The sequence below is a fragment of the Vanellus vanellus genome (genome assembly GCF_965231255.1).
Source record: "Vanellus vanellus genome assembly, chromosome: 15".
Lineage (NCBI taxonomy): Eukaryota > Metazoa > Chordata > Aves > Charadriiformes > Charadriidae > Vanellus > Vanellus vanellus.
The window spans coordinates 14,311,619-14,371,812 of record NC_138920.1 but is presented as its reverse complement, the minus strand read 5'-3'; the positions used below and the strand labels follow the sequence as shown (position 1 = coordinate 14,371,812).

The window sequence follows — 60,194 nt, the reverse complement described above, 5'->3', positions numbered from 1 at the left end:
GAAGGGGGTTCGAGAACTGTACTCCCACAGGCGACCACAGCGCGGCCGAGGGACTCGGTGTTTCTCCGTAACTCGGTGTTTCTCCGTCAACCTTCCTCCTCAGCAGACGTCCCTGTTCTGACCGCAGGCTGCACTCACCCAAATCTCGAAGAGCATCACATTTGTAAGAACACCATGAGCACTAATATCTAAAGCAGTTTAAAAATATTACAAATCTAAAAAAGAAGACCGAAAAGGTAACATGGCTCTAAAACATCACTGCATGGAATCAGCAGAAATCTACACCCTAGCGGACGCCACGGAGGTTTACATAAACAAATTTATATACAGATAAATACTTAAGAATTTCCTACAAACATCACTAACAAAATGAAACTGGCATTTAATGGGTGCAATGCCCCTTCATTCACTTCAAGTGAAGCGTACAATTCCTTGTACTACAGTGCGTTGGGGATTTGCCCATTCCCCGGGGTGGACGGGGCACCGCAGGTCCAGCACCACCTCCTTCTCCAGCAGCTCTGCGGTGGCCGGGAGGAGATGGTACCTGAGCCCTCTCTGCAGCGAGGCAGTAGCTTTCCCTGCTCACCCTTAAGCTACGAATGGCTCTCCACGCAACACGGCTCGGGAATAAAGTCAGTGGTCCTTAACGCCAGCCAGAGGAAGCTCTCCAGATCAGATTCTCCCCGATACTCCTCCTCGTCAGGAAGAGCTACAAGTGCTAAGAAAATTGGTGCCGAAGAGGTTGGATGAGCTAGACGGAGGTGGCCAAACTACTGAAACGGAGGTCTCAGGCAACTTGTAAAAAATGATATAACTTTAAAAATAAAAATAATCAAAGCTCAAGTTTTAATTCTGGCAACACACTGAACAGGGATCAACAGTGCTCAGGTTTAATTTTGGAAGGAAACATTCTGCATGTCAGCCAGGTAACAAGGTGCTGTGCCTGCAACTGCTACTGCAGCTCTGGTGGGGACACGCAGCTCCAGCTGCCCAAGCTCAGAACTGCTGAGGGATCTTCCGCACCTGATTTTTAACCATTATTTCCAATACAACTTTGCATTCACTGGGATTCAACTTGGCCATTTTGAAGTGCAACTCGTGTTAGAGCCCAGGACGCTCCTGTACCTTACCTACAAGAGCAGAAAATGGGCATTAACCTACTTATATCCCTATTACACAAGTTTTGTTTTAATGAAGCAATGTTTAAATAGCTTTCTTAGATAGTTCAAGAAGAACTACATTAATACACAATAATCTTAAATTCAGAGATTATAGAGTACCATGGGCAAACTTAAAACAGTTTCAAAACCCATGAATATTCATCTGGAGATGTGTTTTCCCATCAGTCCCTGTAACTGGGATCTCAGAGTAGTTTCCCTTGGAGCATCTGACACATCATTCTGGCATATAACAGCATACAGACTAATTTACTATTCACACGCCACCCACAGACACAGCCGAAAGGAACGCGGTCTCTCTCAAACTCATGCCTTGCTAAGCGGAGATCTAAACCAGCAAATTTATCCTGGATGTCACCTTTTCCCAAGCAGCACGGAAGACGGATAACTGTATCGCCTCTAATCCTCATGTGCTGCCCACACTTCAGTTCTGATGTCAGGAGCCTGCAGAGCGACTCCGGTGCGTTATACACCTCCCCGGAGCCACAACCTCCTGCCAGCCTTTCTACTGCAGTGGAAGTAGCCCAGAGGGGTTAAGAAATAGAGTATTATGTCAAATTAACACCGACAACCAGCCCCCAGCGTCAGGGGTCACAGCTGCTCTGCAGTGGAGCACCAACCGAAACGACTGGCTTTGTGTTACCCGTCTAGATGATCACGGGGACAGGGAGTATGACAAACCACAGCAAACGGAAACAGCCTTTTCCTCGCTCTACCGAGTCACTCCGATCAACTACACCCATTTGAAAAGCCAAAAAAACCCAAACCCTAACACTTTTGCTTTTTAACTAAGAACATAATTTGCACAGATAAGGGTAATTTTAACCAGTGAGTTTCTAGGGAACAAAGCCTGCAGATATCCAAACATATTCCAAAGTGCAATTCCATATCAAGAACAGGCTTCAGGCAAAATCTACAAGGACAGCCAATGTGACGTTATTTTTTTAAGCCTAAAAATTGCTTATGTTCCAAGGGGTCAAACAAAGACTTTAATTAAATAAGGACCTCAAGCCAAAACATACACGACTGTCCTCAAGGCCACCCAAGAGAGCTTCCCAGCCAGAAAAAGTTAAAAGCATCTTCCAATAAACCACCGAATTTCCTGTCTAGAAGGCCTATCAATGAGGAAGAAATGACTTAACAAGTGTGCTACTGAAATCTAGGCAGTTAATTAAAAGTAACATTTCTTTGGGGATTTTGGGGACCTGACGTGGTATCACAAGCATGCTTATTTGCAACAAGCTCACATGCAGGCAGCAAACGTGTGCTTGTACCAACAGCTACAGGGAAGTCTGACTTTGCAAACATCCCTCGCTTAGTATTGAGACCATGTTAACATTTTCTTCTACCCAGCACGTTTAACATGGCGTCATGTCAGATTTTATGTGCTCCATCATTCTCAGCTCATGCAAAGATAGCGTGAAAATATGTTCAGACCGATTCTCTGACAGGAGAGTCCCCTTCATTCTCTGATGGTTTTCTTACAGACCGACAGCGCTTTTCTTTGATGGTTTTCTTACGGACCGACAGTGCTTTTCCCCGTTCAAAAGTAACACCGGGATCTTGTAACAGAGCAGCACGACAGACCTTCAGAGCAAACACCGGGCGGAAGGCTGTAAATAGCCTCTCAACAGAAACAGGTGAAAAAAATGAAAAGGAGAGCTAGGGGATACAAAGGACAGTAGAGGCATTGTGATATAAAACGGTAAAGATCAAAGTTAAAGAGGCTGTAATTAACCGCTGAAAGTGCCGAGTGTAGGTTCTCTGGTAGCCATTCTAGATCCTGACTCCGTATCAGCTAAAGCAAGATTATTAACAACAAAACATACCAGCAATTCAGCAACTGCCTAAAATGCTTTTTTAAGTAACATCTCAATAAAGCACAGTTTCTAGAGCAGTATTCAAACATGATTTGGTTTCAAAATAGTACAGGAAACCTTTCAATGGTTTCCCCACAGTTGTTCTGAGGAAAAGAAAAACACTGGTGTAAACAAGTCTAAATGCAAGACAATGTGCAAATTATACAATATAAACACAAAGAAAGGTGTTTTGTTCTTAAAAATCCATTTAAGTACTCCACAAAGATGTTCATGAGAAAATTAAAGGGCTAGTGTATTATAAAAGCTTTAAAAAAAGACACATAATACCCCATTTGTCTATTAAAATCTCAAATTATTAGAACAAATTTTTAAAAACCGAATTTTTTGAAACATTTACACTGTTGCCTACTGTCCGCGTTTTACCCACTTGCTCAGTGAAAACCAATTAACCAGTTTCACTTTAAGATTCTCATGCGTTCAAAAAGCTGCACTATTTGGTCTTTAGCGTTTCAGGAAAATGACTGAACCCAAACCAAAACAGAATTGTGCTTGAAGTTAAAATCCCACCGCCACCACCAAATAAGCCCGTTCACAGTTGGTTTTGTGACAAACTACAGTTTGCGGTTACATTGTCGCTGAGGATCACCTTACACGTAAAGAGCTGTTCATCAATTTACTGTTCAAAGATTGGAAACTCTCCCTTCTTATTTTTTCAAGGTAGATTTATTTAAGCTGAAAACCAGCATTAAAGAGAATTCCAGCTCTGCAGGACTGGCATTTTTTGGTTCTTGGCTTTGTAAACTTGCTTAGCTAACAACGCAGGAATAGGAGGAGGAATAAAGGAATTGGTTTGTTGCACTCAAATGAAAATCGTGAACTTTTAAAGGTCTTCAACAGCTCAGCTGCATGGAAGAATAGTGGCTTCTGTGAAACTTTTTTCTTTTCAAATCTCATTTTTAGGCCAGTACCACTGCTTAAAATGCAGAATGTCTCCATCACACTTATATTGTGACAACTCAATACATTACACCACAGACATTTAACGTAACTCCATACATGCTATAAAAAAAAAAAAAACAAACAAAAAGAAAAAGAAAGGAAACAAATAAGACCGTAGCTAAACTGCTTTAAATACTGCATGCTACAGCACTTCACGTATCATCAAGATACGACACTGAAAGGTGACAAAAGGCTGAAGGGATTACAAAATACTTTTGGCAGGTTGGAAAGCTGCCTTCTTACTGTAACAGAATTATTCCCCCTCCCCATTCTCTACTTCTAATGTTCATGATTCTAGTGTTGAGTTGGCCATGTAATTTTTTTTTTTATCCATTCTAATTATAGTGTTTCCTTAACTTAATTAAATCCATCAGTGTGGTAGCTGGGGTGAGAGTCAGCTGTGAGCTGGGTCGTCTCTGTGGCTGATGCTGGCTGTATCACAATAGGTGCGTCTGAGGCCTCTGGAAAGCGAAGACAAAAGGCTTAGCACACCAAGGGGAAAAAAACACAGCATCGTATGTTTTGGCAAACATAAGTTACGTCTCCCTACAACACTTTGATAACACAAATTTACACTTCTCTACGAGCATGATGTTAATTTACTATTAATTTACCATTCGACCCAAGCCAACATCTAGAACACTTATTTCCTTCTTCACGTAAGAGAAGCTGATCCTCGTCCGTCATTCAGCAATGCCCATTGAAAACATGATGAGAGCATACACAAGGCTCTACAGTTTTTTAAATTACTGGTTTAATTGTACAGAAATAGCATTATATCTTCATAAACAGTATTAGATGTAGCTACTAGGGTAGTAGTCCCATTTCCTTTAAGCCTGTGATGCAGTTAAGAAAACTGCTTTGACACTCCCCATCCTTTGGGGTAAAAGAGCCCCTTTCTAGAATCACTCGTGTCCGGCTGGTACGTTACTCCAGCGACGTGGGAAGGAAGCTAAACGATGGTCACCTCCTGCTCTGAAACCAACCCCACCAAGTTCAGTGAAAACCCTCTGGGAGTTTTCGGCAGCTGTATCTCCGGTGTTAGCATTACCCATGTAACACTCATGCCACAAGTACCCCCTGAACATCACCTACAATCAGAGACCTCTGCTGATGTCTACAAAGCAAGTGCTGCTCCTTAACCTGCATAATAAGCACTCACGCAGAGACTGATGGTGATTCTTGAAATCTCACAGTGTTTTTACCTACCCCTTTCATCTGACTGCAACTGTGCCTCCAAGTCCTCTGGAGAGACGTAGTATTCCTGCTCTTCACCTTCAGGAGGTTTAGGTTTACACTTCCCACAGCAACAATTACAGCAGCAGCACAGACAGCAACAGCAATAGCAGCCTGTGATGAGCCCACAGAACACAAACAAGGCCTGCAGAGGACAGAAGACAAAGAAATATTCATAACCTGTGCCTACCACGCCACGATCACCGAGTCTGTGAGACTCAGATACGGAAACCAGAGACCAAAAACACAGCAGTGTAGAGACAGAACTTACTAGCTACAGTTTGCTACTTCATCACCAAGAAATGTTTAAAAACATGTGCAAAACTGGCTACGGCTCTCAGCATTTTACACCAAGGTGATTACCGCCACCCTGGTTTACTTGAAGAATTCCTATAATTTAGGTTTAAGCGGACTATTCTGCCACATCTGGAAGAAGATACAAGTCTAAGAAGTGCACCTGTATTAAAATCCAGAGGTAAAATAGTTTAGGACAGATTGTAGCTTGCATAAATAACCCTGGAAAAGACACTAGCTACTTGACGTACAGGTCGCAATGCACCGACAGCGGGGACTTCGACCTACCCAAGGCTGTCGGCATGGCTGCAAAGCTCACCATACTGAAGTTCGGGCTGCTGAGGTTAGATGCTACCAACATCTGAGCCAGGCAGGTGCTTATCACAGTGACAACAGGCAAAGTTAAAATTTTCATATAGGTGGCTGAGTAATTGTTTGAAAAAAATGACTTCAAAAACAGCAAAGCAGCACGGGGATATTCCTATTCTCTCGCTGCAGGGGAATCAAGAGATGGAGACCATGCTGGCCAAGGGTAGAAAAATGACCCCATGACACGAAATGCCAAGACTAGGAAGGTTTTAATCGGCCACAAAGCACTGTGAACAACATCAGGCCACTGCATAAGTAAGTTGGTGCAGTTATGATTTCACACTTCAGTTTCATAGTCACGCTGGCTTTACTTTCTGTGCAAGCAGACTGCGATCCCATGAACTCTGAAATGCAAAAGCCTGCACAATTTCAGTATGAGAAATGTGTAAGGTGAAACATATAGGGGTTTTGCACTTTTGAGTAAAAGCGGTGATTTTAAAACGTATTACTTAAAAAGATAGAAGCATATTATGCTTAAAAGTAATACGAGTCCAGTAAATATAGTAATTCCTTATTATTGGCAGAAGACTCCCAGGAGGAGTCTACACAATAATTGTTCCATCTACTGCATGCATGCAATAAGCTGCTGGAAAGGATTTGTGAGGAAACAGGAGCTCGCAGTGTAATTTTGGTATATTGGTGATCCTCTTTCTGCTGCACAAAACCACCAAGGATGGGCAAGTGAACAAATAACCTGGAGTGTCTCAAATCAGAGAACAGCTGACGAAGCGGCATTCATTCAGTAAGTTTGTAAGCATACTTCTGAAAAGGATCTCCTGTGTGAGCTCAAGCTCACAATCAAGCTCCTTTTATAAAATCATTTAGCAGATATTACTGAAGAGAATACCCCCCAAACCCTCATCACTTTTAGAAGGGTCTACGGTCTCTCAGTAATGCAAGTCTTTCTCATTAGGCCCATATCACTGAAAGAAAATAGAAAAGTACTTCTGGAGATTGCAAAACAGGAAGAGAAGGTTAAATTACCAGTTGTCAGAGATTCAGCAATTTCCAAAAGTAAAACTGAGCAACAATTATCAAACGGAGCTTTTTAAGAGTTTTAAACACTAACCCAGAACAACTTCTCTTTGCACTTTTCTTTACCTTTGCCCACCAGCTGGATAGCACGAAGTATGTGTTCACATTTTCTTCACCAAACTGTTCCGCTACATACAGACCCAGGGAACCATACTTATCATAAATGTTTCGCTTTGTGGCATCGGTCAATATTGCATGTGCATTATTGATCTCTTTAAATTTTTCTGCTGCCTCTGGATTATCAGGGTTTTTATCAGGATGATATTTCAATGCAAGTTTCCTGCAGAAAGAAAAGAGAGTTCGTTATAGGTTAAAAACGGGGATTTGGGTTCCTGTTTTTTGATATTTTTTTTTAATGCCGTAGCCTGTCACTCAAGAGAGACTTTCAAGTTCCAGCTGGTTTCCTTCATCTGTGATTCAACTTCCCTGATGACTCTTCCTTAGATGATATCAAAAGGCCACAGCACTGTCTAGCTTAGTTCACAGGACTGACTTCAGACTGCTGGATTTGGCCCTCAGAAATCCAATGGAAAAAAAGACACTGAAGAAAAGTAGTACTCTTTTTTTACCCCTCAGCTCCAGCAATTTCCACCAGGAAGTTTTTCTCTTGCTAAAGCAAAGACCAAGCTAACAGAAAAAAGACACACCACAAGTCTGAGGTATAGTACCAAAGAATGAATAAATGCAAACTGCCACAGCTGATCTGCAGTGCCTGAACACAAAAATAGAACAGACAATCACTTGTGGTTAATGCACCAATTCCTGTGCAGGAACAAAGTACTTTTCAGTTCAAGGCTTGCTAGAACAGAAAAAGCTTCAGAGTTTCGAGGTACCAGAAAAATCACAACGTACTTCCCTAACCACGCTAGATCTCTCACAACTAAATGACAGCAGCTTACAGTCCCCAGAGGTCTTTGAAGATGGCACAAAAAAATTAGATTAAGCATTGATAAATTTGCTAGTTCTGACATGGCCCAGGCTATTTATAAAAATCAGCAGAAATAACTTTGCCAAACACCTCCTTATAAACAGAAAAAATGCCATTTTGCCATGTGAGCCATTTGTGCTCCCAAGTAGAAATATGACACAGAATTGTATGCTAACAGTTCTCCTCCACCAAAAAAGGTACTTATCCTCCTACAGAAAATTGCGACAAAGTCCCATATTTGAGAAATACACCAGAAGCCTGCAGACATTTACATGACAACTTTGTAGTGAGGAAATATTTAGACAAAGAAAGATTTGTGCAAGTACACATTTGGACATGCACGCAAATATATCACAGCATTCAAAAAAATCAAATAAAAAAAAAATAAATAGCGTGTGCATTTGAAACACTCAGACTGTGAATGATGCTGTTCGGGTAAGTAACGTCCATGGCTGCCACTAATGCCATAGCCTCAGTGAGGACTGAAATAATCACAGTTTTTATAGTTAGAGGGAAGTTATATAAACTTGGAAAGGGCTTAGCTACTATCAGGCTGCAACAAATAAATATTTTTCATTTCCCATTTCCTACACGTACACAAACCCCACAGGCCAGCAAAGGGAATGGAAGCAAGAGGCGCTCAGTCCTCCTTTTCTAAGGGAGCAGCAGAGGAAAGAAGGTTAGATGAAGGGTCAGGTAAGCATGCACTGTCTAGCTTAGTTCACAGGACTGACTTCAGACTGCTGGATTTGGCCCTCAGAAATCCAATGGAAAAAAAGACACCCTAGGATCTAGTTGGGTCCTTCCTCCAAAAGAAAAATTGCTGCAGTTTTTCCCCCAAGAAGGTAAAATTATTTTCTAGTTGCTAAGGCTGGAAGATTACAGATTCAAACTTCCACTTAAAGGTTTTTGGAAGTCACAGCTAATTTTTGAGAATCTGCGGATCCAGTTTATTCATAGACATCAGTCTTAAAATGTAACTTTGGAAGGGAGAAAGTTTTGGTAAATGTTAAAGACTAAAAGAAAAGAAGTTCCAAAATGAGTATCCGCAATTGAAGATTACTACTGACCCCTAGTGTAATGCTGAATACATTGCCACCTGTCAAATAGACAAGTACAAGACTGTACCTCATGCTTATCGTAAAGAAGCAACTGCATATAAGCAGATTTGGGGGGAATGCAGGAAGGGAAGATGTTACAGGACTTGTTTGTTTTTATCTGGTCAATGTGAAGCCATTTCATGTGTCTAACTCCAAATGAAATACAGTAAAAAATCTTCTTTTAGAAATAGTAACTCCAGATACAGTAAGAAATTCTGAATGGATTTTCAGAAAAAAAGTCATTGTTGATACTCAGTTTTTATCCTTATTTGCATCTTTAATTTATACCTCACTGTGCAGAACTGGAAATGATGGACAAAAGGGCAGTACTGCCCATCTGTGGTCCCTCTAAGCCAGACACAAGGCTACGTAACACGAAGAGTTTAACTCCAATCACACCGCCTTAAAACTCTGTTCAACTTTAGATAAGGACCTTTCAGAATGAGACTGCATATTTGAGAATTTAACCTACTGGAGATAAGATGTAAAAATTTAAGAGCACACAGCTCTTGTATACAAAGCCTCGGTATGTTTTCACATCGATTTTTGCAAGAATCAAAGAATCATCCATGTTTTCACCTGGTTTTCTTACACGTTTTTCTTGGAAAAGGTTTAAATAAACCAACTGGAGCCTATACATAAATACGGCATCTACTGAACACTCAACTAAAGCTATTTGTGCTGTTGGACAACAGGCATAAAACTCGAACCTTTACCTGTATGACTTTTTGATATCATCTGAAGTGGCATTCTTGTCCAACCCCAGCACGTGGTATAATGATTCTCCAGAGGTAGAGAGCGAACGTTGCCTCTGGTCTGCCATCTTGAACTAACCTGAGGAGAGAACCAGCCCCTGCCAAAAAACAGATTAAGAAATGCTCAAACAAAGAACATAGACCTTATTAATAAAATCAGCCTTGAAAACAGAGTTTCCATGTGAAAATTCATCTTTTATAAGGTTTAAACGGGCTTTGAAAAGAAAAAGCTCTTAACATATGTGGAAGTTAAAAAGTTACAAAGCTCAATGAATTATCAGGAAACTACTATCACGTTTTCAGCACGACGCCGGGCACCCTAGAATCCCCACTGTATATACTCAATTCTTCTTTCCAAAAATCCCAAATCAACAGCTGATTTATAGCTACAGACATGTTCTACATACACATCCCTAAAGCTACTTCATCTTCTTTCTTAGTCTTAATATTGAGATAATTCATCTGTGATAATACCTATGAAAACAACTTGACAACAGACAGGTCGCTACGACATTGACGCTGCCTTTTTTGCACCACCCTTGCACAGGGATAAGTTATTTCATTTGCATTTTCAATTGCAGACATTCTACATAAAAAAAAAAAAATTCCCAAAGCTCCATGCAGCTCCCCAAACCCCATCTTCCCACCTTATCACTGACACCAGGTCGAGCAGAATTCTTTAGACAAATCCAGTTTAACTACGCCTCTGCATCCCACCATGGAAGAGGGGATGCCTGCTCACTTAGAGAGGAGATCTCCCCTCTCATAATTTAAAGTCCTGGACCAAACACTTAACACATATTCTAGCTAAAATCATGCCACTTGAACATGAACTAACCTCCTGCTCCAAATTCAAATGTGAAAGACCTCAGAGGTCTCCCCTGTGCCATGCCACGGAGAGATATGGTTATGTCCTCTAACATCCTGAGGAGATTAGCATCTGCCGTTCTTTAGCTGCAGACCCGCAGCAAGGATGAGCATCGAAGAGAAGACTATTGGCTATTTTTGGATTATGTCATTACAGTTAGCCTACACCAGATTATGTAGCCTTTGAAAAAGATATTTAAAGCACCAGACTTTTCTAATTTAACTCTTTATCTTATATAACAAAGTTAATAACTTCAGCTTTGAAAAGGCTACCTGAAAGAAATACTCTCAGGCATCTTGCAGAGCGCAGTTCTCGGTATGACCTCATAGTGTTGATACGCTTCATAAAACCCACAGTCCCGTTTGTACCCACACACAGGTATCGCACGCCTGTACAAGTGCAACTACGCGGCAAGGATGACGATAAAGACTTTCCTGTCTTTCTCGGAGCCTACCGTTAACTACTCTTCCACGTTTGGCCTCTCCAAATTTAGTTTAATGCTGGGCACTATGACCAGCTTCTCTGACGGGAATACACCGGCTAAACTAGCAAACCCCCATCTAATTTCCCTCTTTGGCAGCTCTGGTAAGTTTAATTAAAGGCTACCTAATAAGGAAGCTATAAATTATTATTATTAATAATAAAAGGTCTAAAACCTAATGCTTTGGCTAAGAATTCAAAATATGCCCCAAATCTGGAAGGTGAATGTGTGGGTAGGAAGAGAAAATCTTCCATTTTCTTCTAAAGGAAAGGAAAGGTTTGTTTTTTACTCTTCAGCTACTGAAAGGTTTCTGTGTGAGAGGAAAATTATCGAGTGCTGCGAGACACAATACAACCAACTCATTTATTTGGGCACAGTCCGATTCAGTGAAATGAAAAAAATATATTTCAGGAAAGAAATCCCACATCCAGGAATACACCAGGCACAACCCTCCGCGACGGCCTTTTCCCATCCGCAGCTCTGGGCCACCCCGGCGGCAGCCTCCCAGCCCCCTCCAGCCAAGCGGTCCCAGCGCTGAGGTCAAAGACTGATGATCCTGACGTCTATCTGGTAATCTAGCTAATCGCGCAGTCCTGCTCCGACCGCCGCCCTGGCTCCCCCGTGCAGCTTCTCCTGCTCTCCGACCACGACCACCACCGCTTCCTCGTAGCCCTCCTGGGAGAGAAACTCCCTCCCGCAGCTCTATCACACCGGTCACCCATTAGCAGCATCCAGCCAAGGGGAGCGTGTCCATCACTACTGCTCTTTGCCAGGGACCCATGGGATTAATCTGAAGTCGGGGGGGGAAAGCATCCTGGTTGAGATTGTACACGTTAATTTAGCTCTTCCAAAGGTATTGCTTCAAACTGGAGCTTCGAGGGCATTATGAACATTTGTGTTGTTTAAAGTCTGTAGCTCTATTGAAGCGTAACAAGCTTCCTTTAAAATCAATCCAACGCGCCCTTGGTGCACAGATGCTGCAGATCACAGGTATACGCTATGTTCTGCTTAACAAAATCCCCACTGTTAAATTAGGGCATATTTGTTTAATAAAAATGAATTCAATTTGATCCAGGCAATGTTTATCAGTCTGCAGGCTACCTGTCAAGGATAAAGACAGGCATAGGAATAAAATTCCACACTGCTGCAATCTTCAACTGCTTCAGTCTGAAGAGTTCAGGGTACCCACAGTTTGGTGGAATGCGGTGTCTGCATTAATTTTTCAAAACAGGTATGAAATGGAGATGTTGGCTTTGGGAGAAGAGCGGAGGACAAGGTGGTAATGGGAATTCATCTGGGAAGTTTGTTATTTAAGGGGACAGAAGAGTCTTATTACTAGGAACGCAACCTTTGGCTTTTCAAATATGAAACAGATAATAAAGGTGCAAGTTATTTAAATTCAGAGTACTTCATAAAGCAGGATATTATCTGTCCTACTGTTTTTACAAGTGGCTCTAATTCACGATACTGAAAGCTGCTCTGTATTTTTAAAGTGTTGTATTCAGCAGCCACACACCATCTGCTACGTATTCTAACCAAGCAGGATGCCCTGAAGAGGTTTCTCTCAGAAGGCTCTGAAGAAAGGTAATCCCCTGGATTAAACAGCACAGTTTTTAACCATCTGTGTACCAGAATATCCTGCGTTAGTCAGCTGTACCAGAAAACGCAACTCTTTTCAGCAGGACCAGGTAAGTATAATTGGTACCCCCTTACTGAAAAGGCTTAGAATAAACCCGATAGGTTATATGGAAGCCAGCCTTAACATTTTAAATACATCAATGGTAAATTAAAGCTAGAAATAAAATTAGTCTTTCTAAGGTTCCCAAAAGAATCCTATCAACTTTCACGAAACTGGTGATATCTCAGTTTCCGCTGACCCTTTTATAAGTTGTACGTAACTCATTAAAATAGCAAACTATTGTTACAGCAAAGAAAAATGAACAGTTCTCTGCCAGTTTAGGGAATTAAACACTCACAGAACATCCCAGTGAATGCCAGCACCAGAAAGGGTGACAGCACATCGGGTGGCCAGAAACAGGGAGGGAGGACTAAAACTTCATCTGGCCCCACCGAAAGACGCTGCAAAGAATTTCACTGGAAGGGGCAGTGAGGGGGCATCAGCTTTTCCAGGAAAAGGTGCTTAGCGGTGTGGCAGGACGGAGGGTGGAGGTTACCGACACTGCGCACGCAGGGAGCAGATGATCGTAACAACACTGAATCGCAGGAGTCGGATCCCTGCTAGAAAGAACCGCCTCGCACCAATGAAGTGATGGGGGGCAAATTCCAGGGACAGTATCGGCGCTATTGCAGGGTCGTTAGCAGCCGAAAGCAGGCTAACAGTGGCACTGTTCGTTTCACTTCAAGGCTGAAGCAGTAACTATTTATTCATTTATAAACCTGTGGAAACTGGCAAGTACCAGGTTGCCTAAAATATCACTTGTCCCATATCCAATTAATTTTGTGTATTTTTCCATGTAAGTCACAAAGGCACAGCCACTCACTTGAGCTTCCTCACTGGAGGAAAGACTGCTTTTGAAAGGACTTGTGGCAGTTCAGCTCCACTGATCAAAATCAGAAGGGGCAGAGGAAAGCAAACAATGTTAACTTTAAAAATACTACTACAGCAGGACATTGGGGTACAATCTTCACCAGAACTTTAATTTTCTTAATACCTGTCTATTCATAAGTTTAAGTTACTAAAAAAGAAAAAAACAAAATCACACCATGAACGCACGCGCCAATGCACAACCTTTAAGTACGCGCTGTTCACAACGATTTTAGTGAAGTGTCTATCTTCAATGTAGGGAATATGGCTGTCAACAGTTGTTCCAAAAAGTGAAATCCTATTCTAAGGGACAAAATTCACCACCTCCTGACACAGTAAATGGTACTTCCCCACTAGACATTGGACAATGGAAGGTCATTAACCTTAACGGATAGTCTCTATCCAAATTGCACCGGGTTTGGTTGAAACCAAAAGAACGAAACAGTTTCTGAGTCTCTCTGTACATTGCCAGTAACACAGAGAACAGAGAAATCCCCAAGAGGGGCAGGTAAGAAACAAGAGGAATGGGAAAGTCAAGCTCACAGCCGTGCTGGAAGCGCTGGTCGGGAGGAGAAGAAGAGGTCGACTGCTGCCCCAGCGCAGCCCAACACCACCAAGGCACCAACCCAGCAAGCGTCTTTAATCCAATAATAATACCTGTATACTAATACCTGTAACGTTGTCAAGCCCTCTGCAATCACAGTTTTAAAAGTGTATTAGCAGATGATTGAAGAGACTAGCTTGGAAATGATGTTTTGCCAGCTCTTACAAGAATTATGCCTAGTTGACACTTTATTATACACCTTCAGGAAGCACTAGAGTATTTTAGGAAATATTTGTATTCTGCAAATCATTTCTGATTAATATGTGGTAAAATATAATGTCAGTTAAATTTAAGATTATTAGTTTTTCAAATATTTCAAGTGCAGACTAGCTACAGATGTTAATCTTAATTAACTTAATCAACTAGTGTTTACTCGTAAAAGTCTAAATAATAAAAAAAAAACCAAACCAAAAAACACTAGTAAATATTGATTTATCACAAAAGTGAAATAGCACCACTGGTCTTCGCATCCTGTCCATCTGTCTCAGACTCATTTAGAGTCATTCTCACAATCTGCTATTTTTCTAGGGTAAAAAAAAAAAAAAAAAATCATTTTCAAAGGGGAGAGGAGAGGAACATATACAAGATTGTATTATCAAAAAAAAATATGAGGTCTTTTAAGCTTGGCTTCGTGAGGTATTAGAAATTTCTAAAAGAAACTTTGCACTTTGCTTCCTCAGCATAATTTTGCGTTTAAATGTGTGGAATTTTTTTAGCTACAAGAGATGAAAAAAACCACAGTACTTACCTGGTATCTAGCTTGAATATTCTAAGGTAAGCGGTAACAGCCTCCACACACCTCTAAAACTGAACCTCCTAAAGAAAAAAACAAAAGAAAATCAACTGTTTGCAAATTCATATGTTCAGGGCTCATTGCAAAGTTATCATCACTTTATTTTATTATAACAATCCTTCGTAATATGCTAAAGACAAGATGTAAGTGACATAAGAGAAATGTAATCTTCTATACTTGTACAGAATTTTCACTTCAAGCAGGTAAGTATTGAAGCCACCCGGTACGCGGAGGCATGCTGCAGTCTGCACACATCTCATCGTCACACACCTTCCTACAGCACCATGAGCTGGCATCAGAGAATACATTTTAAAGCCTGCATTTACGTATTTTCATTATGATTCCACTCAAACGCCACCTTGATGTGAAAGTCCAGAATAAACCAGAAGTATTTTTCCCGTCCATAATATTTTATACCACAGTAAGTCTCCGCAATGTAAATACTTATATTTGGAATTGATTCGCTGTCAATGTAAGTTACAAATATTTTAAAGTGCAGATTCAAGGGCTCTGTGCTTTTATCTGTAGCTTCAGCCTCTTTTCCCAAGCCTTTCACCATGTGAAAAACACACACTTATCTCAAATAAAGATACCAGTCGCACAGAAACTCGAATAACCATTATCTGTTTAAGACTTTGGACTTCTTCAACTTGAGCATTCGTGAAATATCTGTACTTAAAACAAGAGAAGCGTGTTTTTCAAGTCTTGGTAATCTGTAATGTTGTTAGAGAGAGACTGCTAAAGCAGCTTAGCTAACAGAGCGGACTGCCAGCTCCACAGGCGGCCAGCCCGTAGCGCCAGCCTGCCGGGGAGCCCAAACCACAGCGCCGGCACAGGCTCGGGGCAAGGCGAACCACTGCAGAGCAGGACTCTGCAATAGCCCGGAGAGGTTTAGTGGCGTTCAGATGCCTTCATGACAAATAAACGTCTTTTTTTATTTTTTAATATTTCAACAGAAAAACAGTATTGTCTGTACAGCACTTTTCTTCGCAAGTTATTAACAGCACTGCCACCAAGATGAAGGAGACGTGCAAGTGCACGGAGTAGCTGAATGCCACTATGCCGTTTCTAATGCCACTCTACCCGGCATCAAAATTGGTTCTTGCGCTTAAACAGCTCATTTCCATCAAGAAACCCACACTTTTATCCTATGCACATTCCCTCGTCCTGAAGCAGATTACCCGAAGTAGCAACAAGTCTCACTTCGGCGTACAAGGAGGAAGAGAACCTGATGTGACCCAGCAACACAACCCCCTTCTTTCAGCGGTCAAGGCTAAATTAGACAGATTGCTGCAGATCTCCGATCACACAAAGATGAGAATGAATGGACAAGAGGAGCCTAGGAAATGCTAGATGATGCTATGGAAAAATTTAGGGAAAAATCACTGCAACACATTAAAATATCTTTCCGATTAAGCAGGTACGGGATACATCTAAGTCCACGTCATTAATCACAAAGTCATTTAGGCATTAGATTACTGCACAATAAACTGCATGAGTGGGACTTCAGAGCAGCTTTCACCCACTAAGTCATCGCTTAGTCATCATCTAAAACCCTTTCAACAGATTCCAAAGAACAAGCTCTGAATGCACTGGAGAAATAAACTCCCCATTCAATTAAAAAGTACGCCTTTCACAAACTTGAAGGTTTTAGTGTGGCAAACAGAGATGTTGGGAATACACCCAGTCAGCTGTTGGCATTACTGACCAGAGAACTTGTTTTATGCAGCCTGTGAGAAGCCGCCTGATCTTAGCAACATATCCATAAATGGGTAAGAATGAACCAACCGACCAGTAAATAATCACCTTACTGTTGATGAATCTGTTTAGTTCATTTGACAGATACTGTCAAGGGCTTTTCCCGAGAGATCAAAGGCAGGGAGTGCACAAGCCACAGGCAGAATTTAAACTTTCCCACTCAGGCAGAGCGCACGCAATATTAAAGGGCAGGCTACCTCTCAGGTGGAAAACGTCCTATTTTGTGAACCTATAAAAGCTTCCAGGTTCCCTGCCCGCCACTTCCTTCATTACAAAGTAATCAACAACTGAACATTTCCAAAGCGACCTTTAGAAAGCTGCGGGCGGTCAGGGGGCCAGCACTCAGAACCATGGCCCAGGCTCTTTGGACACTGGGGACAAGACCAGACTTGCTCAGACAGACGCGTCCACCAGTTTTGCCTGTGGTCACCCCAAATCTTCTCTTTCAATCTCTAGCTAGCAGATGGACAGTAACTTTTTTTTTCCTAAATAAGCTCTGCCTTCATACCTAGATGAAGACCATCTTTACATTTACCTCTAATTCTGTGTCAGACAGCGACCTAAGCTGCAGAAATGTTGACAGTCAAACCGAAAACCAGCCACAGTATGCTCAATTTATGGATGTACCCAGCTGGAAATCCATGAATGAAACAGGAGAAGACAGCAAAGTCCAAATTTGCTTTGGCGATTTGATTATACTTGCTTGCCTTTAACAAAATGAGCTATCCCGCGAAAGTCAGCACTTGGCATATAGTGAAGTAAATGAAAATACAATGTGTGGACAGAAGCTTCAAATAGTTCAACTACAAGATTCCAGCCCAGGTCTTGTCAAAACTCCATCAGAAGAAAAGTCTTTATTTTTTATAGTACACATACACAACCCTCAGCCAGGTACAGAACTCAGAATAGATAGAAAAGTATTTTAATCTTAATATGGATGCAACCAGCAATATTTTCTTCAGTCTCTCAGCCACGCCAATACAAAGTTTCATTAACAGCAGAAAGCCTGATTTACAGCTGGAAATAACTGAACAAGACCAAAATAAATTCCAAAGGGAATTATAAAAATCAAAGTACATGCGACACCCGCGCCAACGCTTTCGCATCACCCCTTCCTCACCGCATCCTCCCGCGCGCGCTCCCTGCCAGCGCGGCGGCCATCCGCAGCTCCCCTCTCCGCGCCTTTGCTCGCTTGCTTTCTGTGGCAACCGGCAATTCTAATTTAGTGACTCAGGAATGTTTTGATCTACCCACCCAATCTCATTATTCAGCAGGCCAGATCCACTGACCCAGAGCTCTACATAATACCCTGCCTGTAATTACTCGTAAATATCTCTCCTCCTTATTACATGATATTCACAATACAAACAAAAGGAGAGAAAATGAAAGGACAGATGCCAGAAAAGAAAAGGAGGCATTTAAAATAAGATTAATGGATGTTACCCCGTTTCAAAAACCACAAAAATTTGAAGGAAAAAAAAAATGGGGAAGGGAATAAGTAACTGTTTAAGAGGCAGAGAACACACATATAAGTATGAAAATCAGAAGAAAAGATTAAAGAATGATGACGATAACAAAAGCAAGCAAAGCTACACAAATGCAAACTAAATTCAGCAATGCATTATAATTGTGGCAAGTTTTGTAAGACAAATGAAGAAATTTGCTTAAGAGGTTTGCCTGTTCTTTCAACCATTTTGCTCATACCAAAACCAGCTCTTCTAGCATCATTTGTCCTGCAACTTTGAATCCGAGTTATCAAATATTAAATTTTCCCCATATACTGTGACCACAAATAGCGCTCAGCACCTTTTCTTTCTCTAACCAAGAGATACATACTACCTTGTCCTTACAGAAATCAGACACGCTCTCATATCTATTCTTTTTGATAAAAAAATGTATCTTCTGCCTGCCCTAACCTCCTCTGACAGATGCAGGAGAACCATTTTTATTTAACGGTTCTATTAATGGAATTGTCATCATCCTGTTCCATATGTTGTTAACAAAAGGAGAAGTATCTTTGGGATACCTTGCTTCATAATCCATCTCTGTCATGTATGTGAGCTGTATCATAGTTATCAAGTATTTAAAGAATTAATGTTGCAATAAAGGCATAATAAAAATAATCAATAGACCAAATAGAAACTCCCAAGTCTTTATTTTCAGTCCTTACTTGCTCATATCACTTGCAAAACGAATGAGTATTGGAAAAATGATGTGAAAAGGCTGAAGGTAAAGCAAACTGGCTAATAAATGCACTCAGAAGAGTACTACTATTTTAACATACTCTTCATGAACATTCCTCTAGCTGTCTTGAAACACTAATTTTTTACCTATTAACTGTAGCACTAATATTTACTATTTCATTAAAGCGTCCAAGAGTGAGTGAATTGGTGGTGTTTAAATTTATATCACAGCACAAAAGCGTTTTAGCTAAATTTTGCTATTCAGTTTGCAGCCTTTCACTAAAGGTCCTGTGAGAAATCTCCTGTCCACAACAGCATTCTGTTTTAATGTAAATCCTGATGTAAAGCTAACCTAGTATCCAGGGAATTAATTTCAAATGTGTGCATCTTGCTCCCACAAAAAAGAATCTTACTCTGGCCAAATTCATTTGCCTTTGGAACAGAAGATAGGTCTCCAACAGTGAAAGACTGACACTAAAATCTTCATTAAATTCTCCTAAATCTAAGTTTAAAAAAACCCCAGACACAGAACTTTTAAATACATGAAATCTAGGACAACACAACTTCTCTGCTAAATTCAAGTCTAATTTCATGTAACATCCATCGTTGACAACTGAAGGGAGGTTACACTGAAACTTGTGACAAACTTAACTACAGTGATACAAGTGTTGTTTCTCTAATACGCTTAGCGGATTAAAATTTAGCCATTTAAGTCTGATTGACCAACCTGTTATAAAGACTTGTGACCTTGTACCCTATACAAGAGTAAGATTCAAACTTCCTAAAGAAGGTTTTCCATATTAGGGGGGGGGGGGAAATGTAAAGTATTAGTTAGATTCTCATTTTCTATCCTCTCTCCTCAACTAAAAGAATTACTCTTTAAACCCTGGGTTTTTTTAGTGGATTCCCTACTTAGGATTTCATTGCTCCTATTTAATCCTTCAGCAAAATGAAATTATTGTTTATGGCATTACAGTAGTTTATATGGCAGAGTGCAAGTGTCATAAACTGTATACGGTTATAAAAAGCCCCCTACATCTGCTTACTCAGCTATTAAAAAAATTATGAAAAAACAGTAGTTCTGCTTGCCTGCCTCGTTATTACTCTTAATTCTTTCTCTATATAATCTATGCAGCGTTTGAATCGCTGTCACTACTCACAGCATGCAAGTTCACTAGAGCAAATCAGAAAACCCACTACTGTGGGTGGAGTGATACTGATGCCACTTAGTTCTTCTAGAGAAGAAATATCTTAAACTTCTTCAAAAGCATCAGTGCAGAGGTACAGCTCCATTTGTGCTAGGTGGGTTGAATAAACTATATCAATAAAAAAAAAATCATATTGTTTATGACTATACCAACATAGTCAAAGCATTAAACCTTTAAAATATAGAAAAAGTCTTGGAACAAACAGATGGGATTTATAAAAATGGGATTTATACTATTATGTCACACCTGTAGGTAAGACAACTAAAGGCTTTTAAACAGCAATAGAAGAAAAAATGTCCATTGTCCCATGTGACAAAAGGTTCAAAAAATGGGATCAATTGTCAAAACGCGATCACCAACCTCTGGCCATCCTGCTCCAAACACTTTGCCACTTTCGGTAGGTGGGGGATGAGATTTTATCGCCTGATGCAGTAACTCTACAATAACCATACAGGAATCAAACCAACTTCAGCAACAGGTTAAGGAGACAACGCTGGCCTAAGCGGAACGTTTTTACAGCCCGGGCTGGTTTTGCCTGGTCAAAAAGGCGGCACAAAGTGAGGTTACAGAGTACATCTAAAAAAGCCATATAAGCAGCCTGAGCGGCAAAAGAAATGACACAGTGATCTTCCCAGACATGAACACATCTTTCAAATTACAAGTTGGTTGGCAAAGAGAAAGAAAAAGAGATTTATCAGAAATTAATCTGAGAGGGCAGGATAGGGGAAGATTACCCTCTGTACTCATCTGCAGGAGCAGGAGATGGAGAAAGTTCCCACCTTCTTTCACTACCAATTGTGGAGGCAGATGAAAAGGTAAATATAGGTTCCCTCCCCCCAAATTTAAATAACGTAAAAGTATGGTTTTACAAATTGCAAAATGTAGATAAAAGTTATTGCACAACTAATTTATTATTGTAATTGCTTTGTTGCCAAATAAACACTCTTGGTGGTTTCAGTCATGAACAGTTTTTGTTTATGACTTTGAAATGAATAGTTTACATTAATAAGTAAAAAAGCAAAAATTAAGAGCAGGTTGTACCAACCGCAGAAGGTAATTCACATATCTTCAACCTGATTGAAAATGATCAAATCTGGTGTTTCCCTTTGAGAAACTTTATCTCTGTTCTCAGGTTATTAATCTCTGCCATTCGCCTCTTCAATAGTTATCTCTTCCCCCACCAAGTACACAACTCTTCTTCTCAAAAAGTTGTGAATAAAAAAGCAAAACAAGCAGAACTGAATAGCAGAATTTATAAAGCCAAGTTTCCAGAAACAACCACCCACCAAACCACCTAGCTCAGGGAAAGAAAAGATAAAATGCCTTTAGATGACCCCCAGGAATCCAATGGAATTGTCTCTGTATCATCAGAGCCTTTCATTCTCTTTCACAGGGTAATTAGGTTTTAGTAACCTACAAGATTTTACTCTAAAAATTAAGCTTATTTCTTTAATAATACAGGCAGAAAACAAACTTTTTTTCCCTGATTTACTTTTATCTCATGTATCTGATCAGGTCCTCCCAGCCTAAGAAGATGTGTAAATATTCAAGCAACACTTGTATCGGCTCAGTTGTGAAGATTTTAGTTCCAAAGATTGTCTTTTGCAAAGTTTAGAAATTAAAAATATATAAAATTTCCTTCTTCTCCTAATTGCTCAGCTGTATTTCCCCAGTTTTTGTGGAAAGTGGGGAGGAGACTTCACTACTTCGTCATTTCACTTCCTCACAGAAACTGCCAGAGAGAAGAACATTTTAATTTCCTCCCGTAAAAAACGGAAAAACACGGCCTTCTAACATACGTTCAGACTTATTTATTAAACCATAACGAAACAAAGGCAAAACCAGCACAACAGATTTGTCTTCTTTTCAGATGAGATTGAATACTACCCAGAATTGTTAAAAAAAAAAAGCAAGCCCCCAAACCACACCACCGCTCATTTTCCCTTCCTAAGTGCAAGGCTGCCTCCAGCACCGCAAGCTTCAGCCCACAAAGCCAGCAGGGCAGTCGAAGAGACGCTGTGCCAGTGGTCACACCTCGTAAGGACATCCAGACACCAAGAAATACGAGTTTTAATAACAACCTGGTTTATTCACGCTGACATAACTTTCTGATGCAGGTCTGGTAAGGGAGCGATTGGCGGGTATAGCCTCACGCTGAGGTACGCCAAGGCACGACAGCAGCTCGGGAATCCAGGTCAGCAGAGCTACAGCAGCTCCGGGTGACAGGTCCCTGGTGTAAAGGCACCGATTGTCACCGTTCCCTGTTAGTCAGCCATCACCAACACAAGGGGAAGTCGCTCCTGCAGCTGAGAAAAACACGCCAGGACAGAGCAGTCAGTGCTGTAAAAGATGTTTAAGGTTGAAAAAACCCCATTTTTGATCATTTTCAAATACACCCTCCAAACCAATGCTTTCCAGAAATTGCAGATTAAAGTTATAATCACTCCAAAAACATTTTTTAAACTGCATGCCCTCTTCCACCCTAGGATCGCCAGACTCTGCATGAACTGCACTGCTGCGAACAAGCTGCAATACTGCCATGAAGTGCGCAATCCCGTTAAGCCTCAAAAAAAAAAACGCAAAACAAGACATCACCCGGAATGAGCAGTCCCCTGATTACAAACAGGGCACAGGCTGTAGGCTAAAGAAAACCCCTTTGAACTCAAACACTGTGCCAGGGCGAGGGGGTGAGCACCAACCCAAGCAGACCATCTCCAGGCCCCCAGGTAAACCACTGCCCAAAACACAACTCGCCACCTAACAGAGAAACCACAAATTGCTTTTTCCACCGCCCATCTCATCTGAATTAAGGACGACACTCCCCCAGCGATCGCAAGACCTCAAAGCACAACTCGCAGGTCGGCAGATTAGAAGCACCCCTGCACAAACACCGAGCAGTTGAACAGAACTAAAAAACCGCGAGTGAAATGGCAAGTCATAAATACAGATTTACTAAGCTAATTGATACAAACAAATATGTATTTTTGACATGCAAGACATTCTTCAGTCATCTTCATACCAGATTCCTCCTCACCAGATATAGCGTCAGATTTTATGGAAAATCATGGAATTTCATGGAATCACAGAGTTTTCAGAGTTGGAAGGGACCTCTAGAGATCATCCAGTCCAACTCCCCTGCCAAAGCAGGACTGCCCAGAGCACATTACTCAGGACTGCATCCAGGCGGGTCTTGAAAATCTCCAGAGAAGGGGACTCCACCACCTCCCTGGGCAGCCTGGGCCAGTGCTCTGTCACCCGAACCGTAAAGAAGTTTTTCCGTGTATTTGAACGGAACTTCCTGTGTTCTAACTTGTGCCCATTACCCCTCTTCCTGTTACTGGGAACCACTGAAAAGAGCCTGGCTCCATCCTCCTTCAACCCACCCTTTAGATACTTGTACGCCATAATAAGGTCTCCCCTCAGCCTTCTCTTCTCCAGGCTGAAGAGTCCCAGCGCTCTCAGCCTTTCCTCATAAGGCAGATGCTCCAATCCCTTAATCATCTTAGTTGCCCTTTGCTGGACTCGCTCCAGCAGTTCCCTGTCCCTCTTGAACTGGGGAGCCCAAAACTGGACACAGTATTCCAGTTGTGGCCTCACCAGTGCAGAGTAGAGGGGGAGAATGACCTCCCTCGACCTACTGGCCACACTCTTCCCTATGCAGCCCACTATTCCATTGGCCTTTTTGGCAACAAGGGCACATTGCTGGGCCATGGATAATTTACTGTCTACCACGACCCCCAGATCCTTCTCCTCAGAGCTACTTCCCAGCAGGTCCGCCCCTAATGGTTTAAAAGGCACGGGGAGATGAGTTTCGTACCTGCCCCATTCAACTCCCCAACAAACCGACATTTAGAAGATAAAAATGGTTAAGATTTTCACGATAAAAATCTGAACCGACCAGCACAGCTTATATCACTCAAACTTCTTGTTGTGGCAGGAAAACACAACAAAATTCCTTTTCTTTTGAAGGCTGGGCAATGCTGGAGGGGGATGCCTTCGTTGCAAATATTTTTATTTCTTCTTAGGTCAACTAAAACGGAGCCCACGTCCAGAGGTAAACACACAGTGAAACACAGCAGGAAGTACCCCGGGACAGATTCCCTAGCGATCAAAACCAGTGTTCGTAGCACGGAAGAACGGCACAACAAATCCATTGCTAATGTCATTATATTTTTACAACACACAAAGAATATATGCGCAGGACCTAAGAGCTTGTACGTTGTCTCCACCCAGCTCATTTGGCTAGAAATATCCAACCAAATCACAGGGTTGGATTAAAAGGGTTTTTAATTTAAACTGACATTTTCTTACAGGAGATAAACTCTTTGGTATTTTCTAACTATACAGTGTGGTTTCACCAACAAAAAGATTTATTTTATACTACTCCTACAGAAAAAGTACTGCTATTTATTTCCACTGTTCTCTCACTCTGCATACATTTAATCTGCAAACTGCGTGATGAAGTATGTCCTCAGTTCCGCCATTCAGTCTGGCAACAGTATTTCATGGCTACTTAAAAAAAAAAAGCCCATAATTTAGAAATAATAAGGCAACTGAGAATGGTATTTGTCCTACTGATTTTCCCACTAACTCACTAGTGATTAAGAATAAAAGACGGCTTAAATCTCAGAACATAAACTTAGTTTGCAAACCCAGCACTTAAGGAAAAGCCATGTTCTAGACTTTAATTGCAATTGAGTCTTCTAACGTTATAATCGAGCTAAGAAATAGAACATCTGAACGCATATAGATTTTATAAACTAACTTTTCAGTCCAGAATCCCACTTCAGAGGACTTAGAACACAAATGCCACTATTATACTGATGCATAATTTAATCACCACCATTTCCAACCACACGCCTTTTTGTTTCAGTGTAGAGAATTACCACATTCAGTCTTTTTTCCACCTAAAGTAATAACTGAGAACAAAGCCAGAAAACCCTATAGTACTTGTGACTGTGACGCTTTTATTCCTCCCTCTGATCTTAACGAACACCAGAGTATGACAGATGTCTCTCCAGTGCCTGCATACATGACACGATGCTGTCAATGCAGTGTCAGACCAGTGTTATTCTTATACACATTCCCCAAACCAAGGGCACATCTTCCTGAAGATCCTTAAGAGGAACAGAATTAGTTGCAAAATAGCACCTTTCCTCATTTAGGGTCATTTTTACAGAATATTTTGAACATCTACACATTTAAACAGCCTCAAAACAGCAAGGAAGGAAGAGTGAAAGTCACCACAGAAAGATAATTTTTATCATGCAAGAGGGACTAACCGGGCTTTATACAGAAGACGTCAACAGACTGACTCACTGGAAGAAACATGGTTTTAAGATAAGACACAGGAAACCGGGGTAAGGAATTGCACATTATAGGCCAACTACAGAAGATGCTGGGTTTTCATCATCCAAGATGCTTCATCCACCATATATTCCATTTTGAGACCCATAATAAAAAATAGCGTCATGTCGATTGCTGTCCCTGTTATCCAAATCACTCAGTGAAATACCGAGGTATGCTTGGGAAATTATAACTACGCACCTTCCAAACACCTTTTGATTAACTCTGCCTGGTTTTCCTAACTTAGTTGCAAATGGCAAATGTTGTAGCAAAGAAATTTTTAAAAGTGCAACAAGAATGAAGTGAGTGAGTGCGGAGATTTGGAAGTTTGTAGGAAAAGGAAGAGTGAGAGAGTCATTAAGGAAGATAAATATTTTCACTAACTACTGTCCAGGCAAAATATTTCTGTTCACTATGCATTTATTTTGCTATGTGATAAAAACGGTCTACTCAAAGCAAGAACGTTATTTCCCAGCATTAACATTAGGGCCTTCAAAAGAATGACTGACTGACCGACTAGTGATTTGTCAAACCAATCCCCGACGATGAGAAAAGACACGTTCTGAAGAAAAGACATGGTTCATTGCCTATTTTTCTTTCACCACTCAGACCAGAATAACTCCTTGAGACACGCATCAGAATCGTGCACGTGCGGAGAAGCAGCATCCCTACGCGATAGAGCATTGGTTAGTTATCAGATGGAAAATATTCCTAAAGTTCACAAAGAACAGCAACTCAGAATGAACCTGTAACTTAAATCAATTCACTGCTCTGAACAGTAACTGAATCCGTTTTTTTAACTCAATTTAGAGCGGGAAATCCGCCTGCTTATAGCTTCCGAGAAACAGGCCACCTCCGATTTCAGTGGAGGCACTGAACAATTTCATGGTCCCTTCCCTCCTCCTCGAGGAGTAGCAGGCGAGGAGATGCCAAGGGCGTGCTGGGAAGAGTGGAGGAACTAGGAACGGCAAAAGCTAAACCATACACGCAAGAAGGAAAAGGATCGGGCACCTGCTCCCACCAAGGCCCCACCAACCACGCTGAACCACCTCACCCTCTTCCAGAGCTCGCAGTACACCACGAGGTCCCCTGCCCAAAACGTCCTGTAGAGCAAGTTAGTTGAGGCGTATCGGATGAGTCCAACTGTTTTGGATCAAAGCGGTTATTGGTCTGACCTGGAACAGTATCAGGATAACTCCAGTCCCTGATGGACCTGAACTAGAGCAGAACTTAAAAAAGGAAGCACTGCTTCAATTCCCTGTGCAGACACCAGATGATTTCACAAGGATCCCACACGCCCTTTGTCAAAGCATGTGAACACTCATTAATTTTATTTCCCTTTCACCCGCCATTATCACAGCGTCCCATGTCCCCCGAAAACACACTGCCACGCTCCAGTATCTAAGCAAGATCTTAACACATCCTGTTTTGTTCGCTGATAGCCCTTCTCGTACTTCTAAATATCAGATGCAGGAGCAGCAACTTTCATGCTGACATCATGACTACAGAGAAGAAAAATCAAGACACTTCTTAACATATTAAAAAAAAAAAAACCAACCACCTTAACTGCATACCACCAAGTACCACTAGATGCAACCTGAAATTGTAAATATCTTACTTGATGCAACCAAGTCTTGGTAGAATTAATTTCCTGCATCTGGCATATTCAAAATTATTGCAGACACTGTCACTACGAACTGCCCACAAAAACGGTTGAAGTCCCCCTCCCCTCTACAAACAGCTTGTTTAATTATGTTTTTCCAGTGTCTCCCCGAGAAGCAGACTCATAAGGAAAACTCCCCAATGACTGACCCAGCCCAGGCAAAGGCCCGAGTTACACACCACACGCTGCAACTGTGACACAGAATTACAAACTATTTCTGAGCATAAATAACATTGCTAAGATATTACCATCACAGTAACAGAAAATCGTGTTAAGACATAAAAATAAGTAATGACAGATGGAAGGGAAAAAAATATTTCCATTTGAAATGCAGCCAAAAATTTAAAGACATAAAAGGGGAAAGGCAAACAGAAAACCTGGGCAAGTTTCTACTTTTTGTAACTGCATAATTGCCCACTGTAATGGTATCAGTAAACTTTGGACTTTTCCTATCCGCACTGCAAAATATTATAAACATATAGCTCCTATATATTCACTTTTTCTACAGATTGTCCTGTAAAAGCCATAAATGTTCCAGAATCCCTACCACTGCCACCTAACGCAACTTTAGTAAGACGCAGATGAAACCAGGTAAGGACTGCGAAGTGCCTCCTGTGTGACAGAAGCGGGATGGTGTATGTCAGTGCTCCTGGAGCAAGCAGTTAAAAGCGGTTCTTGACAGATATATGAAGATATATTCTGGGAGGGAAGAGGAAGCCCAGAAGGTCGGGGAAGCGCAGGGTGCTGGCTGTATCTCTGGTTCGTGCTCTTCTATCAACTTCTCCCCACTGGTATGAGATACTGCCCGGCGTTGTGATCAGATCTAAAGAACTATTTACTTACATCATTCATCTGTCAGAAGCCACCAGACCATCATCAGAATACCAGTTAATGACAGCATACTTATGTCATGAAAAAAAAAAAGGTTCATTAACAGTGCTTTGGATAAGAGGTAACTAAATGCCACTGGGTTTTTTGTTTTCTCAACCATTTACCCAACAACACTTACATCAGGGTACTGAAGTATATTAAAAGGAAAAAAAAAAAAAACACCAAACAATCTTTCATCAAAAAACTCCATTCTCATTACAAGGAATTTGAGCAGATTATGAAAGTGGAGAAAGCAGTTGCTAACTGAAGTTAACTTGGGCCTAGAAGACTTGTTCTGTTTGCACGGGAGCTACCGCACCGCTGCGCACCACACACCTTCCATTTTCTGCTACCCATGCCTGCACGAGAGGGTGAAAAACATCTGGAAGAAAAACATACTGAGATTTTACAGTTGGGCCTACAATGGCACTGGCACTGAAAGCGTTTCAGCAGTACTGAAGAAGGCAGAAACGGACTTTAAAAAGGCACATTTTAGTGCAATGCAGATATAAGGTAATTGCAATTAGGAGAAGTTGCCAGGACGTAAGAAATTTGAACGTACACTAAGGCAATCTCATTCACATTCTCCCAAGAAAAATCTACACATCAACAATGCACTAAAAACCTTGCAATCTAACACCAATAATTATTATTATTTAGCTATTCTATGCACACACACACAAAAAAAAAAGTTACTTTTTTTGGTAGCTACTATCGCTTCATTAAAAATATTTAAACTATGTTTGAGGAATGTTTGCCCTGGAATGTGGTTCTTTTATATCAGTTTACACTGCCTGAAATAAGAAACAAAGTGCCTTCGAAGCTAAAACATGTACTTTCTAGTAACTGTGCTTCGTATGTTTTTATTGATTAAGAAAATACTTCAACTGAACTTCTAAGCAAATCTTCAAGTATAGCACCATTCAAACTCCTGTCTCCCAAGATTAAAAGCAGTCCCTGGTTAACCAACCAGCCTCAACACATAGTAGTTGACACAGTAACAAAACCGTAAGAATAAAAAATACATTGAAACAACTGTAAGAATCCACAAAGAGCTCTTTAGAGATTATAAGCATTGGCAACCTGCTGACAGCACACACTGACCAGGGGCACCAAGATCACCCCTCAACTGCCTTTTTACCCTCCAAGCCTCGTCTTTCGCCAATGCCCAGCCAGCCACCAAATGATCCTGGATGCGCAGAAGAGCTTTGATGGCAGGACAGGTAGCTAGGGAGCTAAATATGCAAAAAATACTTACATGGACACCTCTAAACCAATATTACTTAATTCAAATTACTTGAATCACTGGGGCGCAAGGAAAACAACTTTTTCATGTTAAAAAAAAAACAAAACAAAACAAAACCAAAGAACAACAGTGCGACACTTTGCTTTGGTCCTCAGCATCAACCACCTTCCTCATCCCTCTGTCCTTTGCCACAACCCATCTGTCTGATGGCCCAGGTGGCCACACAACTATTTCCTGAGACCCTGGACTGGCCCACTGCAGCCCGCTGTGCCATCTGCTTACGAGCTGGGGGTCACCTCACGGAAAACAAGGAACTTGCCAAACCCCACAGTCCTTGGGAACGTCTCTGACTACTGGAGAGCCACATCTTCCTTGGCAGAGGCATTCCCTCCCTAGCGCTGCTTCACGTTCCACCCAGTCAAGTGCAAACCAGGCGGGTAAAGCTGGAGGAGAAGAGCCGCGGGGAGCCCCGAGCTCAAACTGCAAGCGGTGAAGCCAAACAAATAAGACTTGCACAGCTCAAGATCAAACTGCAAGGTAAATCAGTTATTGTATTAAAATTACCTTATATTAACCTCCATGCTTGTGCGTTTGACGGCAGAGCAGTGAAAATGCTGGTAGGTGACATTTTGCACGCTCTGAACAGAATACTGGCACTCAGACCTATGTATAAGCTTTGCAGAAAAGTTCTGCCAACCCCTTCCCTTCCCAAACATACAGAAAAAAATATTTTTATCCAGTTATTAACATTGATGATGCTTAAAAAAGAGAAAACACTGGCAAACTGATTAAAACAGGCAAATACGGCAATTATCGCAGGCCAGTTGAAGTACTGTTAGTATAAGCTGAATCATTTAACAGACAGACGGGATTTGCAGAACCACCTCCCATTCTTAAATTGCACCCGCTTCCCCAGAGAGGATATTCTGGCAACTGAGATCATTTAAAAAAAAAAAAAAAAAAAAAAAAAGTCATACCAGCAACTTTTGACATTTAACCTAAAACATGATTTCTTAAGTAATCCAGTTAGGCTTCCATTAGTATTCACTATCAAAATGCTTAAATATAGACAAAAATCCTTCTTGAAGCTTAAAAAGAGAAGAAATATGACGATATAGAGCACCATTGCTGACAACTACCACCTCCCTAACAGCATAACCTGCAAATTCCGCCAAAAGTCTCAAAATCAAGTTTCATATTTGTTAGGTTCCTAAGTCATATTCTGGTACCACTCAATTTTTTCCAAAGTATGAAGATCCAAACACCACCGCTGACTTGACGGATGCCTTCACACAGCACAATAAGAAAAGCTTGTGAGTATCACAGCTGTATTTCAGCCCCTGCTCTGATCCTCCGCTGCAAAACAAGGCTCTGGCGGGCTCCAGCCACCTTGGGTAACTTCATAACTGACATCTGGTTGGTGACAGTGCCACCTCAGCCACAAACCACATCAACTTACTGCAACCCAGCTGTAAAACAAAGCACACCAACCCCCAAGCAGCCAGGAGGCGGATCGCTTGGCATTCAGGAAAGACCGACAGGGTGTTTATACTTCTTGGGAATAATCAACATGGATACAAGGTCTATGCCAGGAGACAAAACATACTACATAGACCTTACTTTTTCCAGACACTCACTGATAAAAGATGGTTAAATATAGCATGCAGCTACCCTGTGAAGTTGGGAAACCTCTACTTTGGTTTCTCCAGCACTTTGAACCTACAGCCTGCAATTTATCAATACAAGACATCAAAAATTTAGGAGGAAAATGACCACGTTGGAGCATCTCCCCTTTCATTTAAATGCTGTGGACAAGCACTAAGATAAAATAAAGGAGGGAGGGAAATAAGCATTTATTTATGCTCATAAAAAGCTGTTTGACTGGAAATCTCTCCAGACTCGGGGTTATCCACGAAGCAGATTCTGCATGGCCAGCATCATGACAAGTTTCTCCAAAGTCCTTAGAGCACTACAAGAAAGCCCCAGGAAGCCGCTCAATAAAAATAAACTTCTTTTCATCCTACACTCTATATATTAAAGTCAATTTCTCTTTGACTCCAGCTTTTGCCTCCCTTCTTTTCTCCCTCCCAGAGCACAGCATACTTGAATTATTAGAGCTAATTCATTAATGCAAATGAATTTGGCATCTATTTCTCGGGATCTCTTAGTCAGATTAGGACTCTATCTAATTTTCTATCAAAAACAAACAAAAATGCAAACACTGATCCTCAGCAGCCTGAAACCAACAGATGCCTTAGAACTTGAAAACTCCTTTACTGAAATTGTGGTCAAAAGAATAAATTCCACTGAAAGGTGGCTGCCACTATTCAAGAATTTAAATAGGTACAATCCTGACGCATTTCAAAAGGAAATCCTCTCAGATTTGCATACTTCTGATAGCTTAATTTTCCCAATGAAATGGTCAGCCACTGGGTGAATGCGGCCTACAAGTTTTTGCTTCAATAGCAGCAAACTAATACAGTATTTAAACACAGATATAACATTTTTGTTTCCTTAAGATAAGCTAGCATGAGGACATTAGGCAGACATCAGCTAAGAGAATTATATTATTTCATACTGATGTCAGACGACGTACAAGATTTATGCCAATTTTTTAAGCTTTACCGCAGGAGAATATTAAGCACACAGCTCCACAGCAACGTCTCACAGCACACGAAAATTAACACCCCAATAAAAACAAACCTAAAAAAGATAAAAAGGCTTGGCTTTTCCTTTCTGTGTCGTATGGCGGCAGTCAGGCACGGATGGCTTTCACCTTGCTCTCCGAGGGAGAAACGGCTCCATCAGCGCAATATACTCCAGCAATAAAGTCAACGGCTTTGTGTCACTACGTGTGCAACAGCAAGATATCGATAAAGCATAAAAGCAAGAGCGAGGCGTTATCAGTGAATTCGCCGTCTCAGTTCCGTCCAGTTGCGTTCCGTATCACCACAATTACCTGACCGGAATTCTTAATTCGAGAACCAGGAGACACCGCACGAATAAACAGAATTGTGCTGCCTTTGCAAGTTTCTCATTATAAAGGCTGGATTTACTTCCCCTTGCTAATACGTCATTCATTAAGCACATAATAATTTGAGCAGTTACCTTTTTTTTTTTTTTTTTTTTTAAAAGAAATTAAGCAGAACAATGTAAGGAAAGGGAAAGCAAAAATCACCCCAGACCCCTCCAGCGACAGCCCGGTCCCCGTGAGTCACACACCACCCGTGACTTTCATTTAGAATTCACCTTTCCAGGCCCCTTTTTTGGGGGTTTCCACCCCCCCCACAGACCTCGATCTTCCCCGCGCCGAGGCCGCAGGGCCCCGCACCGCCACGGAGGGACGAGGGGGCGGTGGGGGGGAGGACACCCGGCATTTCCACCGCCCCCGGGGGACGGGGATCCCGGGAACGGGCGGGGGGGTGGGGGTGGGGGGGTGGATCCCGGGGGAGGTGGGGAGGGATACCGGGGAAAGGGGTGGGGGAACGCCGGGGGAAGGGGGACACACGCACAGGCCGCCCTGCCGGGCAGGGATGCTCGGCCGCCCCCCCCCGCCTCAGCCGATGCCACCGGGGACGGGCAGGAGGAACCCCCGCCTCGACGGGCCCGTCTCCCCCCCCCCCAAAAAATCCCTCCGTTCCCCCTCCCTGCTCGGTCCCCGTTCCGCTCCCGCCTCCCGTTCCTCCCCCCCCCCCCCGCCCGCCGGTAGCACCAGCTCCATCTTGGCCTCCACCCGCCCAGGCCCGGCCCCGCCGCCGCCGCCGCCCTCACCTGCGCCTCACGGGCGGGCGGGGGCCGGGCAGCCCCCGGCCCCACGGTGCGGGGCGGCTCCTGCCGGTGTCCTGCGGCCCCCCCCGGTCCCGGCGGCGTTACCTCAGCCGCCGCCAGACACCGAGCGGGACCCGGCCAGGCCGAAAGGCGGGCGGGGGAGGGGCCAGCGCACCGCGCCTGCGCACCCGGCGGCACCGCTGCCGCTGCCACCCCCGCGGGGCGCGGGCGCAGCGTGGGGTGGGTGCGTGGCCGTGGGGGCGCGGAGCGCGCGACGTGGGTGGGTGGGCTTGTGGTAAAGGGCGGGGTGAGGGGGTTGGGGGGAGAGAAGAGAGTGGTAAAAAGAGAACTTCCCTGACCGGGAATCGAACCCGGGCCGCGGCGGTGAGAGCGCCGAATCCTAACCACTAGACCACCAGGGAGCGATACGGGACATTTCAGCCTGCCTTACTTCCTGCTCTACTGCGGGGGTGGGCGGGGGAAGCAGAGGAGGAACACCGTGGGGCCGATCGTGGGGCCGGGGACCGACCATGAGGCTGACCATGGGGCTGGGGGCTGAGTGTGAGGCTGGGGGCTGAGCACGGGGCCGACCATGGATGGGGCCGGGGGCCGACCATGGATGGGGCCGGGGGCCGACCATGGATGGGGCCAGGGGCCGACCATGGGGCCAGGGACTTGACCATGGCTGGGGTGGGGGCCTGAGCATGGAGGTGACCATGGGGCCAGGGGCTGAGCACAGAGCTGAGCATGGGGCTGGGGGCTCACTATGAGGTGGGGGGCTGACCATGGGGCTAACCATGGAGCCAGGGGCTGACCATGGATGGGGCCAGGGGATGACCATGGAGGTGACCATGGGGCCGGGAGCTAAGCGTGGGGCCACAGCGGGTCTGGGGGCTCTGGGCTCTGGCAGGGCAGGGGGCTGCGGCAGGGCAGGGGACAGGACCAGCATATCACCTTTGGGCTGCAGACTTGGCACTTTGCTGCTTTTGCAGGCGGCATGGGGGACGCTCAGCCTCCAGCGCTCACGCACATCGCCCCTTGGCTTTAAATCAGGTTCGTGCAGCGCTATCATCACCTGCGCTTTTTCCCGGGGTGCTGCGCCCAGCCTGACGCCTGCGCATCCCCACATGGGCTGCCGGCTCCAGCGTGCCACAGGAGTGCGGTGCTGAGCCGGTTCCTTATAACAAACAAATGAGCACTTACAATTAGAGGAAAACAGGTTGGGTTTTTTTTTTTTAAGCTCAAGAGTCTGAGCGTTTTTCCCAGTTGCTCAAATTTCCTGGTGCTCCTGGCCGCTCCCTGGGGAACACTGCTGTTTCCCACCGGCGGCTGAAAGCCTGACTTTCCCCCATCCAGCGTGTCCCGGAGCGGGTGACCCCAGTGCCGGTGTGGGAACGCTGCCCGGGCACGGCAGCTCATCCCGGCGTCCCTCCTGCCACAGCCCCACTGGCCTGTGACCTCCCGGCGCGGCTCTAACGGCCTTTCCCGTCTGCTGCCTCTGACTCATGTTTTAAAGAAACGAAGGATGATGAATCCCATTCGCCAAAGGAGTCATCGCCATTAATCACGCACCCGCGCCCTCTCCTCGCTCCGGCCCCGGCTTCCTTCGGCGGCTGCCAAGGCCCCATCCCCAAACCGGCTCCGACGCTGATGCTCCAGAGAACACCCGGCACCTCTCCCTCTCTGAAACGCCGGCTACGCACAGGGCTCCCCCGCACCGACCCCGCACCTTGGACCTTGCGTGGAGTCTGCACCCAAGAAGAGATGCTGAGCCCACCCCAGCGCCCACCCGGGGCCAGCGCCGGCCGCTTGCACCCACAATGCGTGGGCCAGCAGCCCTGGGCCAGCGCTTGCCTCTGGAAGCAGCCCCAGCGCTGGTTTCCCGGGGAGGGGGGGGAGCGCAGGCTCCTGGCCGCTGGAGCAGTTGTGCAACCCCTCTCGTGAACATAAATGTCAAATTCCTTAAAAAAAAAACAAAACAAACTTGCCAGGGTTTCGCAGGGTTTCGGCTGAGGGTCGGGACATGGTGCTAGCGGGGGAAAGTGGCTTCTTTAGCTTTTTTGCACAGTTGCTTTTCAATTCTGCTGTTTATCTGCTTCTTCCCGCTTTGGGGGATGGAGCCACCTGCCTTCCACCCACCTTCCATGCTCCCGATGAAGCCCCTGCACCTCGCACTCCTCTGCCCAAGCTGTCCCGTTTTTGGGCACAGCTACTCACCCCCTCCTTTGAAGTAATGCAGATTTCCTTGTGACGGCTCAGCTGTTCCAGCGCCCTGCACTGCCCTTTCCCAAACTCTCCAAGCCGGGCAATTGCAGTGCGGAAAACAAGCACAAGGGCACAGGACGGGATGCTGTGCTGCTCGGCCACCACATGTCACCTGGTGCTTTGTGGTTTTGGAAACTCCCAGTGACGTAGGAGCAAGGGGTCGGTGCTTTGGAGGGATGAAGGCTCCCATACTCTTCCTCACGGGCAGGAGACAAACGTCCCAAATCCCCCAGGAGTTGTCTTCAAGACAAGTGGGCGAGCCTGTCCCTAGGTGCCTGCTGGTGGGGTGGGGACGATGACAACTGCTGAGTGTCTTTTCATGTGTCACCACACCCCAAAATGTGGCTTTGGGCTGCCTCTGCAGTGCCTGCGGCTCTCCCTCCCCAGGGAATCTCAGCTCTCTCCTTTTTGCTGAATGCTCGCCCAGTTACAGACCTCAATTATCGCCCCAGCCCATCCAGTAGAAAACCAAGGCTGACGGCGATACCCGACCATGCGGAGATGCCGCTGCATGAGCACCCGACTTGGGAACGCGTTAGGAATGGGCCGTCTGTGTCACCTGTCCCCGTGCATCCCACCACGGAGCGGTCAGAGACGAACATCACCCCGGGGAGGCGGCGTCAGATGCACCACCGTGGGAAAAGCCTCTCGTCAGCTACTGCGTCTCCAGTTGGTAACGCAAAACATGGGAGCAGTCTGGGGGGAGCCCAGCAAGTCTGGAAGCAGAGCTGGTTCACCTGCGGCACCGGCGGTGAAGGGAACTTGGAGAAGCGTGGGCTTGCGGCATTCAGCATCTTGGAAAGGCAACATCAGACTGTAAATATTATTTAGTACATCCCTTCATGGGAAAGCATCCAGAAAGCCGATGGACAAACAAGCCAGAGGGACAGGATAGAGTGTTTCAGTTGCTTCTCGCCTCAAGCCACTGCAGGCAGTTGGAATTTGCCTAACAAGTTCATAACATGCACCTATGAGCAGACTCCAGTACTGTTAGATAGAACAAGACAAGAACATTCACCCCATTTTCTCCCAAAGGAATGCTTTATTGACAGGTTTCCTCACTATTTATCTGTACGAACAGTTCAACGCCCAAGCTCCAGCAGTCCCCGTTTCACTGGCTCCGTTCCTCGCAGGGAGGCCAGTTTCAGTCAAACAAGGAGCACCAGTAAATGACACTCTACACTCCAGCTACTCCCTAGTACATCTGCCTTCTAATATTTCATCCTGTGTCCCCAGGTCTGCAGAGGGAGGGGAGCAGGGGTGAGGGAAACGGCAATCAATCAGCAGATGAGTGTCAAAACTTGCTTCTCTGAAGAAGGGTCAGAGACAGTTGGTGGTAAACCACTAAAACTACCCAGATATGTACATAAGCAAGTCTAAAGACCTGAGTAAGTCCCACTTTGCCTCTAAGGCACAGAATTGCTCACTCTAGGTATTTCTACATGGAGGCACCTTGCCTAGAATAAGATCAGGCCTCTAGAAGAAAACTCAGACTTTTTCAGCTCCTGAGCAATGAAGTTGGACATCAAGAGAACAAAACATCCAGCCCCTGGGGGAACCGGTTGAGCTCCGTGACTCTCTGCCAGTTTTTGTAAACCAAGATTAGAGTTGGGGCCTTCTGAAAAACCCGTCCAGTCACAGTCAGATGTACCACCACATGGAGGAGCCCACAGAGGGCAGAGCAGAGCCCCTCCAACGTGGTGCCCATATTGCTACAGACAGCTTTGGCCTTTTCAATCTGGCCCTGTTGCTAGCAGCCTTCAGAAATTCTTCCTCCAAGAACGAAGGCATAAACTGAGAAGGGAGAAGCAAGTTTCATACACTCAGGAAATGGAGCGCACCACTGAATTTAACACAAGAACTGGCTTATAAGCATGCTGCTACTACTGCATGATGCAAAACTCCGGTGCTCAACGTCCAGCTTTATAACCCTTGCAGTCTTCTCTATAGAAAAAAAATAATCATAAACAAGTAAAGCGTAAGGTGATGTAAGGCTTGCAGTTCAGTTTCAGAGTCCAAGGGAGCATTTCCCCAATATGATGCCAAAGCTTCTCTTTTTTTTTAAGCTTTATTTCTTTAAAGTTCATTGCATTTAAAAATAAAGATTTTTAGTTTAGTTAAAGCTAGAGCATTAGTGTAACAACGAGGCAGCTGCTAAGTGAAGTTTCCCTTTTGGGAGCCCAGAAAAAAAACCCAACTGTTTACCCCATTTACCAGCCTACTCCAATGGGAGCCAGAGAAAACAGTAACAGGAGAAGCCTGGGAGCTCACAGAGAAGCTGCATGGCATGCCCCAAACCGAGAACGTAGCCAGAAGCTGAAGCTAAGATGCCCATGCACTTGGCTTCTCCGATAACTGCCCTCCTCACACTGCTCAGGGCGATGTATCCGTTCCAAGTTATGTCAGACAAGGGAAAACTGTTTTTGACTCTACCACTGGCATTTCTGAGCTACTTTAAGGAAACTCCATCTTACGTGCTCTCCCAAAAGGACAGCAGTGATACATTTAATCTACAAACTTTAGTGTAAAATATTATTTGTGTACAAAACTTTGCATTCTCTTTATTTGACTTAGATCCAGCAGCAGTGTCTATGAATGAATGATGGATCTCTCCAGACTGGCTCTCAGCCCCTTCTTGGATTCGCATGTTGTTGCTGTTGTGAAGGTTTGGGAGGGAGGGGGCTCACTCTTACAGTTGTGCACAGCCGTGCAAAGCCACGTCGCAGGTCTAGAAAGGAGCATTGTCTTGTGGAGGCTTGTCTCCAGCTCCCGAGGGGGAGTGGAGGCCATCCGTGCTGTTTTCCCTGCTGCCCACCACTCGGGACTGAAAGGAGAGAAGAGAATTAGGATAACAAGAAACCAGCACTGAGAATATCAAGTCAATTCCCCCTTGTGAAGGTCACCTACTGTAGCAAAGACTTCACGTATCTGAGCGGCCATTTGCCCAAATACTAGTCTACAAGAAAAACACTGCAGAAATTAAAGTTTCTGCATAAGGCTTCACACTGTATGTTTACAAGACAAAGCAGACTGTTACCTTTATGGTCCCAACTCTATCTTCAAATGACTTGAAGGTTGCAGAATTCCTTGGAAAAAGGAGAGAGGAAAAAAAGGCAAAACAAAGCACAAATAAAAACAAGTTAGTTCTTAACTAAATCAAATCACGCAGCGTGACTGGGCTCCCTGGCCTTTCCCATGCAGTGACAGCAGCACCCAGACCACTTCCAGCTCCTCACAGCCTTTGGCACAAATCTTTCGGGCACACCAGACAAGAACATCACATACAAACTCTGAAGGAAAACATTTATACCACGTGCAATCCACTCAATTGCTCAAGCTAAAACGTTGAGGGAAACAAGTCCTAGTTCCTTAGGGAATCAACGCACTGTAAGTAGAGAAGAAACTAGCTCTTAAATTTTACACTGCTTCCAACTAAAAGCATGCTGTCTTAAATAATAGAAAACAAAAGCTGAAAAGGGTTTAAAACAAAGGCTTCGGTTTCCCATATTGCATCCCGCAGGCAGGAAAGGGAAGGGCCATGTGCCTGTACCTATGGGCAGTTTTATTACTACAGGAGTGATCATTTTCATCAAGAAATGCTCCTAAAAACCACAGTGTAATAAATTACTCAGAGGACTTCATATTTCCAGCGGGAAACCCAGGCCAATTGTTTGACAACCTAACAAGCTGCTTTGCTTGCAGACGATTCCAGGGGAGTGCTCTGCGCCCAGCACTGGGACTGGGCAATTACTCATACAGAGCCGCTCTCCCCGGGCTTAGCTGCGGGAGCACCGGGAGCTGGGAGATGACTTGCTTCATCTCAGTTATTTTTGTTCCAAAGAATCACTTTATATCTGCACCCATAAAATAACCTCTGTCAATGTGGAACAAGGATGAAAGACAGAGGGCTTCTGTGGGCCTCATCCTGCCCTGGCAGTCGTTTCTCCTGCAAGGAGATCACCACCTAATGCACCACACAGGCACGTGAGAAGGGCACTGAGCTTCCACGCTGGAGACAGAGGGTTCAAGTTAGGACTCATCTCATTATTAGTAATGGCCACACCGTACATTGCAAGGAGGACTGTAATCCCTGCAAGCTCCAAATTTCAATTAGACTTTGGCACAGTTGCAACACTGCATTTAACACCTGTGTTGTTCTTGGACTAATAACCATAAAAAGAGATTGGGTAAAAACCCACCCTGAATTACTCAAGCTGCAGGATGTGGTTACCCCATACTCCAAGTGGGGTCTTCTTAAGAAGGGAAACAGTTGTACAAATCAGAACCAAAACCCCAATAACAACAGTCAGCTGTACTACCCCACCAACCCCACTCAGGGGACACGGGTGTTTGCTACATTACCTCATTGCTGGCATACTTATCGAGTGGCGAATGGAGTAACTGCTACTCGGAAGCATTCAGAATAAGGAGGAAGAAGTTAAATAACAATTTTAGACAGACACCATGCAAAAGCAGCATCCCCCTGGTTCTATAGCACTTAACTGTCCACGCACAGGCTGCAGTACGCAACTGAAGCAGTAACAGCCACCCCTCTCTTCCCTTACTTAACAGCTGCAGCCCACAACTTAATTTTCCAGACATAGGGCAGTAAGCACAAGTATTTAAGTGCAAACTGCAACTGTGATACAAAAGTCAATGACAGTGCATTGGTTTGTGGTGGGTTTCTCAATCTGTGTCAAAAGTGTAGGCAAGGGTTAAATAATCAGCTTCCCCTTTAACCTCTGCAAGGGCCTGGCATAGCAACATCTGTCTTGTAGCAGCCTTGAAGAATATCTTACCTAAAGGAATTGGAGAAGGGGTGAGCCCTGGGAGGAGCCATGGGCAGCAGAGAGAAAAGGAAGCAACAATCAGACACTTGTGCGGATCTAAACACTAAATGCAGGGCAGCTAAGCAGGGATGTGGTCATAGCATCATGGGACAGCAAAGTCAACTCCCCAGGAGGAAGCCTCTCAAAATAAGTTGCAGAAGCAAGCAAAAATTAAATGCTTTTCATTAACTCAAGCCAAGCTAGGATGTTTTTCAGAGAACAATAACAGCACCTACAGCAACTCAGAGCCAGGGTGCTGGGGAGGGAAAGGAGTGGGTGTGCAACAACAACCACCCCCCAAAACATTTTACCTACCTCTACCCATTGCTTTGTTATTTTTTTTTTTTTTAGAGCAGGTTTTTCTAATCTGAGGATTTTACCAAGTGCTAGATAATTTGGTAAAAAGATACCTCCTTCCCCCATTTTCCCCCATGAGTTCTCATACAAAGACAGCATTGCTAGGACTGCTGGTTGAGAACTTCTGTAACAGGAACCTGCAATGGATACCTGCACGTTATCTTGCCAAGCCTGCAGATCTTAAAAGTTACAGCTCAGAGAACAAACATATCTCAGCATAATAAAGACAAGAATATCTGGACAAGAGGTATCATGTTTACCCCACAACCTGGTTGCCCATTTTTAGGTTTCAAGGCAAACTATCCCCCACCAGGTTACCAGATTTCCACGTGTGATTTTGCAATGCAGCAGCATCTCAACAGTCTGAAATAACAGACTGAGGTTTCCTACTTCTATTAGTCAGATAACTAGGATGCTCTAAAGGAGCTTCTCCCACCAGAAGCAGCATTTTATTCCAGTTAAATATAATTTTTGTCTCTGCAGCAAGAAGCAGTTATGGCAAGTTGGATCTGAAGTACTTGGAAAGGAGTACAAGGGCTTTTCTTTACAGCCAGAACAAAGACGTTAGGCTTTGTGGTTTCATTTCCCCATGCATCCGAGTCAGCTCTTTGGCAGGGCAGACTCCTTGAAATGCCGTCTTTGCATGCGAAATAAATTAACTTTCTACTTACTCTTGCTTAAAGGAGAAGAACACAGATAACACATGTCCATGCACCATGCTACTCCGTAAGCAATACCACAAGCACTTGTTCAGTATCTTGGCCGGGACACAGCATTAACCCTTTTCCTCCTTTCACAAGGATTTAAAGTTTATGTAAATTCAGGAATTTGCAGGCACCTTTGGGGCTCGGGCTAACATTTCATAATGAATTTGCTGGTAGTATTACGTACAGCACAAACCTCATTGGACAACATGAAGTGTATTGGGGGACATAAAACCACAAAGCAAGCTGTTATCAACAAAGAGGAAACACTTCCAATTTTGCAGTTTACTGGGGTCAGTAAAATGCAGGAACAGAATGTCTAAAAGCCAATTTACTTTTTAACCGTAAGTGGAGATAACAGGAAAAAGCTGAATTGGCCAAGATTTGGAAAAATTCCACCCACTAATTAAGCTGCATTTTCTCCCCTCAAGGCAAGCTAACAGAGCAACAGCATTAATACAGGCAGCACAGTGTTACCACATTAACTTCACAATGTCTCCTTACAATCCACAGCTATAACATTTAAAGTTATTTTGACCAGAAAACAGCAACCCTAAAGATTTAACCCAGGGACAGATTATTTGTATTTCATAGCATTTTGGTCCAAGCATTTTTAATGGAATTACAACTACGCCCTCCATGTATCAGAGGCGTTTGTCCCATTCATCACCCCTTCCTTGCATTTATCAACCGGTGAAGGCTGACTAAACAAGGAAATCCCTTCTGTTATCTCAACACTTCCAGTGATGGAAAATAAACCTGCTTTACAAGTGAATTTGTAGTGTAAGAGGGAAAAAGAAAAGTACAGTAACAGAGGTTGCAGTGTAGGCTATGAGGCCTGTAACAGATCCTCTGGGAACAGAGATCATCCCCACTTGTTCGGAGAAGTGATCATAACAATACAACAGACTTCACTCCTTGTCAGCTCTGATCACATATCAGAACACCACTCAGTTCCACCTGGCAAAGGTAGAAAGTGGGACAATTCCTGCAGAAACTTATGCTCAGAGTTAAAGCTTACTCAGAATCAGAAATATCAAGGCTTGAATGCAGCACAGGAGACAGAAGTCTGTTTATATACACACAGGAAAAATTGAAAGTCTTAAAAAAAAAAAAAAATCATTACTGTGTTCCCCCATAGGGCCACATATACAAAGAAAATCCTGCTGAAATAACTTTGGCAGGGATTCCCGAGTCACTAGACAGAAGCTGCTTCTATTTCATGACACATCACACAAGGTATTAGCTATAAAAAGGAATGCAGATGTTTAAATTGGTGATTAAGGCTGAGCAATACCACTGCTGCAAAGGTCTGACTTGTTTGTAGTCAGCCAGGCCAGCATCCACAGCCAGTTTTCACTACAACTGTGTCAGAGCAGCTCTGTCACCAGGAGTGACAGGCACACTCTTCACTCAGCCACGTATCCCCTCCGTCCATCATCTGCTCCTGGGATGGCACAAACATTTCCACAGCTGCGTGGTGAACTGGATTCTCCCAGCCAAAAGACAGGCTTGGTCCTGCCTGTTCTCAAAACGGCTTCTTCTGTTGGCAACACTGGTTGAGGAGTTCCCCGTTTGCTCCAAGAAGCCCAGTTCTCATCCCTTTGCCACAACAGCCTGACCAGACTGCAGAAGTCAGGCACCAGATTTACTTCACTTATCAGTTTAGCATAACATGTTACCACCACATCTTGCGCCAGTATCCGTAATCTACTGTGATTACACGTAAATCTCCTCTTCCAGCGGACTAGGTAGTTTCCAGAAAAGAAAAGTTAAAACTTGAATACTGGAAAGGGTAGGAAGCCAGCTAGTCCTCTGCCAAATTCAGAGAAGTGAGTGACTGAAAGCACTCACCAAAAATTACCCTCCAGGAACACAGTAAATAACTCACTGAGGACAGAACTAGAATAAGTCAGTACTATGTGATCAGAGGCCAAAAAGTTCTTACCACTTGGATAGTCCCAGCCACAGTGGAATAGGAAATTCCCTACAAATAACAACAGCTACCCATTCAATCCACGATCTGGTACATCACGTTCAACATGAGCTCTAAGAATACTTCCTCAGTAGCCTAGACGGGGTTGTATATTCAGAATTAGCTCCCATTTCCAAGAAAAAAAAACACGGTTAAGGTATTCTGCATGAAAGACTTGGACGTCGCCATTAACGGGGAAGCAATCTTTAGCTTAAATTTCTGAGGATGAGGAAAATTACCAATTCTAACCTTGAACTTTGTACAGCTGAGAAACTCACAGAGCAAGAACTTCAGCCAGCAACCGAGGGAACCAGCCCTTCACTTTCCAATTCAGAGCGGTTTAAATTTGCAATTACTCCAGTGGTCATCTGCTTAAGGAATCTAGATAACCACCAACCACAAGAAGTTTTTGTCATGATCTTCTGAATCAATTATCTTCCAATCAACATGGCATAGCTGTGCCTGGAAGGCATACTGCCCTTCTCCATGGAAATCTGACACACAGGGCATGAAACCGCATGAAACGCAGCATCCAGATTTTTGACACATTTTAAATCATAACGGAGCACAGCAGTGATAGCCCCTTTCTAATCCTAAGCAGTAGCACTGAGAAAACACACCTCTATAATCCAGTAATTAATGGAAAAAGGTAAACTTTAATACTAGTTTCTTACATATGATGTAAAAGCTGCAGTAAAACCATATGACAGTAAAAGGGGAAAGCTGCTAAAGATGTTCTGTCAAGCCTCCCATGCCAAATCAAACTTAAATGCCTTAGAACAGGTTTTATCCCATCAACAAGTCTTTAATAAGCATTTAATCTGTCCTAAACTACAATGTACAGGGCTACACAGAAGAAGGTAGTCCATCAACAGCAATGTGCTGCCAATTAAGCAGAAAAATGGAAAAAAGCCTAGTTATTGTTTTCAAACAGTAACGAGATTTCAGACAAGATCAAAGCACCAGAGTGCAAAACAGAAGTCTTACCTCATGTCACCAAGTTTCCTGCTGATAACAGAACCTACATTGGAAAGGGCTGCTGAAGTCTTCTGTCCTGCCTGGGAAAGGGTTTCTTGGGTCTTCTTATAACTAGACAGAAAAAAACATCATAAATTGAACTAATAGGTAGCATCTGAAAGCAAGAAGCACCCCACAACACCCCCAGTTTGAAAAGGAACCCATATTAAAGGACAGAAGCTAGGTTAGTGAGCTGTGCTGACTTCACTGAAAGAGCCCCTTCCAGTCTTGCATATGTTCAACGATTGGAAGTTTTAAGATGGCAGCAAGCGTAGGATTAGCCTTTCCATACACTCACGTTACTATTTTGACCACATGTTCTTAAATCTGACAAATATTTGGGGGGGGAACACCAAAACCAACCAACCCCAATTTTCCAGGTGAAAACACCATAGCATTGTACCCTATTTGCTCTACAACTATCTTTTGGGCTCCTTGAAAAAATAAGTCTATGAAGCTACTCCATAATATGCTTACAGTCTTGAAGAAGTTATAGTGTTTGTTTAGTGTTCGGTTACAGAGGGAAGAGGCAAGACTAACATCGCCAGATAGAAAAGAAGTGAAGGAATCAGCATTATCTCTACAACTTGCAGTTTAGAAATAAATTGGTAGAGAAGTTTCCTATCAGTTACCATTAACCACAATACATAAGAAGTCTGACCGCTTGTATTTGTCAGCTGATTACATTTCAGTTTATACCAGAGCTGAAGAAGACAGACACTTGAAAACTTTTCTTTCCTTTAGATGAGACTAATCTCAAGAACAAAGATTCTTTGAGCCACTTTCATCAACTCACCCTCTAAGCTATTCCACAGTTGGTGATTAACATCTAGATTTATGGCATTCTTCAAATTATAAAAAAAATAAAAATAAAAATACTCAGGCTGGAAAACAAGTTCAACAATTTAAGCCAAGTTTTCTTATTCCAAATATTTCAGCTTGAGATTTTTTTCCCCCCCAACTGGGATATTTAGGAGAAGGGCATTATAAACAGCCTAATGCATATAGCCGAAAGCTGCCCAGCAGAGAAGGACCTGGGGGTGTTGGTGGACAGCTGGCTGAATATGAGCCGGCAGTGAGCCCAGGTGGCCAAGAAGGCCAACGGCATCCTGGCCTGTATCAGGAATAGTGTGGCCAGCAGGACTAAGGAAGCGATCATCCCCCTGTACTCAGCACTGGTGAGACCCCAACTCCAGTACTGTGTTCAGTGTTGGGCCCCTCACTACAAGAAGGACATTGAGGTGTTGGAGCGTGTCCAGAGAAGGGCAACAGAGCTGGTGAGGGGTCTGGAGGACAAATCTTATGAGGAACAACTGAGGGAACTGGGGGTGTTCAGCCTGGAGAAGAGGAGGCTGAGGGGAGATCTTATCCTCTACAAGTACCTGAAAGGAGGGTGTAGAGAGGTGGGGGCTGACCTCTTCTCCCTGGTGACAAGTGATAGGATGAGAGGAAATGGGTTCAAGTTATGGCAGGGGAGGTTTAGATTGGATATTAGGAAACATTTTTTCACTGAAAGGGTTATCAAACATTGGAATAGGCTGCCCAGGGAGGGGGTGGATTCGCCATCCCGGGAGGTGGTTAAAAAAAAGGGTAACTGTGGTACTTGGGGACATGGTTTAGAAGTGGTTTTGTCAGGGTAGGGTAATGGTTGGACTTGATGATCTTAAAGGTCCCTTCCAACCTCAGCAATTCTATGATTCTAATGTTGTCTCTTATGCCCGAAGTCCCAAGGCTGGAAGAACCACGATGAGAGCTGACTTATTTACACCTCATTCTCTCCAGACAGAAGTGCAGGAGACAGCACCTGGATTCAAGCAATACCAATGACAACATGTTGGTTTGTTGCGGTTTTCTTAAGACCACAGCCAAGTATTTCTGAATCAACAACATACACGAGACTTATGCAGAACAGGGCAAAACTGCATCAGCTTTACCTTCCCTCTTCCTGCTCCTGGAAGAAAATTCCTAGAACCTACACGTTTTTCAGAGCAATTCCTCTTGAATTCAGTGACTCCAGAATAACCTGAGCATGTCTCAACAGTGAGGTGTCAACACTGTTTCTCTACAGTACAATCTTTTGCAAGAAATGGTCATCTCAGGACAAGTTCGGAGTGAATTGGTCGGTATCAATGCTGCTTGCTCTTACCCGTGCCTTCCTATCGCAATAGCTGTGTCTGAACCCTTGGGCCAAAGTTGCTTTGGAAGAGGAGGATCTCAATCCCCCTCAGCAGTCAGGCTCCTCCCCAGCAGTCCAAGTCCTATCATGGGATTTGATTTACAGCTGCCCAACAGAAACATGGAAGACCTCGTGCTCACCAAAGTATGTTGTGCTGACTCTACGTCTCCTTGGCACTCAACTCTGAGATCAGCACTGAGCACCAGAGCAGCAATGAGAAAAATGATTTACAGACACCATCACATCATGCACACACTGCAAACTCCCAGGTATTATGTCTAGCTTCAGCAGATAAAGGCCAGAGATTTTCCAGCTGTTTTTTCCACACTAGAGAGCAGTATTCTTATGATAACTGAAGATCTAGCACTCAAGTGCTGCTCCTTCTGCCTGGGTGTGCTCCTTCATGATGCCAGCACAACTGTTTGTGCAGAGAGTGATCTACAGAGTGATCTAGATCAAGGAAACAATTTAAATTTGAAAGAACAAAAAAGGCGGCGGCAGCCAGATCAGATCGCCAGTCTAATCCTGCATCCACGGCTCCCACACATGCGTACACACCTCCACTACTGCAACACAGGAGGCAGAGCCAGGAGAGTGCAGCTGAGATGAGCAGCTCTTTAACCCAGAACTGCCATCAGACACACATGTGGCGCTGCATCTGTGACAACCAGGGATCGGGTTATACAAGACTTTAATGCAACTTAACTACGCCCAGCCCTGACCTAGAAGTTGCAACTACTCTCCTTGCAAGAGACATGGCTGGGTTTACCATAGCTTTAAATTCACAATCACTCACTTTCTTCCCTTAGCACCAGTACAAAGCACAATAGAATAATCTAAATCTGGGAGTAATAAATACAAGCTGTGATTAATACCTAGCTCTACTAACAGGCAACTGGCAGCAGCAGAAGCTGCAGAAATGATCTCTGCCATGTAGCGTTCATCCTCTGGTATTCAAACATTTCATTGCACACCCCTCCTATAAATCCTGACAGGGAGAAGCTAGAGCTGCACCCTCAAATCCCTCTTTATCCATTAATACCAGCTTCCTCTCACTTGCTTTTAACCAGCAATTGCCATTTGTGCTGTCTGGCTAAGTGCACAAACCATCCAAATCATCTTAAGTCCTGGTTACAAAGAAACCAGACCTGGGGACAGATTGGGCTGATTTCTGTCCTGTCTAAGTACTCCTTGCAGAGTGCAAGTCTGTGACCAGGAACGGCAACTACCAGGAAATTCAGCACTGCACAAAAGCACCATAAGGTCACGCGTTTGGCCCATTCCCAGTTCAGTCAGGATGCTTGTTAGTGATAATGCAGAGAAGCTCTGAAACAGGAAAGAGGATGCATTTGCATAAAAAACCCCAAACATTTGAATAAACCCTCCTCCCTGGATTTCTTGAATTTGACTCTTCGCATTTACTGAGCTTTAGACAAAGGAAGTAGAAAAATCTGTTTGTTTTCTGAACCATTCCTGGACTCTTAATTTTCAATCCCCCTCACTTCTCCATTTTAATCAGCATCTACCTTGCTAGTATGAATTGTCACTCTCCAGTGCCAAAGCAAGCAGGAAAACTAGCGTGCCACAGCTATTCAGGCCTTAAGTGCTCTACAAAAGCATGCTTCCGCCGCATTTCTGGCACTGCTTATGTACAAGGAAACAGATATAACGAGACGTTTTCTATTCTAGCAGGCACACCCAGGGAGGAACTCTGATTAGACACCACTGGAGTCAGGCATACTGTCACCAAGCACAAAAAAAAAAAAAAAAAATCAAGGATCAAGGTCATTCTATTTAGCATACGAAACAGTGACAGTTTACATCTTCTTAATCTAGAAAACATACACAGAACATTAAAATTAGACCTGCATACTTGAAGTTTTTTCTGATACTCCTACTTTTTATCTCTGCTCACCTTTCACCCATCTTATGAAGAAGACCACCTGTTCATACACACTGCCAGCAACGTGCCAGCTCAAAGGACTGAATTTCAAACCCACTCCAGAGAGCAGGGAAAGCCGGTAAGACCTACTTCACCATAGTTTAAATTGGTTCAGGAAACACCACCACTACCTGCCTGCTCCCATTGTATCACTGGAAAGGACTCCCCTGTATGCTGTGGGAAAGATGCAGCAAGCAGGACAAAGGCCAACTTCTATAATATGCTTCCATAATTTAGTCCAGATGAGAATTTAATACCAAGCATTTAATAAAAACACGGCCAAGACACCTTCACAGCCTACAAGTGGAATATAACAGCTGTAAGGTTTAAGCTGTTCCAGTCCATTTGGGGCCTCAACATAACAGAACAGCTGCCTTGGACACTACAGCTCTATTTGTTCTCATCAGGTACCACAGCAAAAAGAAAAACTCCTGCTCCCTGCAGAGCATGTTGCGGGTAACAAGAAGAGGTCATTCTGGCTATTTCACGGCTTATCAGCTGAAGATATAATGTGTGGTGCACAGGTCTCAGCTACCCAGTGGCTTCAGCCAGTTCTCCTGAGCACAGGCAGGCATTTGAAGAGTATCACTTGGACCAAAATGATGTAATTCAACTACTGACCTGAGGAAAAGCTCCCTCTCCCAGAAAAGGTGTTTATTGGGTTAAAAAAGTGAAAGCTAGAAAAGAGAAATGTTTAAACAGACCTAGTCAAAGCAGAGGACTGTGAGAAGGGGCACAGAACATTAGTGACAGCAGACTGCCATGAAAGCATTTGCTAACACTGAAGGTTAAGACACTCACGCTTCTGATTGAGTTAATTTTTCATTCCAGTCCTCCAGTGTGCTGCTGGCTGAAAGATATCTACAAACACAATGGAGGTTAGATACAGTGCTGAGATTCACTACAGATGCTTCCTTTGACACTTTCCACGTTACTAGCATCTCTTTACACTTACAGTATCATAGGTTTTATTTCTCTGACAACAGCTTCCCCCCTTCTCTGTTTCAGCCAGAAGGAAAAGAGCTGTTGTGAGAGAGGGGGAAGACAGCAAAAGCCCTGGGCTTTTTCTTATTTAAGCACGTTCAAACACTGAGCGCAAAGAAACAAAGCCTGCAGTTTAGAAGATGTCAAGAATTGGCAGACTTTGCATCTTCTGTTACCTTCCTACATGCTGCATGGCGGCTAGATACTAAGAGCACAGAGCAGTGAACTGCGCTTAAGGCTAAAATAAAAAAAAAAAAAAAAATCTGTCACACCCAAAGCTATATTTTACCAACATAGCATGACCTGGACAAACTGTTAAACTTAGTTTCATTTTCTAATCTTTAGAAATCGTGTTTCCCTACATAGAGAACAGTACCTTAGGGGTTGTGAGAATTTAAACAGCAGGTACAGAACAAAACCAAGTATTACAGAAAGCATCTGCTACCAGCTCAGACAACATGCAGAAGTGCTCAAAGGTGACGTTTCACAGGCAGCTCGCATCACCCAGAAGCGTAACTCTCCCCAATTAGATCAGTGCCATCTCGCCTACGGATGAGATATTTCCAACCCACATTTTCCTCTTAGCTAAATAATTATCGCCTTCAATACAAAATGTAGAAGGGAAAGAATCTTCAGTGCAGAAAACATTCAAGGTCTCCCTTACGTTCAGCTATGCAGCAGGAATCAAAATTATTCATGTCTAATATGAATGGAGGTCTAATACAATTAAAGAATGTATTCTAGGAGACGAAAGCAGCCAGATGTTCTTTATTCACATTTGCCACCTGCTCTTATATACTGCAAAGACTAAAACTCATGGCTTTCTACTGTTGACATCATCAAAAAGGTTCACATACATACATCAATGCAGAAGAGCCACTTTATGGTGGCTTTCAAAAGCTAATGTATGTATTTGTATTTGCACAGCCCCTATTTCCAGCTACAAGTAAATGCCTTCAGGCACTCTCTCTCCCCTGTGGCTGTACAGAAGGGTGATAATCAAACTGATTCCTACCACATCTGCTAATGAGAAGAGAAATAGTTTCACAGTAAAGATAGAGGTCCACTAATAAGACATCTGATAACAGACTCACATACCAATAACCAGCTAAAGGGAAACTGTGGTTGATTTTTTGCCCTTTTTTTTTTTTTTTAATAAAATGTGGTCTGGTAACTGATTGGAATTTTTATTCTGCAATAGCAAGACTACAAGAGAGATGATAGCAGTAACTTTTACTCATCTCCTCTGCAACTGAGGGACGCTTATAGCTGGAAGCCAGGCCCACTGCTAATAACAGTCCTGCTTCACCATGCCTCCAGCTCCCAGTCAACCCCTGATGCCTGTAAGAACAAGTAGCAGCACAAATCGGGGAACGCAGCAAGGAGCAAGGAGGTGTTGCTGAGGAGCCCGAGGCACTCACAAGTCAGACTGTGTCACTTTGTCATTCCACTCTCCAAGTTTCTCAGATGTTTTCACATAACTAGAAACAGAAAGTGTTAATGAATATAACTTCAATATTCATTGCTTAGAAGACAACGACACAGATTTCAGTTACAAAGGAATAACAGAAATCAGGCAGGGGTGTAGGAGGGAAGACAAGGGAAAGACTAAACAGTGAGATGAACAGCTCAACAATCCGCTTTGCAGCGGCACTGTCAGTAACTCCAAGTTCCAGTTAAGTTACACAAGACCTTTTAGACTAAACGATATCTCTGTGGCACCAAGAGTCCTGTACATCCAGGCACAGCTGCAGGGTCAAACTTACCTCTTTGACTCTTCTTTTGGCACTGTGAAGCACTGCAATGACCATGCCCTTAATGTCTGTTCAGGAACAGTCAGTCTAATTTCAGATCTTCTTTAGGCAGAAATGACTACGCATAACACGCACGAACGTGACAGAATTTTTTCCTAGGAAGTGCAGACTTTTTAATTCAAGCTATACAGCTCAGGAAATAGCTTCTGAACTAGCACAACGCAGCAGAGCTTTGAAACTTCTTGCACTTCTCTTTGAGCTCAAATTCAGAACAAGGTAGCAGCTGCCTATGTCTCAGAAAACGGGCATAAATGGGCAAACTGAACTGTTATGTGGTGATCTAGATCTCCAACATCATGGGAAAGAGCATCCAGCAACAACTTATCCAGATCACAGACATGAAAGTTCTGTTTACGCTGACATAAAGACATTGATGCAAGAGAGCAATGAAATGAATAGTTTTAAGTGCCTTTTACTCTATAGACCCAGAGCAAAAGCCTCCAGCCACTGGGAAGAGCCCTGGAATACACTGCTGGGAAATAATTACTGTAGAGTCATATTTAAATGTGAAATGTGCAACAGAAGTAACACTTACGCATTGGAGACTTGGACATCATGCCAGCTTTTAGACAGGTTTTGCTTTAACCCATCTAAAGGAGTCAAACCTAGCTTCCTCTTCAGTTCTCCACAGTGCCTCTCTTTAGCAGCCAGAACTTGCCTGAGAGTACCAATTTCTTCTTCAACCTTAGAGAAAGGGAGAGGTTTGCCTTAAATCCCAGTTGAGCACAATGCTGGAAATTAAGCCAACTTTCTACCTCTCTCAAAACTAGGAAGATTTCATTAACATGAATTTAAAGAATTGGTAGGAATGTCAGGTACACGCAGAACGATTCAACTGAATGTGAACAGCGCTGGAATTGGAGGCCTACAGCTCAGACTTCAATTGGGAAAATATCCCTACAAGTCACTATACTGCCGACTTAATGGCACCAGGATTAACAGAGCTCATTTCTAGCGTTGTAATTTCAACAGTAGATAAAAATCAGTTGCCAAACCTTATTAACTAAGGTTTCTATCTTATGATTCTTTTACTCTGATGTCATCAAAGCAAAGAGTTTTTCCTCAGAGATCTTTCTTACAAGATTTTCAAAGTACTCAAGTTGCTTCCAGACAGAGGAAACTGCTTCAACTGCCATTCACCAAGATCTGCATGACAACACAGAGCAGCAAAGTCCTCCCTTGCTAAAAGCTGCAAGTCAAAGAATGCCCATGAGATTCTCAAATGAAAGAAAGGACTACAGAAAAACAGCTGCATTTATCTTCAGCTGCATTTCAGATAGAAATTATAATCTGACCTTTAAAACCCCAAAGGTGCCCCAAATTTAGGATATTACATTACAAACTCTCAGCTCTTCAAAAGCATGCAGGCACCAAAAAAAGTTGTGCATAAAGCGTAATAAATATTTAAGAGAAAAAGCTAGAAAAAGAAAACATGTTAAGTGCTCCATTGTTTCAGCTTCCTAAGGAAAACCAAGTTTCTTTTGCATACAACTTACCTAAAATGTTTTCTCACTTCAAATGGAGCTAAATGCTTAGATTAAACTCATGGCATCAAAAGCCACTTATTTCCTTAGAGCTCTAAGTTAAGTCGTTCTGGGAAAGAGCAGGCAACATACCACAGTGTTTGAAGTATCTGCCAGCTTTGTGCATTTTAACAATTAGCTGAGAGATCCAAAGGTAACATCACTGCAAAATTAAAACAAAACAACAACAAAAAAACCAAAACACAACAAAAACAAGTCCTCCTTGTACAGCTTCTGTTTGTTCCTCACCAACAGGACACAACTGTGGCCACTGAAAAACACCAGCGCCCCATTACCTTGGCAAGCTCAGATCTCAACTCCTCCTCTTCAGCAAGAGTCAGCCCCTCGGGCGCAGGGGTCCGGGCCGAAGCCGCCGCGCTGTCCACGGGAACATCTGTCATGGCATCCGACAGCAGACCTTTGTTGGGAGAGTTAAGGTTGATATCTGTCACAGACAAGGAGCAGAGAGCAGACAGAATGAGCAGCCAGCAAGCGAAGCACGTTATGCAAACCTGGGCAGCCTGACGGGAAAGGTGAAGACGGGGGCTTCACAGAGAGAGGAAGAGAAACCTCCAGTGGGGTTTCCTCCACTAGCATCTCTCAGAAGCGACAGAAGCAGACTCCGCTCATCCAAAATAGCTCCTCTGCCCAGCACCAGCTGCTGAATACCCGCAGGGCCAGCGCCAGCCCGAGGAGGTGGGGGAACAAGCCCTGGCGAGGGGGGACGAGCCCCGCGGGCTTGGGGAGGGGCGGGACGAGCCGCCAGCGCCCTCCCCGGGGCCCCGGAGCCGCAGCCCCCAGACGGGCCCACCCGCACGGCGGCCCCCGGGCCGCCTCTCTATCCCCCCCAGGGGCCGCCTCTCCCCTCACGGCAACCCCCCCCGTCAAGGGCCGTCTCCCCCCCTCGGGGCCGCCCCGTCGCCGAGCCCCCCACCCCCGCCACAAGGCGGCCGGAGGCGAAGGCCCGTCCCCGCGGGCCAGAGCGCAGTCCCCCGCCGCTGTCCCCCTACCCTGGCCGGCGCTCTCCATAGCGGCGCCCCAGGCCCCTCCAGCCGCCGCCGAAGAAGAAGAAGAAGAAGAAGAAGAAGAAGCCGCCGCTGCCGCCACCGCCCCCCCGTGACGCAATCAGCTCCGCGCCGCACCGCCCACTTCCGGGGAGGGTCGCGGGGAGATTGCGTCACTCGCCGCGTCGCCACGGCGACGGCACCACGTTCCCCTCCCTTTCCCTGCCCGCCGGAAATGGGCGGTGGGTGACGTCATCAAGCAGGGTGACGTCATGCGCCCGGGCGGGGCCGGCGGTGCGGTGCGGCCGGGCGGAGGGAAGGGGGCAGCACCGGCACGGGCCTGCCGGGCCCGGCCCCTCTCAGCCGGCCCGCGGGGCCGCTGCAGGCCGGTGCTGGGCGGCCTCCTCCCGCCCAGTGCGTTAATTAACGCTGCTAATTCAACCGGGTAATGAACCCTGCTGCACCCTCCCCCCCCTCGCCCCCGCCCGTCAGCCCCTGCGGGGTCCGGGACTCCCGGGTAGGCCCGAGGGCGGCCGCGGTGCTCAGGGCCTTCCACAGTCCTGCGTTCCCGCCGCGGGGCCGGGGCCGGTTCCCGCTTCCAGGTGCACCTCAAAAATCCGGATTTTCACCAGGTGCCCACCTGCAGCAGCAGAAGGGGGAAGCAATGGCGGGAGAGGAGGGGTTCGCCTTTCTCTGCTGTGGGCAGTCAGAGCTCGGCCCCCGGCCATGGACCTGCCGGGCGTTTTGGAGGGGCTGGAAGCAGAGCGGGAGCCAAAACTCCCCAGTGGTGCTGCTTCCAGTTCTGCTTTGGTTCCGAGAGGTGTGTCAGGGTGCGAGGAAGCTCTGGGCTGCTCCGCTTCCATCAGTTTTGTGACTCGCCTCACTGAAAACCCTGCTTGGTTGGAGTCTCGTTTCCAGGTGGTTTTGTTTTTCAGAGCCTTTCCCACTCGGTCTCTTCACATTGACCGGGACAAGGCATGAAAAAGGAAGCAGATATAAGTGGAGAAATGGGCATGAATTTTTCAGAGCCCTTTCCAGTAGTGTGCCTCAGCTGCCCAAGCAGAGGGTTTGCAGTTAGCGCCCGCCAGCGCTGCTGGAAATGCCCTTTCTGGGCACGGCCCATCAGCGCCACCCGCCCTGCCTGTCTGCTTGTCCTCGAAAGGACAGGGAACAGTTTAACAGCTCAGCTTTTTATTTGTTGGGTTTTTTTGGGGGAAGGGGGGTGGTTATTGCGAAGGTTGAAGCCTCAGCACAGGTCTCATTTTGAAGCTGGGCTCAGTGGAAACCCAGGGAGTGGCTGAATGTGGAGCCCATGCGAAAAATCTGGATTTTTCCAGGCACACCAGAGCCCAGATTCCTGAAAATCTGGCCCCAAGAGGTGGCTGCAGCAGGAGGAGCCAGGAGGGCTGCAGCTCGCAGGGAGCTGCGGTGGCCTCTGCCAGCTCTGCCAGGCGTGAAACCCCACTGCCAAGTCCAACCTTGCCGCACAGCCAAGGATCAGGCTGTGCCTCGTGGGGACGCACAGGATCGCCCTCCAAAGATCCACCGCTCCAGCGGCTAATTTCACTCTACCTTCAAGCACTGGCTTTTAATTAAATGGATCATGCTGCCAACTTAATTATTCCCCATCCCAAGCCCTTGAAGGGTGTTGGGAAGCAGAGAGCAATCCTGCATTTGGAGAGGGGAAAAAAAAAAAAACAAACCACAACCCTGTTTCTGGAGAATCATTGCTTTGGTTCGAAACCACAGTGGCTCCGCTGGGGCTGGGCAGTAATTTGGGGGCAAAATGTCTGCGCCATCTGCAGAGGCGTTTGCTCACCCTGGAGCCGTGGCTTCACGCCCTCCACCTTCCCTACGAGTTCCCCTTTTGCTGCTGCTGGGCTTTTCGCTTGGTTGAGGCTTTTTTTTTTTTTTTTTTTTTTTTGGCATTTGCTGGCAAACGCTGAAATGTCAGGCCTGGGGCCGGTTCCCTTCGCTGATCCCCTTCCAGCCGTGCGGAGGCGGAGGGGAGGGAAGGGGCCAGCTTCGATGGGTCGGGGGGATGTCTTGTTTGGGAGGCGAGCGGCATCTCCCAGTGCCCGGGCATCGCTCCGTGTCTCTGGAAAGCACATGTCCCCGGGCAGCACTTTGTTTCCTAGCCCAAGTTACAAATCACGGCTGTTTCCCAGCAAAGCGAGGAATTGCATGAACGGCTGTGCAGACGGGAAGCGGCACCCGTGGGCGTCCTCAGCTGCCACAGCTCCCAGGACAGGGATGCTCTGGGTGAGCATGGACATTTCCCGGTTGATGGTTCCTCACGTCCGTGCCGGGCTCAGGCAGTGCCGCTGCTCCGTGGCTTCGTTTGGAAGCTGACACGATCTGGGCTCCGTGCCCCCTTTTAAAGCAAGCCCTGACCTAGATTTCCCTGCCCGCTGCAGAGCCGGCTGGGCTCTGCTCTCCCCGTCGCTCCTCCCTGTGGCTGGAAAGGGCCCAGCAGAACAGTCCTGGCTCCTGCTCGTTAAGCCAGTGGCTATTAGCCCCGTCGGGAGCGAGTCTGCCCTGGCTGATAGAGCCCTATCGCATTTTGCCCGGCTGAGCGCGATTCCCAGGCACTAACGGAGCCTCCCCTGTGCAGGAGTGGCGGCCGGTGGGGCTATCTCTGCACCCAGACATAGCGATGATGGCCCATGGCCAGCTCTTGGCTCTGCCTGCTCCCCCCACGGCAGTGCCCCACCACCTCCATCGCACCCCCCGGGATGTCCCACCCCTCAGCCTGGTCAGGGTGCTGGTGCCTGGGCTGGAATGGGGGGCACAGCATTGACCGGGGGGTGCAGCAGGGAGGGAGTGTGGCTGTATGGTCTCCAGTGGAGTGTGGGTGCAGTGCTGCCTGTCTGTCCATCCATCAGTTTGTCCATCTGTCTGTCCATCTATCTGTCTGTGCATCCATGTGTCTGTCCATCCCTATGTCCATCCATCCATCCATCCATCCATTCCTGTGTCCATCTGCCAGTCCATCCAGCCATCCATCTGCCCCTCTGTCCACCAGTCCATCCATTCATCCATCCATCCATCTATCCATCCATCCCTGTGTCTGTTTGCCTGTCCGTCCATCCGTCCATCCATGGCTTCCTGGCAGAGCCAGACCCATCTCGTGGTTATGAACCCAACCTTCCCTTGGAGAGCTGTCACCTGCTCACGGTCACCTACGCCGGGTGGCTGCACAGGGTGCTGTTTGCCTGGGCACTGGGGGCAAAACACACTCTTAAGAGCAAAAAAGAAGCATTAAAAAATGGCGTGTGCACCAGCCCCCCCCCCTCCCCTTTGCAGAGTCGGGACACTCAGAACACAAAGGTGGCGGTTGGGAGCATCGGAGGGTCCCCTGCAAGCGTCGCTCCCCAGGCATCAACCCGCAGGCTGCCCAACCCCCTCACGCACCCCCCAAAAAAAACCTTTTACATTTCAGGTGAGACAGATCCTCTTTCCCTGTCCCTGAGGTGGGAGCGGGGGCTGCAGGGCGGTGTTGGTGTTCCTCTTTCCCCATCCGCCGCCGTCCCCTGCGTGCTGCGGGGCATTGCCCACCCGCCACCGCAGCAGCCGCCCGCCTGGTGCTGCCTTCCGCTTTTCTCCAAACCCAAAATAGCCCCCGGGCCGTGGTGGGGGGACGCCGGGGGTGACGCTTCCTCTTTCTGAACCACTGCCGCCACTGCTGGGGAAGGGACGGGGACTCTTGAGCGGGGCTGAACCGAGGGGACATGGGTGCAGCTGCTGGGGATGGGGGACAGATGTCAGACGTGGGGCCCGTGGGCTGGACCCAGAGCATCCTCTGCGGGATCCTGGGCTCATTGCCTGGACCAACCCAATGTCCCCCATATTGCCATCTCCCGGCTGGTGCAGGTGGCTTGGTGCGGACACACAGACTGCGTGGCTCCATCCCGTGGAGTGGTCGGGGCTGGGCTGGGGTCCCACCACCCCCTGGGGGTCCCCACCTCGAGCAGAAAGCCCCGTGTGTCCAAGGACTGCCCGAGGGCATCCTGCCCAGCTCCTGCTCTTCCCCAGAAAGTGTCGGTCACTCCCTGGCCAGCGGCTGGGCTTCCCCGCCTGCAGCCGGAGCCCCCCCTGCTCCCACCCCTAACGCCCTCAGGAGCCGTGGCACTGACACCAACCCCGCCTGGGGCAGGGTGGACTTCTCTCTGTGCCCGAACAGCCTCCTCCCTCTTCCTTTCGGGCTGGTTTCGGGGCCCATCATTGCACCCCTCTGCCTGGAAATGGGTCCCTTAATTTCTGCTTTGTTACCCTGGCTCGTTTGGCTGCTCTTAGCTCTGAAGCAGCTCCTGGGGCTGCCTGAGCACCCCGTGACAGCCACCAGCGCTGCCTCCCCAGCTGTGGGGTTTCTCTCTGGTCCCCACCTCGTCGCCTCTTGAAACAGCTTACGCCGCTCGTTTCCACCCTCGTCACCGGGAATTCCCCCGGCAGGGTTTGGGGTGAAGTTGCTCATCTCCGCAGTCACAGCAGAGCCCAGGGAGTTGCCAGCGCCGTGGGGCAGTGGGGATGGCCCCGCTCCAGCCCCACGGCAGCACTCTGCTGCCCACGAGCCCTATCCCCGTGGCCAAGCCCCCCCCAGGGGAATGCAGGGGGACGTGGGGGGACATGGGGGGAAGCCTCTCGTCCTGGGGCTTCCCATGCACTCACAGAATGACGTGCACACCTGGGAGCGTGCAGAGTCGTGGGGACACGTGCAGTCATGGGGACAGGGGACATGTGTAGCTGAAGGACCAAATGGGTGACGGAGCCATATCCCATCCCTGGGACCTTGAGCTCCGCAGCCTGGCTGGGGCACAAGGGGTGCTTCTTGGGGGGCACGGGGTACAAGTGGTGCGCTGCTGTCACTGCGGCTATGACTGGCTCTGGGCATCAATGGAGGACATCCTTACTGGCACCCAGGACGCTTGGAAACTGGGGGAAGGATCTGTCCCTCCAGCCCTCCTTCGCGCTCCTGTGCGGGAACAGGCTGGGCAAAAATCCTTTTCCTCCCCACTCCTGCCTGATTTTCCCCTGCCCTGCCCCAGGCTGCTTGGGGACCTGCTTCCCACCCCGCTAACCTCACTCTGGGATCCATCCAGCACCATCTGCTGCTTGGAAAAACCCTGCTCGCTAAGCTGCTCTAATCCCTGAATCCTATCTGTGTCCTGCAGTCGTTGAGAGCCGCCGGCAACGAGCATCTCCCCCGGCTCCCGCAGCCCACGCTCCCTGGCAGCCCACGGCCACGCTCGCTGCGGCTCTCCCAGCTCTTCTCTGCCCACGGTGCCGGGGCTGGTTGGGTGCTGGACAGGATCCGGCCAACCCAGCCCCTGCGCTGCGGGAATATGCGAAATGCTTGGGGAGAAGAGGGGGAGAAAAGCAATAAATGATGCCTGATGCTTCCATCTCCCTGCCCTCCTCTCTGCCCCAGGGAGCGGGGAGAGCTCTGCACCGTGGCAGAGGGCTGGAGCGCAGGATGCAGCCCGGGATCGGGAGGTGGCAGAGGGGCGAGAACCCCCGGGTCCGGGAGCTGGGGGGCTGCTGGTGGGAGAAGAAAGGGAGCGGGGGGCCAGGGGGAGGTGAGAGAGGAGATTGGGGGCGGGGGGGGGATGAGCCAGTGGCGAAAAAGCCGAACGCGGGAGCAGCCAGACCCCCCGGCTCAGGAAGCCAGGGCTGGAGGAGCGGGGGGCCGGGGGGGGGAGTCTCCCCCCACTCTCCCTGCCGAGGAAGCGCAGGGGAGAGCTTCCCGGAGGACGCGGGGGGAGAGGAAGCGCCGGAGACAGCTGCACAACATCTGGCAGTGGCAAGGCCCCCCCGGGACCCCGAGGCGGCCAAGCACGGGGCGGGGGGGGGCGAGCCAGCGCGATGCTTCCTGCCATCCCTCCGCCTCCAGATGTGTCCCCTGCTCCCCCCCATGGGCTGCAGCCCCCCGGCTCCCTGCACCCCCACCCTTCCCGTCTCCTCCAGGACATGCCCAACAACCTGCTTCCAGTTCAGTCCCAGTTTGCCGGCGCTCCCAGGACCCCGTGGTCCCCGCCACACCCCGGGGACATGTGGCTCCGTCACCTCTGGCATCCCCATCCTTTGATGGCCTTCCCAGCTCCAGCGGGGTGAGCTGCGGGGGGAGGGCTGTCAGCTCGTGTCCCCAAATAGGGCGCGTTCCCCTCTCTGGCACCACGGTGCCATTGCCCGGTGCCAAACCCAACGTGGGGACCCAGCAGAGCGGGGCAGAGGGTGCAGGACCACCCCATTCCACCCAATTCCTCCTGCCCCAAATCCTTCTGGATGCAGCCCACCCCAAGCGGGGAGCTGCCCATGGCCTGGCCCCAGTAAATAGCTGGGTAAGGTTGAAAAGCAAGACAGGATTAGCCGCGGGCAGGGAAAATAGCCTCTCTCCTCAAAAATAGCTTCCTGGGATTAAAAATAGCCAGAGGTCCCAAAGCCATTGCTGCGGGGGGACGCAGGCACCAGCTGGGCCGGGCTGCCTGCTCCTGCGCTGAGGGACAATTAGGGGCATTACGGGGAGCTTAGGGCTCCTCGGAGCCATCTGGCCGCCGGCA

At 45.9% G+C, this 60,194-nt stretch overlaps 2 protein-coding genes across 4 annotated transcripts; both read right to left on the bottom strand.

Moving 5' to 3' along the window:
* Positions 1-3,654: 3,654 nt before the first annotated feature.
* DNAJC5 (DnaJ heat shock protein family (Hsp40) member C5) lies at positions 3,655-33,186 on the bottom strand. The gene is made up of 6 exons (XM_082491004.1): positions 33,051-33,186; positions 14,961-15,028; positions 9,676-9,812; positions 6,998-7,211; positions 5,207-5,378; positions 3,655-4,458 (listed from the first exon to the last, which is right to left on the bottom strand). The coding sequence occupies exons 3-6, from the start codon at positions 9,780-9,782 to the stop codon at positions 4,355-4,357; spliced, it is 597 nt and encodes a 198-aa protein (XP_082347130.1). The 5' UTR covers positions 9,783-9,812; positions 14,961-15,028; positions 33,051-33,186; the 3' UTR covers positions 3,655-4,354.
* A 3,148-nt stretch (positions 33,187-36,334) lies between these two features.
* Positions 36,335-53,744, bottom strand: TPD52L2 (TPD52 like 2). 3 transcript variants are annotated; one of them, XM_082490876.1, is made up of 8 exons: positions 53,644-53,744; positions 52,930-53,051; positions 51,646-51,794; positions 50,718-50,777; positions 49,114-49,173; positions 44,165-44,266; positions 38,350-38,398; positions 36,335-38,136 (listed from the first exon to the last, which is right to left on the bottom strand). In XM_082490876.1, exons 1-8 carry the CDS (start codon positions 53,660-53,662, stop codon positions 38,041-38,043), a joined length of 657 nt encoding a protein of 218 aa, XP_082347002.1. In that variant the 5' UTR covers positions 53,663-53,744; the 3' UTR covers positions 36,335-38,040. The 3 variants fall into 3 exon arrangements, with proteins under 3 accessions (XP_082347002.1, XP_082347001.1, XP_082347003.1); XM_082490875.1 differs by having other exon boundaries at positions 52,930-53,078; positions 53,644-53,740; XM_082490877.1 differs by lacking the exon at positions 49,114-49,173 and having other exon boundaries at positions 52,930-53,078; positions 53,644-53,740.
* Between the last annotated feature and the right edge of the window lie 6,450 nt (positions 53,745-60,194).

Coding starts and splice junctions, on each gene's coding strand:
- TPD52L2 (XM_082490875.1), bottom strand. Junction 51,795..52,929: donor TGAGATCTGAGCTTGCCAAG/GTAATGGGGCGC, acceptor CCTTTCTCTAAG/GTTGAAGAAGAAATTGGTAC. Junction 49,174..50,717: donor AAAGTGACACAGTCTGACTT/GTGAGTGCCTCG, acceptor TTGTGTTTGTAG/ATATCTTTCAGCCAGCAGCA.
- DNAJC5 (XM_082491004.1), bottom strand. CDS start 9,782: ATGGCAGACCAGAGGCAACGTTCGCTCTCTACCTCTGGAGAATCATTA. Junction 5,379..6,997: donor TATCCAGCTGGTGGGCAAAG/GTAAAGAAAAGT, acceptor TGTCCTCTGCAG/GCCTTGTTTGTGTTCTGTGG. Junction 4,459..5,206: donor GTTGCAGTCAGATGAAAGGG/GTAGGTAAAAAC, acceptor TTCGCTTTCCAG/AGGCCTCAGACGCACCTATT.